Source organism: Ambystoma mexicanum, chromosome 8, assembly GCF_040938575.1.
Source record: "Ambystoma mexicanum isolate Mex_15411 chromosome 8, UKY_AmexF1_1, whole genome shotgun sequence".
NCBI classification, from domain to species: domain Eukaryota; kingdom Metazoa; phylum Chordata; class Amphibia; order Caudata; family Ambystomatidae; genus Ambystoma; species Ambystoma mexicanum.
Window position 1 is genome coordinate 457692997 of NC_090929.1, and position 72089 is coordinate 457765085.

At 46.7% G+C, this 72089-nt stretch overlaps 1 long non-coding RNA gene across 1 annotated transcript; it reads right to left on the bottom strand.

The window, feature by feature from the left end:
- Positions 1-11491: 11491 nt before the first annotated feature.
- On the bottom strand, positions 11492-49380 carry LOC138472078 (uncharacterized). The gene is made up of 2 exons (XR_011268556.1): positions 49268-49380; positions 11492-20255 (listed from the first exon to the last, which is right to left on the bottom strand). It is a non-coding gene; the product is annotated as an uncharacterized lncRNA (long non-coding RNA).
- Between the last annotated feature and the right edge of the window lie 22709 nt (positions 49381-72089).

Below are 72089 nucleotides of genomic sequence, written 5' to 3' on the forward strand. Positions count from 1 at the left end.
GGCTAGCTGGTCGGTATCCGAGGTTTCCATAGCGCCTGGGTGGGAGTTTTGCGATAGGCTTTGCGTTCTGTAACGCTCACCTGATTCCCGCAGAGGCGCCGGTCTTGACCGGGTGAATGCCGTATCTTCAAAGGTGATGTGTAACACACGGTTGGCTCTTTGGGCTGGACCTCTGTGCACTGTATGTCTGACTCGAAGAGTAAGATGTCTGCAGATAGAAAATATGGGATTAATGAACTGGGGTTATTGGGTGCCTCTCTCCTCTTCCCTTTCTCTTCTCCTGTAGAACCCCAAAGGTTAACACCCTCACCTTAGGTAAGTGAACGCCGAGCTCTCCATCTGCCTCGGGGCAGGGTGCCGTAACCAGTTTCTTCACTGGATAAGGGTGCAGGCCTCTTGACCTCAGAGGACTGCTGTCCATCATTAACTGCACGAACGGTAAGTTCTGGGCACTTCAAATGTCTTAAAAGTCTTTTGTAATGATATCTCTTGTTTTGCAGAGTTCCGGCGATGGCGGATGGCGGGCTGATGAGAGTTGAGGATCGAACCCGCGTGAGGAATAGAAGCGCCTGGAAGCACGTAAGTAAGCGCTTGTAGCCTGCTTCACGATGCGCATTAACTGTCCCTTTTATCTTGCAGGTACAAGTTCGGAGCTTTAGAGAAGCTGAAGGGTGCTGGAATACCCACTGGATTCGGCGTGGGAAGGAGTAATGGCACGTGAGTAATAAAGTTGCCCAATGTCTTTAAACGCACCTTCTTTTGTCTTTCAGATGCGGGATGCAGCGCCGAAGGCCTCCGGAGCGTGCGAAGAGCTGGTAAGCTTTTGTCTTTCAGATGCCGGAATGCAGTGCGAAGACCTCCGGAGCATGCGAAGAGTAGGTAAGCCTTTGTCTTTCAGATGCCGGAATGCAGCGCGAGGCGTTGGTGACAGCCGATGGACCAGGTAAGAGATGCGCTGCCACTGAAGACCGTAGTGCTAACCTGTTCTTTCTTTGTCTTTACAGGTACAAGTTCGGAGCTTTAGAGAAGCTGAAGGGTGCTGGAATACCCACTGGATTCGGCGTGGGAAGGAGTAATGGCACGTGAGTAATAAAGTTGCCCAATGTCTTTAAACGCACCTTCTTTTGTCTTTCAGATGCGGGATGCAGCGCCGAAGGCCTCCGGAGCGTGCGAAGAGCTGGTAAGGTTTTGTCTTTCAGATGCCGGAATGCAGTGCGAAGACCTCCGGAGCATGCAAAGAGTAGGTAAGCCTTTGTCTTTCAGATGCCGGAATGCAGCGCGAGGCGTTGGTGACAGCCGATGGACCAGGTAAGAGATGCGCTGCCACTGAAGACCGTAGTGCTAACCTGTTCTTTCTTTGTCTTTACAGGTGCTGCTGAAGACTGGATTCCAGGATGGTAAGCCTTTGTTCCCTTAGGCCCAGGATCAGAAGCAGAAGACACGATGAGCGTTCTGCTGCAGAGAATGCAGAATAACGCAAAGCAAGATTCATCCATCGGGTGTGGTTTAAATAGCCTCCTGTAGTGCTTAGGTGTCTCCTTCCACAGCCACGCCTATGAAAAGAGTTCCTGCCTTCCAGAGGAGTTCCAGTGTTCTGAACCTAGGGAGTGGCTCCTGCCCCACCCAACAGGAAAAGTAGTCCCAAACAGAAGAGGATCAGGGGTTCAACTGGCAGGTAAGTAAGCAGCATGGTCTGCTGCAGGTAAGTCCACCCAAGCATTATGAGCCAGGCGCTTCCAGCGCTGGGACTGGGCATCTTTATGAGCCTGGTGCCACTGGCGCCAGGACAGGGTCCAAAAGGTCCCAATTGGGACTGGCTGGCACTCGGAACCGGGGTTATGGGTCTGCTTCCAAGGGAGTCGGGCAACTCCTGATCTTTTGGAAGCAGAGATCATGACAGCAATGCTCTGATTAAGTGCAGCCAGGACAGTGCGGTTCTGGGTAGTGCAAGGAGAACAAGGGACTGTAGGGTTACAATTACAGTCTCTAAGGGCATGGTAGGCCAGAGGCAGTGCAAGGGTCACTGATCAGGAAAGAGCCTGGACTCAGTAAGACTCTGAGGGTAGCCAAGCAACCAGTCGGTACAGCAGACAGGTAGGTCAGGTAGGTCAGCAGGGGAGGGAGAGAGCGAAAACAGAGGAGAAGAGGAAAGTTTTGAGCTGCTTCCGGAACATCAGGTGGCCTGCTAAAGTTTGAGAGGGGCAGGGAGGCCATTCCATTGGGAAGCATCTGCAGAGGAGAGAGATCTACCCCCTACTCTCTGCCTGAAGAAGCGTCTAGCCCTTAGAGAGTTGAAGGAAGCCGGGGAAGGCCTTGAGAAAAAAGGTATTTTGGAAGAGAGCGTTGGAAGTAGTGTGGGCCCGACCACAGAAAGCCTTGCGGACAATGCAAAGGGTCCTAAGCTTGATTCTTGCAACCACCGGGAGCCAGTGGAGAGATTTCAGGGTTGTAGAGATATGATCCCTGGGCTTGTGGCCAAGGATAAGTCTTGCTGTCCTGTTCTGGATTAGTTGCAGAGGGTGAAGAGTAGAGGAAGGCACCTTGAGAAAGAGGCTGTTGCAGTAGTCCAGCCTAGAGAGAAACAGGGATTTGGAGACAGTGAGCTTCTGGGGGAAAGTGAGAAAGGGAAGAGTCCCTTTGAGGAAGAGCAGCTGGTAGGTAGTGGGACATCTTGGCGACGTCCGAGATGTGAGGAGAGAAAAAGAGAGTGGAGTCGAAGATGACACAAAAGGTTTTTTGCCTCGCAGGAAGGCGAAGGAAGAGGGCCCAAGGTGGGCGGCCAGATGAGAGAGGGAAAGCAGGGGCAGGGGTCCCAATGAGAAGGATCTCCATCTTAATGGCACTAAGGTAGATATCATTGGAGGTGCACCAATCCTGAATCACAGATAGATAGTCAGGAATGAGCAAGAGATGAGAGGAGCCTGAAGGAAAGCTGAGTGCCATCTGCATAACACTAAAAGTTAGAGGATAAGGTAGAGATCAGGTGGGCCAAAGGGGCCAAGTAGAGTTTAAAAAACCAGGGTGAGAGGATAGAGCCCTGGGGAATGCCACAGGTAGAGAGCGAGGTGGCGGAGAGAAAGGGACCAAGTTGGACCTGGGAGGGGCGGTCCAAGAGGAAGGAGGTCAGCCACTCCAGGCCTGATCCGTGATGCCTAGGTTCTCACATAGTCGATTGATCACGATGGCGTGGTTGACTGTGTCGAAAGTAGAGGAAAGATCAAAGAGGATTAGGACAGAAGGAATGCTGGAATCGAGGTTAGAGAGAAGATCCTTATGGGTGTTCAGGAAAGATGTTTCCATGCCTCTGGCAGCTCTGAAGCCAGACTGATGGTCATGGAGACAACCAACAGATTCAATGTGGAAAGTAAGCTGGGAGACGGGCAGCTTTTTTCTAAGAGTTTGCCCAGGAAAGGGTTGATGGAGATTGGGCGATAGTTTGCCGGACAGGTTGGATCAGCAGACGGCTTCTTAAGGAGTGGGTGCACAAGGGAGAGCTTAAGGGGGTAGGGGGACCATTCCAGTGGTGAAAGAGTGATTACAGAAATCGGCCATGATGCAGGAAGGTTGTCAATATGCTCCTTGATCGTTCTGGAGGAGCAGGGGTGCACCTGTTTGGATGACACTTTCATGGATCAGACTTGTCTAGAAACCTTGTCAGGTGTTGTCAGGGAGAAAGGGGAGAAAGGAGGAGGAGAGGTAGAGATGGCCAAAGGGTGGCCGAGAGAGGAAGAGGGAAAGGAAGAGGAAATAGTGGACAGGATGTCCTACGTTTTAGCGGAGAAGTGAGAGGACAGAGCCATACACAGGGCCTGGGAGGGAACCGGAGAGGTGGAGGCCGCAACAGGATTGACCAGTTCCATGCAGATTTTAAAGAGTTTGGCCATGTTGTTAGAGGCAGCAGAGACCCGGGCTTCAATGTGTGCTCTCTTCTTGATGAGTGTTATTGCTTCAGTTGGCATTTTTGTGTAACCAGTCTAGGTATGTCTAAATGTTGCCTGGCATGCTTTACTGTAATGCTATAACATGTCTACACTGGTCTACATTGTGCAGCCAGTGGGACATGTTTTCAATGTGGCATGGCATTTTTAATAGCAAAGCATTAATGTTCCTGTGCACTGTTGGTGACTTGCATGTATTGGATTGGTGTTACCCTACAAACAATTGCAAACACTCTGGATTTTTAGCCAATTATTCTCAGAAAGTGTGCTGTATATTGCATGAAAACACATATTTACATCTTTCTCCTAGTACAGTGTGCGGCATACCCCTTCAGCAGCACGTTCATGCGTATTGTGCAAGCGTGATAATCTAGGCCTGCCTAGAGTGTAGCACGACACATGATTTGTTGCCGGGTTGAGGGGGGCCCCCTTAGCATGGCTCATAGGGGGGCCCCCATATTTTGTGTTACACCACTTCTTTCCTCCCACACAGTTCTAAAGCTACACAGAATGTCCTTCCGCACAGTTCTAAAACTAGCCAGAATGTCCTTCCACACAGTTCTAAAGCTACACAGAATGTCCTCTCACACAGTTCTAAAGCTACACAGAATGTCCTACCACACAGTTCTAAAGCTACCCAGAATGTCATCCCACACAGTTATAAAGCTACGTAGAATGTCCTGTCACACAGTTCTAAAGCTACACAGACTGCCATCACACACAGTTCTAAAGCTACACAGAACGTCCTTCCACACAGTTCAAAAGCTACCCAGAATGTCATCCCACACAGTTATAAAGCTACACAGAATGTCCTTCCACATCCCACACAGTTCTAAAGCTACAAAGAATTTCATCCCACACAGCTCTAACACTACACAGAATTTCATCCCACACAGTTATAAAGCTACACAGAATGTCCTTCCACACAGTTCTAAAGCTACCCAGAATGTCATCCCACAAAGTGCTAATGCTACACAGAATTTCATCCCACGCAGTTCTAAAGCTACACAGACTGTCATCCCACACAGTTCTAAAGCTACACAGAATGTCCTTCCACACAGGTCTAAAGCTACCCAGAATGTCATCCCGCACAGTTATAAATCTACACAGAATGTCATCCCACACAGTTATAAAGCTACACAGAATTTCATCCCACTCAGTTCTAACGCTACACAGAATTTCATCCCACACAGTTCTAACTCTACACAGAATGTCATCCCATACAGTTCTAACGCTACACAAACTGTCATCCCACACAGCTCTAAAGCTACACAGAATGTCCTTCCACACAGTTCTACCGCTACATAGAATGACATCCCACACAACCCCTAAGCTACACAGAATGTCCTTCCACACAGTTCTACCGCTACACAGAATGACATCGCACACAGTTCTAAATCTAGCCAGAATTTCACCCCACACTTCCAAAGCCACACATAATTTCATCACACACAGTTCTAAAGCTACCCAGAATGTCATCCCACACTTCTAAAACCACTCATAATTTCATCAAACACAAGTCTAAAGCTACACAGAATGTCATCGCACACAGTTCTAAAGCTACACAGAATGTCCTTCCACACAGGTCTAAAGCTACCCAGAATGTCATCCCACACAGTTATAAATCTACACAGAATGTCATCCCACACAGTTATAAAGCTACACAGAATTTCATCCCACTCAGTTCTAACGCTACACAGAATTTCATCCCACACAGTTCTAACTCTACACAGAATGTCATCCCATACAGTTCTAACGCTACACAAACTGTCATCCCACACAGCTCTAAAGCTACACAGAATGTCCTTCCACACAGTTCTACCGCTACATAGAATGACATCCCACACAACCCCTAAGCTACACAGAATGTCCTTCCACACAGTTCTACCGCTACACAGAATGACATCGCACACAGTTCTAAATCTAGCCAGAATTTCACCCCACACTTCCAAAGCCACACATAATTTCATCACACACAGTTCTAAAGCTACCCAGAATGTCATCCCACACTTCTAAAACCACTCATAATTTCATCAAACACAATTCTAAAGCTGCACAGAATGTCATCGCACACAGTTCTAAAGCTACACAGAATGTCCTTCCACACAGGTCTAAAGCTACCCAGAATGTCATCCCACACAGTTATAAATCTACACAGAATGTCATCCCACACAGTTATAAAGCTACACAGAATTTCATCCCACTCAGTTCTAACGCTACACAGAATTTCATCCCACACAGTTCTAACTCTACACAGAATGTCATCCCATACAGTTCTAACGCTACACAAACTGTCATCCCACACAGCTCTAAAGCTACACAGAATGTCCTTCCACACAGTTCTACCGCTACATAGAATGACATCCCACACAACCCCTAAGCTACACAGAATGTCCTTCCACACAGTTCTACCGCTACACAGAATGACATCGCACACAGTTCTAAATCTAGCCAGAATTTCACCCCACACTTCCAAAGCCACACATAATTTCATCACACACAGTTCTAAAGCTACCCAGAATGTCATCCCACACTTCTAAAACCACTCATAATTTCATCAAACACAATTCTAAAGCTGCACAGAATGTCATCGCACACAGTTCTAAAGCTACACAGAATGTCCTTCCACACAGGTCTAAAGCTACCCAGAATGTCATCCCACACAGTTATAAATCTACACAGAATGTCATCCCACACAGTTATAAAGCTACACAGAATTTCATCCCACTCAGTTCTAACGCTACACAGAATTTCATCCCACACAGTTCTAACTCTACACAGAATGTCATCCCATACAGTTCTAACGCTACACAAACTGTCATCCCACACAGCTCTAAAGCTACACAGAATGTCCTTCCACACAGTTCTACCGCTACATAGAATGACATCCCACACAACCCCTAAGCTACACAGAATGTCTTTCCACACAGTTCTACCGCTACACAGAATGACATCGCACACAGTTCTAAATCTAGCCAGAATTTCACCCCACACTTCCAAAGCCACACATAATTTCATCACACACAGTTCTAAAGCTACCCAGAATGTCATCCCACACTTCTAAAACCCCTCATAATTTCATCAAAAACAATTCTAAAGCTACACAGAATGTCATCGCACACAGTTCTAAAGCTACACAGAATTTCATCCCACACAGTTATAAATCTACACACAATATCATCCCACACAGTTCTAAATCTACCCAGAATTTAATCCCAAACAAATCTGAAGCTACCCAGAATGTCATCCCACACTTGTAAAGCCACACATAATTTCATCACACACAGTTCTAAACCTATACAGAATGTCATCCCACACAGTGACCTCCCAGTCCAACACAATGGGGTTATTACGACCCTGGCGTTAAGAGTTCAACGGCGCCGTAAAAGGTTTCGGCGCCGTTAAACCTTTATTGCCTGATTACGAGGTCCCTTTGCGGGGCCCGACCTTAACAGCTGGTTTTACCAGCCGTTAAAGTAGGGTGCCTCAAAGGGACCTCGGTGCTAATTACGGTACCGCAATTTGCGGTACCGTACTTAGCGCCTTCCCCAGTCCCATTGAGCCCTATGGGGCGAAAATGGGAATGGGGAAGGGCCATGGTGAAATGGGGAAATACCGCCCCGCCAACCTTGGAATGGGGCGTTATTTCCCGATTCCACCATGGCGGACTCGTTACAACACCGGCACCAACCATGGTGCTAATAGCGCCATGGTGTAGTGCCGGAGTTGTAATGAGGGCCAATGTCCTCATGATCGCCAGCACTCACCTGAACAGGTTTTGAATGTGGATTGTATCTCTCCCCAGTAGCCCATCGAGTCTAGGCATCAGGCCATGGCCGCACAGAGCCGCCCTCTCTGTAAGCAGGTGTAGTGTCCCTCATGGGTCCTGGATCTACCCCATCCTGCTGCCTGGGATCATTCACTGCGTCGTTTCCATAGGGGGACAGCACCCGGTCATACCTCCATTCTATCATCCCCAACCCTCTTCAATCCTCTCTCCCGACCCATTTATTTTTCCTGATGGGTGGATGCTTGGGTTATTCAGTAGATTGCAGCTAATTATGGGAGTGAACGAAAAACCCGGAATATACAGATGCATCCAGAAATAGTCCAGTGCCAACCCGAGAAGAGGCCAGTCACCCACACTACCAATACTATCCCCATATGTTTTGCAGTGTATCTCAGGGACTGACAGGCGGCCAGGTTTAGGGTATTTTAGCTCGAAGACCCACAGACTCGAGACTCACCTTCATTAGTGAGTGTCTTTAGCGTCACCCAGTCTACCATTTACAAGCTCAGAACAGCCCATTTGTCACCTGCGGATGCTGGCATGACAATTAAGGTCAGGTTAATGCCATAGTCGTGATTGGGAGAATCTACAGTGGAAGCGAAGTGTAGCCAACACCCTATGACGACCAAATTGAGAACTTCCTCCTCCGCTTAGGTGCTACGCCCCAGTGATCAGAGAACATGCAGCTGAGCACTCTCCTGTAAACCCCAGATGAAGTAGCCCATCGGCCAACCGGACAATCATTCTGAAACAGACGTTAAGGAACAGCCGCAAACACAGCTGAGTGAGGGTTCACCTTTTTGGCAGTGGCTGTGTTTGCAGTGTGAGAAGGCTGTGATCGCTTTTGGAAACACTGGAGTAGACATCTGGTTGAATTGATCAAGGATTCTGGACTCTATCCCAATCACCTGAAAAAAGCTGTTCTTTGCCTGATGGTCAGAAGTCCCAGCAGCCCCCACTGGGCACACCACCTGAGCAAATTAGTGTGAGGTTTGAGAAGTGTGATAAATCTAATGATATCACCACTGATTCTCTGAAGGGAAGCTTCTCTTATGTGGCTAAGGAAAGGCGGAAGCTACCTGACGCTGCCCCTGGGGGCTGGCTATCTGTGGGAGGACCACATAGGGGAAGACAAACTCCAGAGAGGTAGGAAAACCACATAGCAAAAAAGCCTGGCAGCCTTAATAACACATGACACCAATACACCTGTACAACATACTTGTATGGCTTTTTGTGACAGAGTAAGAAATCCCAGTTTTTCCCTAGCCAAATATTTTGTTTCCACTGCCCCCTGCGCCCCATTTAAGTACTGAGAAGAGGAAGAGAGATGGAGCAATGAAGATTTCCAGAAGCGGTAACTAAACGCTGCGTTCTGGTTTTTGGAAACGTTTGACTGATGCCGGGAAGTTTAAAACTACCACAGCTGATAGCAATGAGAGAGTGTGGCAGAGTCTGAGGCTGTCTGCAACCGGTGTCAACGCTGACAAAGACGCCAGAAACCAGGGCACAACACTCACACACTAGAGACGACACTAGCGACTAGCCCTCCACTGCATACATTAACACCTTTCAAATTCTGCACCTTTCCCACCAGTTTGTCACACACATCCCTCCACCGACCCTCGACCCATCCTCTTTTGTAAGGCAGACCTTGTTAGTAGAAAACAAGCTGGATATTTACACCCAGGGCTAATTTCTTGATACACATGCCCAAATGGCCCTACCAGCACACAGAGCCTGGGACCTTCCGATCTACATAAATCAACACAACAGCAAAACAGTCATGCACTGCTCCTAGTAAGCAATCCCAACAGTTTAGTTTGCAGGTTGCAAAGTGCCAAGTGACTATAAAATTGTTGTCAGTGCTCTATATGAAAACCAATAAAATAGTTAAAAATATTTAAGACAGCTAATTGAAAGGAGGTTTGAACTTAAACCATGATGCCATCTGGCTGGAGCACAGGCACTCTGGAGTGATGACAAAGTGACAGGTGGTGTTTAAGAAACCCCGGTTAACTCCGAGAGGGACCCGGAACTATAGGATGGATTTACACACTTGCTCAATGGGTTTCTCCCAGCATTAACACTAGATGAAGATTCACAATTAACATTGAATAGCTATCTGCATACGGGGACCACAAAGACCTTTATGGACATGCATTAGATGAGGAATGGAAACGTGCAAAAAATAATCACTATCTGCACGTAGGGACCTTCACGGACAAAATAAATCAAAGAGTTTAATGATTATTAAGATTTTATGCTGATCATTTTTCAATATGTAATACAACGGCTGTGTAAGGAGATAAGATATACTGCATGTCCCTGAAGAAGGTCCTCACTAAAGAGACCAAAACATGTAGGACAGCTTTAGGAACACTCTGTATTGATCTGCAAGATTAGGGCCTTCTCATGCTCTCCACCAATTTTTACTGCTAAATATCTCTCTCATAATGTATTCACCATTTTCTGGTCATGTATACCAAGCAAACTAAGGTCCTGTTGTCCCTGGGTGGGACTTAACGCACCTTAACTCTGACAAGGTTTACAGGCTTTGAGACTTCCACGGTTGAGAGCTGGCACAGTACAAAAGAACTAATAATAGTTGTGGCAATTCATGTTTTCTTGTGTCTCATGCTTGGGTATATGTGTTTTTTAGTGTTTATATGTCATATGTGTATCTTTATGTTTTCTATTCAGACGTGTTTTGCGGTTTTTCATTTATTGAAATCGGTACTGCATGTATTGTTTTTTTATATCAGGTTATGAGTGATTATGGTTGTACGGTCTGTGTGAGCTTGATTATTAAAGGCAAAATTCATGTATTTGTATTTATTTATATGTATATTATATATACTATTTATAATACACGGTATCTATAGCTTGTCAAGATTGCTAATGAAGAACCTAGAGAAGTGGCAGGACCCTTCAGTCCACTGGGGGTTGAGTGTATTTTATAGTGTTCAAGAAACCAGCACAAAAAAACAGGTAAGGCCCATGTTGTTCCCTCATGCTTCTGCACACGCGCAGTCCTAAGACCTGCAGTCCGGTTAACAATGTGCTTGGCTTGAAATAAAACAGTATTTGGATTTGAAATTCAACAGCTCATGAGTTTAATCACAGATCACTTCAATTGTATGACCAGCTCTCAAGATTTACCAGAGGTCCTGATTTCCAACCGTCTAAGGATGAAGCGAGAACTGGAACTACTGGATTGGATTGAAACTAAATCAAAAGTCCGGAACTCAATCCCAAAAAATACATTTTTGGAAGTATACAAAAAACGAGGCCACCGTCCACGATACCTGGCAAAGTTTCCTCATTATGACATCAGAAACAATTTTCTAAGAATCAGGTTGAAACTACTACCCACTGGAGAGATGTTAGAGGTGCCACATCAAAGTGCCAAAGCAGTCACGCTTTGTAATATATGTGCTACCCCGCGGAACCAGTCCCTCCGTCATCTCGAATGCGAAGGGACTTGGACCCTGAGGTAGGACCAACTAAGATTTGTCACAGGGGTGGAAAGAATCACATCAGAGCACCTTCGGGACAGAATGATATCAGGCCACGAGATACTTCTCACCTCAGCAGTAGTAGAAATACTGAGGAAACTGAACCTCCTAAGTTAGAACGATGGAAGGCAGGGCACTGGCAGGAAGAAAGTAGGAGGAACAAGAAAAAACACTGCATCTCACAAAAGATAAAGAACTCCTGGTGGTTTAGTAATGTAATAGGTAGAACATGAAAAAAGAGTAATGGATACCTGGATATGTATTAATTTTATTTTTTGATACCGACTACCTTATTGTTTTTAGAATGTATGAAGAAGAATGCTTTGTAAAGGTTTAAATTGTTGCTAAACCAAATACAAATAAAAAATACAAATAAAAAATAAAAAGATTTACCAAATGCTTTAGGGACACGGAAGGCCATTTAGGACTGATAAGCTCATCCAGCGGCAATTCCTTCCCTAATGGTGGCACACATGCACTGCATGATCACCTGCTTTACACTTCCCTTTTCAGTGCTATTCTTTTCGGTCTATAAGAGGCCTTTATTAATTATTTTCCTGTTATTGTCTGCAGGCTATAGTTATTTCTGAGACCCCCCCACTCAGGTCTCATATGTTGACCTCTGTATTCTAGGAGCACTCTTACACTGTAAATACTACCTCTTTTACAGGGAAAAATAATTTGTGTAGTATTTAATTATCTCTCTCTCTTCATCTCTGTCTCTCCTTCTCTTTCTTTCCACAGCTCTACTGTTCTTTTTCCCCATAGATGGAGCTTTAGATTACTATGGTTGTCCCCACTGACCTTTTGGTTGAAACCATTTGCCATTTCGTATGCGCTTCTGTGAGCATCCTCTGATAATGCTTTAAGCTTTCAGAAATATGACCTCCAGAACTAGAGACCATAGTGGTAGGGTAATGACTCCAGTTTGGCAGGCATGTCTGCACACAGCCTTCTGTGTTCAGTTTTATGAACTAAACATCACAGATCACACTAGGGTATGGATCCTATATGGAGAATGATCACAGTGAGAGATGGAAGGGTCTTACCACACTGAAGGAAGAATTGGGCCAACCAGTGCCTTATATTTCACACATTTGTATATGTTCTTTTTTTTTTACTGTGTTTAGTTTATTACAAACCTTTTGCATTCTCCAACTTAGCATATATCATAAAACAAATACATCATCACACAATTCTTCTAAAATTTCATTTAAATTCACCTATGATAAAAGTATTACAGTTCATCTAAATTTTAAGAACCCATTTCTAAAAAGACAAAATCTGCACATTACAACACAGAATAAGCAAAATAGCCCCCCATGAGTTACATTTCATATTAACTCTTCACTGTTTCAAATAGTTTATTTAAATAACTGACAACAGCAATAGTCAATGAGGTATCTGACCTAGCACAAACCATTTTCCATCAGTCTTCTGCGTTAATTGCCACATACTTGTCCGGAAACGCTCAAAATCCAATGTTCTCAACCCCATTAGACTCAAACAAAATACAAATATGTGCTTTAGCATCTCCTTCTGGCCACTATTATTACAGAATCTACATGTGTTATCTTTTGCACCACCCAATGTTTGAATAGTTGAAACGCAACCCAAAACAGCGATTGCTAAAATGTATATTAGGAAACTCTTTGTTAGATGAGAAGACAGAGTATTGAAAGACTTTTCCTCATGATTAAAATGATGAAAGAGCTTGTATCTTCTGGATTCTTCACAGGTCTGTATCCAGTCGTTGTTCCGAAATTTGTATTTTATCACTAATGGATTTGCAATTAGCAGTTCTACTGTAGCTCTGATAGCCTTTAACATTTCCAAACAGCCAGATTTCCACTGTACCACAGTTCTATCACAATCATTCGTCATTGCTCTATGCAGCATTTGGAACACTGAGTATGCGTCTTCCACTATACATTTCTGGAAGAAACTTAATATCTTCCAGCTTACTTTTGTGCCTAAGGAAAGAAGACCTAACTTGTACCTAATGATCTGTATAGGCAGACCCTTAGATACCGATAGAAACCTCTTCCAAAGCATCCCCTCCAATCCTGTCCACATCTTACTTGGCGCATACCGAAAGGTTTCAGCCCCATACGTTAAAATGGTAACCACTTTCAATCTACAATATTTCACAATCGGTATAAGAGTGAATTCAAAGTAACGTCTCATTAATAATATACCATGTCCTGCCAAGGTTTTTATCTTAATTTGTAAATGATCAACGTACAGGGCTCAACACTACTAGAATATATGCCTTTACCCAGATATGAGAAGATAGCCACCCTTTTCAGTGGATCACTATCTATACCCCAATTAAAATTAGGCCTCCTTCTCAAACTAGGTTGGATCACCAAAATATTAGATTTATCAACGTTCACTTTCAAGGCATTATCCTGAACATAAGATTGCAGCCTGTCTAGCTGACGCTGCAACCCGATCAACGTCTGGTCCAAAAGGACCAGATTATCGGCGTACAGCATCCAGGTTACTGGTAATCCCTCAATCCGGGGGTAAAACAACCTAGCCTCATTTAGCCAATCTCCCAAGTCCGAGATGAACAGATTAAAAATAGCCTGTGCTAATGGGCAGCCTTGTTTTAGTCCTCTAAATGTTTCAATATTTCTGGAGAGTTGACGCCTTTGATTCAATCTTACTTTTAAGGAGGTTGAAGAGTACAAGACTCTAATCATCTGCAACAAATCCCTAGGGCAGCCCCATTTAATCACTTTAGTCCATACATGTGAGCAGTCCACACTATTGAATGGTTGTGCAAAATTGATAAAAGTCAAGATGACTGTTGACTTATTATTTAAAGCTTGACTGACAAATTTATAATAAAGGCATTTCAAGTGTTTCCTAAGCCTCTTTCAAAACCAGCTTGATGTATATCTACTCGCTGGCCTCCTCAACCTATGCCTTCAGACGATCCAAAACTAGGGGGGCAAATATCTTGCCCAGAACATCTAAAAGGGCCATGGGACAAGAATTTATCGGCATCGTCCTATCGGACTTTTTAAAGATGGGCACCATTACTGCAGATTTCCAAGACAATGGCACCTGACTCAACTCACCCTTAATATTTGATCAAATAATACTTCCAGAAATCTTGCCCATAACTCCAGATATTGTTTCAACATCATGTTCGTCAGACCATCCGGGACTGGGCCTCTTGAATTACTAACACTTTGGTCAAAGCTGTAATCATCTCTTTGTTATAAATGAGTTCCCACTTAGAAACCTCCAGCCCCACCAAGGTGTCTGACTCTTTACTAGCAAGGTTGCCAAACAATCCTTCAAAGTGATCAAACCCATCTTGCCTCGGAAACTGCCTTCATTTGTATTTGTAGGGCTATTTGAGGGCAGCCCTCATTTCACCTATCCACCTTTTAGCCAATGCTAAAAACATCTTCTCAGCATCCTGCTGTTTCAACATTGCTTTATAGGTGTAAATCCAATTCTTAAATAGTATTTTCCTGCTTCTTGATTTAATAAGATACTCCTGTCTGGGTAAATGTTTTTACCTTCTAATATCTGCCCTTAATGCTTTCTTTATTAATACAACTTCTGCATCGTAGGAATGCCTGTGTTTGTACTGAGGTTTCCCACAAACCTATTTCTTCCTTGACAGACTTCAACTGTAGAATTATAAATCTCCGATTTACCAGCGATTTGTGTTGACCATGTTAATCTACGAATAGCATGATCACTGCGGAGACGGCATCACCTGCAAGTTAGTGATAGACCGGACAATACTTCCAGATACACTACACATAGGCCCTCGTTAGGACCCTGGCGTTAAGGGGTTAACGGTGGCGTAAAAGTTGTCAGCGCTGTTAAACCCTTAATGCCTTACTACGAGGTCCCTTTGCGGCTCCCGACCTGAACGGCTGGTCTGGATCGAAGATTGCGGTTGTATTAACTGTGCAGCATCTTCCAAAATCTCCAAAGTATAGTTAGTTACATTCATTGCTTTCTCCCTCGATAGCGACGGGGGATTAGAGTCTAATAGATCCTCCCTTGCAACTTTAGTTCCATGTGTTGCACTTTGGTCTGCACATTCCTGGAGCATTTGGTGTCATCTCGTACAGGTAATCCTGGATCCTTAGGCAATGTCAGATTCCTTAAAAAATATCCTCAACCCGCTAGATTTAGATTTGAGCGCAGGCTTCTGTTTTTTCGTCTTTTTTGCCTGTCCCCTTTCTTCTTGCTTTTTCTTCTTTTTTTGTTAGAAGATAGAAAATTCCAAAGGCGAATTAGCCTTTTCTTTCGGAAGTCCGGACGCTCTCTTCCAATACTTCCACCAATTCCACTTGTGCCATCCTCTCACTTATACCAATACAATTTCCCTGTGAGGTGTTCAAATCAATTACTTGTATATATATATATATATCGACAAACAGCTAGTACTGAACTAGGAAGCCCTAGCATCTTCAGAGTCTGGAGCAGTCAACATGGGCGTGCATCTGATGCAGTTTCTTTTGCTTCTTGCCTCCATCTGATGACTAGGAGGAAGCTAAAACCTGCACACAGTGGGCCTCATTAAGAGTTTGCCGGTCCGGAAACAACGATGGCGGTAAACCCGCTGCCACTGTTGTTTCCGGACCGGCAAACTACGAGTTCTGCAGACGGGTGGCGTTACCCTTGCCAGGTCTGACCTGGCGGGGGTAACGCCACCCGCATGCAGACGGAAATAGAAACACTGGCACCGTTAATTACGGTGCCGGTGTTTCCACAGTCCCCATTCCCATGGAGTCCTGCTGGACTCCATGGGAATGGGGAGTAACGGAATGCCTGCTCCGGAATTACCAGACCATTGGGGCAGTAATGCCCCGGTAAATCCCGCAAGTCCGGAGCCGGTAAATCCCTACGAGTCTGGTGGCAGCCTAGCGGTTTTACCGAACGGCTACCGGGACTTGTAATGAGCCCCAGTGTGCAATCCTTACTCACACTGCAACACCTCACGTTTCCCCTCACACACTGGCCCTCATTACGACCCAGGCGGTAAGTTACTGCCTGGGTCGTACCCTTACCACCATGGCGTAAACTATGTTTACGCCATGGTGGTTGGCGGATTTACCGCCCCATTCCAAGGTGAGTGGGGCGGTAAATCCCCATTTCCCATTTTACCCTTCCCCATTCCCATTTTCGCCCCATAGGGCATAATGGGAATGGGGAAAGGCGATAATTACGGCACCGTAAATTACGGTGCCGTAATTATCGCCAAGGTCCCTTTGCGGCATGGATTTTAACGGCTGCAAAAAAGCAGCCGTTAAAAGCCATCCCGCAAAGGGAACCTTGTAATCAGGCGTTAAGGGTCGGTGCCGTTTACGGCGCCGTAAACCCCTTAACGCCTGAGTCAGAATGAGGGCCACTGTGTTAAAATATGCATGCTCAAAAGTGAAGCATGTGTGCACTATTTGGGGGTCAAGGGTTTTCTCCTTCCCAAACTCATGACACTGGTGCATTCCAAACCAGTCCCCGATCACTACTCTACAGCCTACTGTGGAAAATCCCGATTTCCCATGAAATGTTTCACATGTCTTACTGTGTATCCAAACCATTTGAAGCACCCTACATTTCCGGAGCGCCCTATTTCAAGTACCATTTCTCATACACCTTGTTTCAAATGCTTTGCTTTACTGTAGTGCACTTTTTCACATGACTTGCTTCTCTGGACACAGTTTCGAAAAACACACTTGTCATTGAAAAACGATTTCACACACTTTACTTTTCTATACACACCGTTTAAAACACCTTAATTTTCTTAGTCACACTATTTCACACACCCTACTTCTATACTCACTGTTTAAAATACCCTTTAAAAAACTGTACTATTTTACATTCCTTTGTTTTCTATACACATTGTTTCAAACACCTTACTTTTCTGTATTAACACTGTATTTTATGAGTCATACTTTTTAGAATACCTAACTTCTCTGGGACCTGCTGTTGGGGGCTGGTTCTTAGACCAGAGACCACTTTCAGGGGTTGTCGATCTGTTTTGAGTAGGGGTCTGTTTCCTCGCTGTTCTACATATATGAAAGATAGTTTTCTGCGGCATGAACTGTAACAAGGTCCCAGTCTGCTTTAGACCTAGCTCCTCTCGGGTGTTGAAATCGCTGCAGCAAGTGCCTAGAGGCTATTGATCAGTCAGAGTGCTTGTCACTATAAGGGGCACCTGATGTATTTTCTTGATAATTCTTGGATATAAGATGTAAAACTCGTTATCTCTAATTAACGTTTGATTCTGCTGGATATTGCAGTCTACCTTCCAAGTACATCACAAGGAGCATGAATTGCTTTATAACCTAGGAAATGGGCGTGGTCATACAACACAACCCATTGGTGGAATTCTGATCACGTGTAAAAATAATGAGCACTTGTGATATCAAAATAGTGCCCCCAGAACATTCTGGAGAGGCATGTCTGAGGTGTAGCGACCTAAAGTGCCATCAAGACGTTCCCCCGACATGCGATGCGCCTCTGAAAAGCTGGCGTGGCTCGAGCGAAATTATGTGTGCGACGTGTCAGACAGTGCCACTTTTGGAGAATATTTATGGAGTATAGCGCGCCATTTTGATATGATGTGATATTTTATTTGTATCGCGCTCAAACATACATGTTTCAGAGCGCCATGAGGCAAGGGAGGGGAACAAGGGAGGACAAAAACAACAATCTTACTAGGCCCAGTGACATTGAGAACGTGCAAGTGCAGGGGCAGGTGTAGTGGTTATGGAAGCCAGTTTTGAAAGTCACACTAGGAGTAGTGTGTCTATTTCTGGAGGTATCACCAGGAGTATTGTGTCCCATTCTGGAAGCCACACCAGGAGGACTGTGTCCCATTCTGGAAGACACACCAGGAGGACTGTGTCCCATTCTGGAAGACACGCCAGGAGGACTGTGTCCCGTTCTGGAAGCCACGCCAGGAGAACTGTGTCCCATTCTGGAAGACACACCAGGAGGACTGTGTCCCATTTTGTAAGCCAGATCAGGAGGACTGTGTCCCATTCTGGAAGACACACCAGGAGGACTGTGTCCCATTCTGGAAGCCACACCAGGAGGATTGTATCCAGTTCTGAAAGTCATATTTGTTGTCTCGTGCCCCAGCCTGGGGTCGCGTCTGGGTTAATATATCAGATTCTGGAAACTGCACGTGCCCTGTTATTTCCAGTTCTGGAATCCATTGCTGCAATACTGTGCTAGCTGCCGAACACCACACTTTGAGCACCGTGTTCCCATTTTCAGCTATTAACTGGAGTATTGTGCCGAGTACTAAATGTCACATCTGCAGTGTTGTGTCCAGCGCCGATGCACCGTGTCCAGACGAGAAGGCCCCATTTGGAAATGGGATAGGCCTACAAGGAAAGAGGGATAGGTTGCTTGGAGTGCCTTACAACCTCAGCCTAACTGGTCTTCTATTGACATGTCTGTCACAAGCAATGGTCGGAGTGAGCAGGAATAGTCGGGAGCAGTGTTGCACTACTTTTATTTTTTATTGTTAACAGTACCACTACTTTTTGCAACCTTTTCCACCATTCCAGAACTGTTCTTTGTGAAGTTAAAGCACACTTCTCCACTTTACTACTCGCGGGCAGTTACAGATAAACTGAAATCTTGTTCAACTCAATTGGCTGTCAACCAGCAATGTGTTGCACTTTGCTCCCTTCCCGTCCGGGTCACAGTTCCACTAATTATTTGGGTCCACTTCTAGCACTGGTCACAAGCTTAATATTTGATTATGTCTAACCAAGCCCTACTGGCCACTGAGAGGCATTGATCTGGCAAATCTCCCATATTTCGCTATAGGCTGGCTTCATCCCTGTAGGGGGTTTCACTGACATGCTTTGGGTTTGGTGGAGGAGGATGAGGGGCCTGCAGGTGAAAGCGCTCCTGAGGCGACGCCGTACGCCGGAGCATTGGTGGAGGGAGTGGCTGCATCATCTGGGCGCCCCTGCTTCCTTCCCAGCTCCGCGGCTCCCCGGCTTTGGCCCTGCATACAGATCTTGAACTGATGGCCCCCTATGCCCAACCTGGATGCTGCATGGTTTGGTGTGGTAATGTCAGCACAGTATGCTGAAGTGTGCTGTGGTGGTAATGTGCCAGCCTAGACCTCTAAGAGTCTAGAATTGTGCCACCTGCCTTTCTCCAGTTGTGATGTATACTGGACCTGGACGTTTGTAGTCCTTCTTTGTAGTTACTCTTTTTTCTGTACTTCATGGGGTCAGGGAGGGAGGGTACTATCTCTATCACACCACCCACAGGGGCCTCTGTAGAGGGCATTTGGGTGCCTGAGCTGCTTTATTTGTTTTGTTGTTTCCTGGTGGGCTTCATCCACCTGCTCGGTTGGTTTGTAGTCTATTTCAGCTGCCACCAGAATACCAGTATGCTCCCAGAACACCTCCCTTCCTTTACAAGGACCTGTACTTAGGTTTCTGGGGATTACACTTTTACTTTACTTGACTTTAGATTATTTATTAGGCACTAACAAATTGGCCTGGAGGCATACAGGCACCGAAGAGGGAAAGCAAGGACTTGTCATGGACTTTCTCTACCCTACCCTGACCCCTTGGCTGTTGAGTTTTATGGTGGTATATCAGACCACACGTAGTATGTTGTCCCATCCATATGTCATGCCTCTTTATGCACTGTCCTTGGTTTTCTGCTACCCTCTTAACCTTGGTTCTTAATATTATTCTGTATGTATCTTGGTATTCTGTGAAGTACCTTTTCTCTAGCGCCAAGAAGCCATTCAAGGTAAACAAGGGCTATATGAAAATTAATTGATGGAATAGAGCGCATGGGGTGTGAAACCAATGGTCACAGTCTTTGATGCTTCTGCATTGGGGGAACAGAACACCCACTATGTTAGGCCAAGCTCTTCACCCTGAAATGAATGGCCTTCTGAGGAGCGCGGGTGCGACCGACCGCTGTCGCCACTCGCTCGTCTTCTCAAGTAGCGGATGGCAGTGACTGCTCCAAGATTGGCCAATAATGCTGTAAAAGAAAAAACAGATTCTACGTTAATAAAATGGAAACAAGACTCCACATTAACTTCAAATGGGTCGCTGAGGCCCTCAGATCTCAAGCAGCCCTTCCTCTGAGGCAAAGGTTCTTGCCTCCCATAACCTCTAGGAGGTAGTTCATGGTAATGCCTGAAGTCCAAGCTGCCGCATTCCCTCATCTGCCAACTCGCACATGCGTGTTTTGGCTCTTTGTGGGATACAATGTATCTATTTGCAACACAGACAGACACTGAGACCCAGAGAGCGAGGGAGGGGAGTGACTGGTGGTACTGTGAGCTCGGAAATAGGACCTCGCTGCAAATGGCCAGGGGTACGAGTGTAGCGTTGCAGGATGTTTTGCCTTGGAAGGCTTCTTCCCGCTTTCCCCCGACTCACTACTAAGATCTCCTAGCACCACACACTACCCATGCAAACCCTCCACATAAGGCCGCCAGAGACCTAGCCATTAGCACACGAGCACTCATTTGAACTGTGACTAAGCTCTTCTCTTTAGCCATATCACACTCTCCCACATCAGCGGTTAACCAGACCCAAAGGGTTGTGCTCCATTAGATTATGCGTTCTTTCCTATGGATAACATTGTCCCAACCTTTCCACGCGAAACCAATAGAAAGCAGATTGGCACACAGCAGCTGGGTACACCTGACCTGCACCCATCAATGGAGCGGGATTGGAAGCATGTGGTGGAAATGTTCGAGGGAGAAAAGACCAAAAGTTATTTTTCCGAAAATAACTTCCGGTCTTTTCTCGGCTGAACATTTCAAACTTTGCCCCCGCCAAAAACCCACACCCCCACACTCCCAACCTCCTACTTACCTTATGGCGGCACACTTTGCTGTGTGCCGCCAATTCACTGTGTCCCTGCAACGCCTATTCCTTTTCACTTCAGTGATTGGGAACCGGCACTGCAGGGCCAATATTTTTCTTTTTTTTTCTTTTTACGGGATCGTCTGCGGGGCACAAACACCCCACCCCCGCACACAGTATAGTGAACAAGTGTGCGAGGGACTTCCCCGCTGCCCTTGCCACCGAATGGGAGATTTGGTTGAACTTTTCAGCCGTTCGGAATTTTAGAACAGCCAAAATGTGGCCAAATCTCCCATTCGGGATTATAAACTCAGTCTTTTTGGACGTTTCCCCCATCAACACGACAAGGTTGCATCTGCCTCTCCCACTGTACTACTAGTGATTCCCACGGCACCCACCCGTTTTTCTTACAGAGCCACATATAGCAAGGCCATCAATAGAGGCAGAAGGGCAGTATACAAGACCATTTACATTACATTCTATTAACAAAACATCAACTCTGTAGGAAGTGCAATGCCCCAGTGTTGCCAGGGGACCCATCTTTTATCTAGCATCTTCAGACAGTACACGCCTTGTAGCCAAAGACAATTGCCATTCTGGGACTTACACTTTCACTAATCTCTGAACATTGAAGGCCTGGTAATGCCACATTACTAAACACTGTTGGCTAACGGGCAGGAACTGGACTAGTTGTCAATCAAGATATGTGGCCAATTGCAAAGAAAGAAATCATTTCTTTGTCGTGAGTTGAGATGTCTGTCAATGGTGTCTTTGGGGAAGGTGAGAGGTCTGTCCCTGATTCCTCTGGAAAAATTGCTAGGTCTGTCTCTGACTTCTCTGGGAGAAGCAAGGGGTCTATTTCTGATTCCTGTGGAGAAGTGGAGACGTCGGTCTGTGATTTCTCCAGGGAGTGTAAAACTGGGCTCTGTCTCTCATTTTTCCAGGCAAGCCAACAAGTCTCTAATTTCTCCAGGGATCGCAAGAGGCATTGTAGCTGATTTCTCTCTGGGAATGAGGCATCTGAACCTAACTTCTCTGCAGGTGCTGAGAGGTATTTCCCAATTTTTTCAATGGTATGGAATGTGAGAGGTGTGTCACAATTCTGTCTGGAAAGCAACATTGCCTATCTCTGATTTCACTAACGAAGGTGAGAGGTCTGCCTCTGATTTCTTTGGGGAAAATGAGAGGCCTGTCTCTGATTTATCTCCGGGAGGTGAGGACTATGCCTCTGATTTCATTGGGAAAGGGGAGAGGCATGTCTGGTTTTACGTGGGAAGGTGAGAGGCGTGCCTCTGATTTATCTCTGGAAGGTCAGCTATCTGTCTCTGATTTATCTGGGGACGGTGAGGAGTATGCCTCTGAATACACTGGGGAAGGTGAGAGGGAGGTCTCTGATTTCCCTGGGGAAGGTGAGAGGTATGTCTTTGACATCACTGGGGAAGGTGAGAGGGAGGCCTCTGATTTCACTGGCAAAGGTGAGAGGTATGCCTTTGACATCACTGGAGAAGGTGAGAGGAATGCCTCTGATTTCTAAAGGATAGATACTAGATATGTTCCTGATTTCTCCCCGAGTATGAGAATTCTGACTAATTTCCTCTGCAGCAGGTGCGAGGTCTGTCCCCAATTCCTCTGTGGGGTGTCAGAGAGCTGCTGTCCCATATTTTTCTCAGGAAGGTCATTGGTCTGTTTCTGATTTCTCAGGGAAGAGACAATGGATAGCTCCGAGTTCTCATTGAGAATGACAGGTCTGAACCTAATTTCTCCATAGGAACTGTGAGGTCGACCTCAAGTTCTCCAACCTAGATGATAGGCATCTATCTGATCTCTTTTGTTTGGGGTGAAGGGTCTGTCCCGGGAAAGTCGAGAGATCTGTATTGTATGTATAGGGGGGCGAAAGGTCTCAAATAATAATAAACTGAAATTGGGGGGAACGCACAAACGGCACGCTGGGGCTCAGGGGAGGCGGTATTTAAGAATTATTTATCCAGATAAGCAAATCTAGTACACAGGTTTGTAGTTCTGCACTCTCCCTTTTCAAATGAGACTACACTCTAAGTCTAAGCTCGAAAAGGGGCATAGCTCCACTCAGTATGTAGCACTGCCCTCTAGCGGACGTAAGAGGGAAGAACACGATCCCCGCTACTCGCTGCTCTGAGAATAACATGCATGGCACGGGATAGGCTCAAGCTCAGATAGGGTCAGGGCCACACTATTCCCTCATCATGTCCTGCCATGTGAGATATCCTGGGACAGTCGTGACTTTATAATGAGTATCACTTAGAATTCTGCATCCCAAATATTGTGTTGCCCCATAACTCTGGCATGCATGAATGGTGTGTCTCTAATTCACGAGCTCCTGGCCCCAATGGCCTATGAAACAGGGTGATGACATTAGCCCAGCGATTATGGCCCAGATTCTCCTAATACTTTAAAAAAACATCATAGAAACTAGAACTGTACCAACAACATTCAAAAGCCTCAAATATTATCCCCATTTAAAAAAAGGCAGACCGAACTTGTCCCGCCGGTTATCACCCCATTGCTCTCCTAAACGCAGACAGCAAGATCTTCTCTGCACTCATCCTGAAAGAAATTGTGGTCTGGATGTTGGAAACTATCTAAATTTCAGGCTGGTTTTAGAAGGGAAGATGTATGGCGGCAGGACTGAATGGTCTTGTGATTATGGCTGGTGGAAAGAGGCGGCCCCCTTGCATGTGGCCTGTTGTGATTTGACTCATGCTTTTGACACCATGGACAGATCACGATTATGGCTCAAACTAAAGAAATTGAATTTCCCAGAAACTCTTTTAGCGATTCTTGTCCACCTACACACTAATACCACGTGTAGAGTCAGACCTAACACGAAGGGCTCAGTCTCCAAGTCAATTATGTCGGCTACGGGGACTCAGGCTGAGGTGCTTTTTGGCCCCCTGCCTGTTCAATCTATATTTGTCTAATGTGGGAGAACGTTTGGCCCTGATCGCGTTTGGGCTGCCAAAAATCGGAAATCGACTATATCTCCTGGCTAAATTATGCTGATGATGTTATTTTAGTTGATCAGACCCAAGTGGGTCTTCAACGGCTTTAATCCCGTTTTTATGAGTACACTAATTTCAACTGACTGAAGGTGAACCCGCAGAAGTCAAACGTAATGCGTTTTAATGGTTTCGGAGCGAGGCCCCCTAAATTCACTTGGATGTTGGGTGATTCCAAATTGATGGTTCCTCAGAGTCTGCAAAACGTAGGTTTTATCTTGACAAAAGTATCCCATCGTGCAGTAATACGCGATAACTGACTTGAGAAGGGGACCCAATTTGGGATTCAGATGCAATTTATTGCAATGAAGTACTGCCGTCTCCCCCTAATTCCGCTCATAAATTTCTACAGATTGAAAGTACTTCCAGCTGTGCTGTATGGGCTGGAAATCTTTTCGCTTTCTGAAAATTTTGATTTTGAAAAACCATAAGGGAGAATCTGGCGAAAAGCATTGGATCTGCCAAAATGCGTTCCTGTTGTTCTTCTCAGGCATGAAATGGGTTTTTTATCCACGCATGCATTGGTCACCGGTGAAGCCATCCTGATATACAGGAAAATACTCATGGGGACTCATAATACCTCATATCTGGTGTTACACACCCCGCTTGGTAAGCCCGATCTGGTTGCCTGCGTCATTTTAAGCATACGTGCATAAAAGCGTTACATATGCTGAATGTAAATAATGAGCTTTGTGTTCCTAACCCTGAGGAAGTAAAAAAGAAACTCTATGAAAATGATTGGATCGAAACCTGTGACTCTAGAAGGGAACACACATTGCTTTGTGATATCAGCTTAGAAACAAAGCGTTGGGGAGTGGTTCCCCTGTACATAATTAATGCCCGGATGGCCGCTTCATGAGAATCTTCCGTAGACTTAGGTTTAACCCCCTGCATACTGGGGGAAATATTGTTTATTAGGAGGTTGAGTGCTGATAGCAACTGTAGATCCTGTCATCCAGCAGTGGCATCACTGAGACACATGTTCTCAGCTGCAGGCCCTTACGAGTGAAGACCTTTTGTAAGTTTGTCCATGACATTGCCTACATCAATGAGGTCTCTTTTTGGTATCGGATTCTTAGCGGCCAGCCCACTTCACTTTTAATTACAATAGTGCTCTTTTTACCAATTTGAAGTTGATTGATTAATGTTAATGTTGATTTTAATGGTGTTGCTTTGGAATGATCTTATCTGACTTTGTGTCCTTCTGCTTTTATGTATTCTACCATTTACCCACAGCTCTGTCCACCATTAGGGCCACAAAGCCATCATTACTCGCTCGAAATTGATAGGCACTATTGAGCACAGTACAAGTGTTGTTCTTCAGAGCCCTCAAGTTTCCCGTGACTATGTGTGAGAAGATGATCCAGTTCTGGATTTGCTCAGAATTCTGGGACTTGTAGTTTTCCTAAATTTCAAATGGGAAAGAAAAAAATATGGACTTTTTCAGAAACTGGGGCTCAAATGAAAGGAGCACAGATAATTCACTCCTTTCATTTCTGCTAATTTCTGAAATGTTCAGGTCACCTTATTCACAAATTATGAACTTATTTATGAAAGGCTCCCAGCAACCACGTGTTTGCTGGGAGCGCATTTCACAGAGACAGGCCCATAAAGGTCCTGTCTCTGTAAAATAATATTTTAAAAAAAGCATTTTGAAGTTTGGGGAATGGAAAGGCTAGTGTGACAGCCACGGATTAACCCGTGGATGTCATACTTAAAAAAAAAATTATGACTGGGTCAGAAATGGCCATGCCGGGGGCGCTGTTGAGGAGCCGACGGATGCAGACGTAAAGTTCTGCTGCTCTGCGTGGCTGCTTATCCTGTTTAAAATATCCTGTCCTGTGTAAGAGCCTTGGCGCGCAGCAGGCCTGCGATGTCGCAGGAATAAAAGGGCCGACACAGAGCTCTTCATACACGTCTGCTTTAATCCCCTATCCATACAAGAACTCCCGGATCCCACCCCCCCGTGCGTCACTTCCCTTTCCTTCCCGCAGCCCGCCCCCCAAGGTCCTAGAGACGTCAACGTGACATCTCCCCCCTTTTTAAACAGTTACCAGGCTCTTCGCAACAGGCGTTGGCCTGGTGGGCTTCTAGTCCATTTCCTCTATCCATCTTCGAGGTTTGTTCCGAGCCCTCTGCGGTCGTGCTTGCTCTTGCCTTGGTGAAGGTCCACTCTCTTCCATTTCATTCCCTTCTTCCTGTTCAGACTCAGTTGAGTCCCCCTGGTCAGCCTGATACGGATCTTCCGATTCATACAGGAGGGGGGCTGAACTCAGCCACTCAGGCGCCGAGCTCCCGTCGGTGGGAGTTCTTTGAAATGAAAGGAATTCCTTGTGATTGTTCCCTCTGCGCCTCGAGCTGTCACCATAGAGCCTTTCTTCTGGGTGACTAATAACGGTTCATCGCGAAATGCCGATGTGTACTTGTGTGTTGACGGTTGGCGTACTGCCACGACATCCCTCACCTCTAGGTGTGAGGGCCGCGCCTTCCGGCGGGTGTCGGCATATTCTTTCATGCAGGCTTTTGTTGCTCCATCTTGTTCTCGTACCACCTGATTAAGCATCGGTGGCAGAGAGATGTCGTTGGTCTGGGGAATGCGTGTTTGTGTATTTCGGCCGAACATCAGTTCTGCTGGGGTCTTCCCTGTGGTGCTATGAGGAGTCCCTCTGTAGTCTCTCATTAGTTGGTTCAGGACTTGTTCCTACGGCTGGCCGGTTAGCCTTGCTATCTGTAGGGCTCGCTTCAGGTTGGCCATAAATCGTTCGATCATTCCATTTGCTTGGGGCCACAAAGGGGTGACCTTTCTATGATGGAATCCCAGATAGTCAGCAAATTGTGCGAATTGGTGTCCTCAAAACGGAGCCCCATTGTCTGTCTTTACCAGCTTCGGCACCCCATAGGCTGAGAACATCTGGTCTAATGCGGGGATGACATGGTGAGCAGCCGTTGACGATACCAGCCTCACGTCGGGGTATCGTGAGTACTTGTCCATTACGGCTAGGACATATTTTCCCCCTTCGATGGGCCCGAAGAAATCAGCCGCCACCGCTTCCCATATTCTCTGTGGTAGTTCTGACATGAGTAGTGGCTCTGGGTGGCGGTTTGGTGTGATTATGCAGCACGTGGGGCACGCTTTCAGTGCAGCTTCAACCATGTTGTCCATGTGGGGAAACCACACCTTTTGGCGCAGCATGCGTTTCGTTGATACTATCCCTCGGTGAGTCTCGTGAGCTAATTCTATGATCTTGGCTCTCATGGATTGGGGAATGATTAGCTTGCAGTCCTTGACGAGCAGGTGATCATCTGACACTGCGAGTTCCTCTTTTACCTGCAGTAGTCTCTCCACTTCCTCTTGCACCATGCCCCCTATGGCTCTTCCCCTTTCCTTTGCCCTTCGCCACAGCCCTGACTCCAATCCCTCACGAATGATGCTGCACGCTGCATCTTTCTCTGTTTCTGTGGCAAGCGCCTCCATGTTGATTCCTTCTGGCGCGGACTGGTGGATAAGGTACCTTAAGTATCTGTCAGCTACCGATGGTTCCGGAGCGCACTCCTCCCGGGGTCTCCTGGACAGGAAATCAGCCGGATTGTCGCCCTTTCCAGGCCTGTGAATGATCTCGAAGGCGTAGTCTTGAAGCCTCAGGCCCCATCTTGCAATGCGCGGGGGCATTTTGGCCTGAGGATTGCCGTACAGGAATAAGAGGGCCTGATGGTCCATAACGACCTGGAATGGTTTGCCATACAGAAACAGGTGGAAGTGCTTGCACGCCCATACCACCGCAAACCCTTCCTTTTCTGCTTGCGAGTATGCTTGTTCCGTGGTGGACAGGCTGCGACTGGCATACGCCACAATGTGTTTCTGTGACGGATCTTTCGGATCGAGTTGCACCAGGATGGCACCTAGGCCCACCGGACTAGCGTCCACAGTAAGCTCAGTCTTCCTGTTGGGGTCATAATACAACATGTTTTCCGCCTTTGCAACACGCTCCCTGATCACTTCGAACGATTTCTGGCAGTCACTGGTCCATTCAAACTTTGCATCTTGATGGGTCAGTTTTCGTAACGGTTCGCTGACTGACGCAAAGTCCCGTATGTATCGGTTACAGTAGCTGGCCAGGCCTAGGAAAGACCGGAGTTCCGACACATTGGATGGGGCAGCAGTGTCATTCAGCGCGGCCACTTTATCCGGGTCCGGTGTCATGCCAGATTCAGAGAAGACATGGCCGAAGAATTTCAGTGTCGATTTTCGAAATTCGCACTTGTCCCTGTTCAGGGTAAGGTTGGCATCATGAAGGGCCTTGCATACTTTCATAATGGTTTCATCGTACTTATTGACATCAGTCCCGAACACTAGTATGTCGTCCGAGTAATTGAGGCAGTTTGGAATGTGCTTTATGATGTTATGCACTTCAGCTTGGAATGTTTCCGCTGCCGAGGATACCCCAAAGCTTAACCTTTTGTACCGGAAAAGACCGACGTGTGTCACGTATGTCGTGATATTTCTGCTTTCTGGATGTAGAACTAGCTGGTGGTAGCCTTTTTGCAAGTCGAGCTTCGAGAAGACTTTTGCTTCGTTCAATAGATGTATCATGTCGTCTATGCGTGGTGCAGGGTGCCTCTCTCTTCTGATGGCCTGATTCGGGCGTCGCATGTCAACACAAAGTCTAATTACCTCAGAACCCTTTTTGGGGACCGGGACGATCGGGGACACCCACGTGGTGGGGCCGGTGGCCTTCTCGATGATGTCTTGCTCCAACAGTTTTTGAAGCTCATCTTCGACATTCTTTTGGATGTTTACCGGGATCCCGCGGTATGGCTGTGCCACTGGCCGGATCGAGTTGTCCACATGGAGTTTTATTTGTCTATCTCGAAGTCTTCCAATGCCTCTGAAGATCTTGGGATACAGATTGTTGATCATTTCCACCAGATCTATGTACTTGTGGACCATTATGTTGTACAAGATATGTATCAGTCCCATGTCAGCAGCCGCTTTGAAACTGAGGACACAGCCACTGTCCGTCTCTGTGGCTAGAACATGTATGGGTATTCTCATTTCATGCCCTTTGTAGCGGCACAACCCACTGAATTGTCCCAGACACTTGAGCAGTGTTTTGGCTCCATATGCATATATGTCCACCGTCGCCGGATCAGCTTAGGTTTTTGTAGGAGGTCAGTGTAGACCTTTTCACTCACCACGTTGACCGTGGCTCCTGTGTCAATGAGAAACTCCGTCGGTCTTGCTTGCAACTTGATTATTAGTGTTGGGCTATGCGCTGCCGCTGTGGGGTTGCCCAGAGCATATACGTAGGCCTTCTTCTTTTGGTCACTCCCGGATGAGCTTGGGTCGGAGTCTGTGGGGGATTTTTCCACTAGGTATCGTACAAGGCGTCGGGACCTGTGCTCTGGTTTTGCGCGCATTACAAACCTTCTTCTGTCCTTCCTCCTCTGCCGATCTTCTCCCGAGTCACGCTCTCGCTGATCCCCTGTGGGTTGATTCGGGGTGGCTGACGTGGTGGGGGTTGGGTTGTTGCTGGATGTTCCCCCGTATCGGCTTCTCGGGCGAGCTGTGTTGTCCCTGGATCGGTCTCTCCCCGGTCACGGAACAGCCTGCATACTGCTTTGAAGTGTCCTTCTTCACCGCAGGATGTACATCGTTGTCCTATTGCAGGGCAGGTTCCTTCATGGGGGTATTCAAATCCACATTTATAGCAGAAAAGTTCCTCTGACCTTTTCTCTAGCTGTAGTCTGTTTACACTTTCCCCCGCGTTTGTGCTTCCAAAGCTCTCTACCTGGGAGTCTATGGCTCTCTCGACTCTGGCCAGAGCTAGGATTTCCTCCAGCGTGCGCGATTTTTGTAGCAGCTTCTGGCGGAAAGCCTGGGATTCGCATCCGGAGATGATTTGTGACCTTAACGCCTCCGTGTTTGAATAGTTTGCAAAATCACAATGTTTCAATTTGGTGCGCAGGCGCATCACATAGGCGTCCATGGTTTCCCCCTTGGCCTGCTTGGTGCTATGGAATAGATGCCTTTCGTAGTCTACATTGGTGTGTGGTGCAAAGTATGCAGCGAGCGCATCTTTAAGGTCTTGAATTGTGTCAATCGAGTCTTGGGGCACTTCATCAATTATGTCTCGTGTGGCAGATCCTACAGCTAGTTTGAGTAGGCATACCTGTCTTGCGTCGGCAATGGGTCCGGTGGCTCCCATGTATAGGTCAAAGTCTCTGATCCATTTAGTCCATCTCGGACCCATGTTGCTGGTGTCCGTCACGTCAAATGCCCCCGGCATCTGGGCGGCCAGCGTATCCGGTAGCTGGTAGGGTACACGGTCCGTCGCGGGTACGCCTGGAGCAGGCGGTGCATTTGCCTGCGGTCGTCCTCCTTGCCCATCATCTTGGCCTGACATGGCGCTGAAGGTATTGGGTGCTGATGATATTTCCTTGGTGGTCTCAGGTGGCAGTTACCCTCCTCCTCCTAGGATTGGTCTCTTCCTTGGTCCGTGGGGGATGGCCGCCAATTTGGCACGAGCACCATCCGTTGATCCTACCCCTCACCGGGGTTCCAGTGCCCCTTGCCGTTGGGGTCTTGGTGAGCTCTTTGATCTGGGCTGCTGGATCTCAGTGTTCCCTGGTCCTGCAGGGCACGTGTGACAAGTGCCTCCCTTGCCGTGTGATGTGAGGTCTTCCGAGGCACCCAGGCGAGTTTGGGCCACAGCTGCCTGCACAGCGCACGTGCGTTCGTGCCGCCGGCACCCGTTGCTGTAATCCGGAAAGCACGTGTCCTGTGTGCTTACCCGTCCGCTGTTCTGCGAGGTCTTCTCGCTCCCCACGTGTTTCACCGCCGCGGCCCGAGCCGCGTGGTAATCCGTGGTTCCTGGGCCTCTTTGCGCTGTGCACGCTCTCGTTCGTGGGAGTCCGTGGGCATGCTACAACGGCTTCGTTGTGCGCTGCCGTGCCTCCGATCCCACCTTCGTCGCCAGTGTAAGAGCCTTAGCGCGCAGCACGCCAGCGATGTCGCAGGAATAAAAGGGCCGACACAGAGCTCTTCATACACGTCTGCTTTAATCCCCTATCCATACAAGAACTCCCGGATCCCGCCCCCCATGCGTCACTTCCCTTTCCTTCCCGCAGCCCGCCCCCCAAGGTCCTAGAGACGTCAACGTGACATCCTGCCGGTGCAAACTTCATTTTGCTGCACACAGATCGATGGGGGAAAGGTCTCCGCCTCACCCTCTCGAAATCCGGGTGAAAATCGGAGCTGGCTAGACCCTCCTGCGGCTGTGGAGACAGAGCGGGCCTGCAGGGATCTACACAAGGGCATTTGAATGGAGGCCGAGCCCCTCTGTGGTCCGCTGTGGGGGAAGTTGATGCAGAAAATCAACCGATAAGTTAGCCGGTCCTGCACATACCCTGCGCACTACAGCCCATCCGCAACCAGGCACAGAACACAGAATAATAACCCGGGGGCCCTCGCCTCCTCAGACTGAAGATCCTGATAGTCCCACCAGCAATTCGGAAGCCCCACAGGTGCTGGGGACGCACGGAGCCCTGCGGCTGAGTGGCTCCGAATACACCTTCAGGCGGAGCGAGAGGTACGGGCGAGACGTGGGGAGCCGGAACCGCCCGCCTGCCCGACCCCCAGAAAGCCCCACCGCACAGTGGAGCACTGAGGCACCCAAACGGAAGTGAGGGACTGCGGCTGGCTTGACTCCCACGTTCAAGCGAGGAACACACAGAGACGGCCCCAGAGACCCGATAACAGGTGACGGTGCACCTGAGGAGTGGGGCCCTCCCAGCAGCTACGACTGGGAGTCAAGGGGTGGAAAAAGCACATCACATCCCAACGGGCCCAAGAACACCACCGCGGGACCTGGTCCCGCCTGCGGCCCACCTTGGAGAGGACACCAGTGAACCCGGAATCAAGTAAGTGCCATAACTGCCCGGGTGGAGGTTTGGCACTATAAACTGAGAGGGGAAGACATTGGGAAGATCCCCCTGCTACCCCTACGTGTGACAGGAGGTTTTGGGGCAGCCCCCAAGAGAGCTGGGCTGCAGGGGTTGGTAACAGAGGCTCGGACGAGCCCTCCCTCCCTGAAAATGCAGAACTGGCCCGGGCCACCACCACACAGAACAAGGCCCCTGCTCCAAATACCATCCTCTTGGTTGCGTGGGAAAAGGAGCAGAGAGGAAGCACATGAACACTGGCACGCAGCCTACTGACAATGCATTGTGCCTTGGAGGACCACCACAAGAGTGCCTGGACTGGGCCCTGTGCAAACTCTATAAGTAAGTGAACCCCAGAGCAGGGGAGCCACTTCTGAGGGCACCAAAAGGCACGCAAAAAACACTGTCTGCAGTCCTGCAAATCTCCCCCTCCCCCATGTGGCTCAGAACCGCACCCGGGCTAATGAAGTGCGACAGGAGGGGCTGGTGAAATCGGGGGCCAGGGGGTAGACGAGGCCCCGACCTAAGGGCCCTTGAGGTGCTGGCACTGATACCAGATAGACTTGACCCAACGCACCCGTGGAAGAAGACCCTGGAGCACCACCACGCGCCCAGAACTACACAACTAAAGGACCCGGTCCGTGGGGCTGGGGCGGGCCCCGCTGTGCCTACAATTGTGAGACCAGCACACATACGCACTGAACCGGCCCGCCAGTGCCTGGAACCAATAGTGGACCCCCCATACACCCTGAACCCTTCGGCCCTGTTCACGATAATGGACACTACCAGATCTACCACTACCCTGGTGTGGCCTCTACTCATCCCATCATGTGCCTCCTGGGGTGATACTCATCTTCTCCACCACCAAAGTCCAAGGGAGAAAGAAGAGGTTGTTCCTCGGACTGGCCTTCTGGACTGACCCGGATGAGGAAAAATAAGCCTCGCAACTTATCGACACAGAATAAAATAGACAAATATACCATGGCTACCCCAGCCAGGGCCCCCACCTCCGCAGATGCGGCCAAAATGGGTTTTACGACTCATGAGACAGGTCAGGCTCTGTCACTCACGGACATCATGGTGGCCATCGGAGAGTCCAGGACATTGGTAGTGGTTAAACTGGATGGCTTGACCTCAGAGGTCTCTTTGCTGCGCCAAGACCTGCGCAAATTAACGTCATGGGTAGGGGAAACCGAACAGCGGATCTCAGATACCGAAGAAACAGTCAAGAAACTGGAAGAACGTCTTGAGCACATGGAGAAGAAAATCACTGAAGCGAGAGCAGAAGATAGCGCAGGCAGATTTCGCTGCAACAACCACCACATTCTGGGGCTTCCGGAAAAAGAAGAAGGACGGTTTATGGAATTGTTCTTAGAAAGATGGCTATCGGACCTCATGGCCCCAAAAAAGCTCTCCAATTTCTTCTCAGTCGAAAGTGGGCACAGGATCCGAGCCGGCAGACCAGTGCCTGGAGCCCCCCCGTGCACAGTGATTGCCAGACTTATGAATTATAGAGATCGGGACACTCTCCTCCACATGGCACCAGCAACCGGCCCGATTACATACAATGGCAATTGCATTGGGTTTTATCCCCCCGACTACACAAGAGAGGTCCAGAAATCCTGGCAGTCCTACGACACTATCAAAACGAAACTTGCGTCTCTGAGCATCAAGTACGCACTATTCTTCCCGGCCACCCTCAAATTGCACTACAACAACATAGTCCATGTATTCTACAACCCCCGAGAGGCCTGGGATTTGGCTACAGACACAGGTTCTATCCTCCCCACACTCCAGAGACCACACACTGCGAAAGGAGAAGGACCGAGACAATCTGCATGAGAGCCACCCTCCACACTACGCAAAGGAATTACAGAGGATGAATCACCCGGGAATACACAGGAGACCTGAGGAGTGGTGCTGAGATGCGAGAAGATTAATGCCGTACCTGCATTCGGAGAGGGGCCTTCCCTGCTCTCCCCCCCCTTCCCCAGTTATGAAATACCTTGGCCGGCAGGAGGGAATCTCACAAAGGGCGGCCCCTGTCAGAGACAAGAGACAGCAGATCAGCCCCCTGGGGAGTTCCTCGAACTGGTTCGCATGAGTTAACGGTTTTCTATGTTTGGGTGACAGGTGCTTCTAGTTGGGGAGGAGTACAGGGTGGGGGGTGTTTATGGGGCACAGTTTACTGACTCACTAAGAATGTTAAAGTTGAGGTTTAATGGTTACACAGCGGCAGTGGGGTTGGGGTGCATAGGACACGAGTGGGTCAGCTGTCCCTATTGACCTGATTAAATTGGAATGTTAACGGCCTTGGCTCCTGCATCAAACGAAGATTAGTGCTCCAATACCTCAACCGATACTCCCCAGATGTAGCCCTCCTCACAGAAACCCACCTGATTGGAACAAGTAGTCGTTTTTTAAAAGATCCAACTGCCTGCACACATACCAGGCAGGGTTCTCAAAAGAAGCTAGGGGCATGATGATACTTATTCAAAACTGGGTCCCCTGGAAGATCATGTCATGATGCCTGCTCCCAGGGAGCCGGTTCAAGCCCGGCGTCCCCGAAAGCGGACATCCAGTCCCCAAGGAAGGACCCAGCAACCCCATATATGGGCCCTTTGGACAGTGTCCTGGCGCCTATGGCGCCAGGCTCATAAAAGACATCAGTCCTGGTGCCATAGGCGCCAGGCTCATTATGGGAATGCTTGGGTGCACTTACCTGATGCAGACCATGCTGCAAGATCCCGGCCTCCTTGAGGCCTGAAAGGAACTACTTTACCTGTGGGACTAATTTACCATCCGGGCGTGGTCAGGGAAGGATACATACCTGATTGGAGGAAGGATACATACCTGGAACTTCTTCCAAGGCTATTTAAACCCCACCCGAACAGCCACACGTGCTTCGCGTTGTTCTGCATCTAGCAGTTGGACGCTCACGTGTCTGCTCCTGCATCCTGACTTCTGCCACGCCTGCCAGCATCCTGGATCACCTGCAAAGGAAGAGAAGAAGAGAACAGAAGAAGGAAAAGTCCTTACCTGCTAAATCCGCATCCCAGAGACATCTCGCCGACAATCCTGAAAAGGAAGACTTTAATTTAAAAGCTCATCGCGTCGATCGCTGCAGCGCCGCATTCCACTCACCTTTACAGGGCGCCTCCATGTTCAGCAGCGATCATCCGGATTCACAGACACGCCCCAGCGCCTAGGGAGATTAAGACCAGAACAAAAGGTGAGAGAGAGAAGGGAATAAGGAAAGCTAAATCTCCATGTTAAGACTTACCTGTTGATTCATTCCCTCTTCATTTCGGGTCCGTGCCGCATCCTGGCATTTCCGGACCCCGGCCCCTAAGGGGAAAAAGAGACATCAGCGTTAATGAGCGAATGAAAAGACAATACCAAAAAACGCTCATTAAAGACTTACCTGATTTCTACAAGGGTTTCACCTCTCATCTCGGGTCGTGCCTGTTCCCCGGCATTCCGTACCCCGGCCCCTATGAGGAAAAAGACACTAGCATTAGTACATTAATGCATGGACACAAGGGGAACCTCTTATCAAAAAAACTTACCTGGAAGCCAAGCAAGTTTGGTTCTCACCAATCCGAAAATCCAGTGAAGTAACTGGATACCAACGCGCCCTTGCATCAGAAGCAGGATGGAGAGCTCGTCCTTCCAGACCCTAAGGTGAGACGCTACGAGAAATCACAGAAGGGTTTCAAGGAGGGTGAGAGGGGAAAGTGGGAAGCCGATTGCATTACCCCGCAGACAGTTAATCCCCGATTTTTGTCTACAGAAGGACACTTCTGCGAGCCAGACAAGCCAGATTTGGGGGCCCGGTCCAGTCCGTCTTCCGAACCCTGCGCATCACCTTAGAAGAGGTCACAGCAGCGCGAACCAGGCCAGCGCCTCCCTGGGAATCAGGTGAGCGTAACAGAACGCGAAGCCTTCCTACAAATTCCCACCCAGGCGCTATGGAAAGTTCTGAGACTGATCAGTTGGCCCAATTACTGGGGGAATTACGGGCCGAAGTACATGCCACTCGTCAAGAGACTAATGCCCTCACGAGGGAATTAATAATGTCAAAGGAAAGAACTGATGACCTGGCCAGACAGCTTTTGCAAGGTCAAGCTGGGCAAACTCCTCTACCCGGTTCCGGAGGGAACCCCGCTCCTGTGGTTTCCAGTAACCCTGTGCAGATTAATCTACCTGGAAACATGCCGCTGGCCCCACCCGAACGCTTTGCTGGGGACCCCAAACAATTCGCTGTATTCATGAATCAGTGTCGTTTGCACTTCCTATGTAGACCTGGGGCCTTCCCTAATGATCAGACCAAGGTAGCCTTTGTATTGTCATATCTCAGCGGCTGCGCTGCCGATTGGTCAGTTCCACTGGTTACTCAAGAGGACCCGATTCTCCGTGATTTTCAAAGGTTTCAAGCAAGCATGGAAAGGTTATTTGCTCGACACTCTCAGGGGCAGGCTCTGGATGACAAACTTCTATCCCTGCGACAGGGCAATCAGGACCTCCTATCCTATATTGCAACCTTTAATAGACTAATTGTGGAAACGGGATGGCCAGAGGATAAAAGAGTCACGTTGTTTTATCGAGGCCTTCGCGGAGAACTTAAAGATGTCTTGGCCCAAGTTGTAAATCCGCCCCAAGAATGCACAGAGTATATAGACTTAGTGGTCCAATTGGATCACAGACTTCAAAACAGAAAAGCAGATCGGTCCAGGTTTGAGACACGGGTGTTGGTCAAGACCCATGCTAATCCCAAGGGAGTTGATGTCTCTGAGCCTATGCAAATTGGAGGGGTTAAAGGACCCTTAACTCAAAAGGAACGTGAAAGGAGGTGGCAGTTAAAATTATGTCTTTATTGTGGGAATTCTGGACACTTTCTACGAGATTGCCCGGCAAAACCGCCCCGAAAGGCGGTAGGAGCCGCTGATAAAAACCATGAAGACTCTGTTTCGGGAAACGACTCCGCCCGACAAGTGTAGGGGTCCACTTGCCGAGCTTCAAAACTAACTCTCAGACCTCGCATTTCATTGTGCCAATGGTTCTCGTAGATCCAGAACAGCCTAAGCGGTTGCATGCAATAAAGGCATACATCGATAGTGGGGCTATTGGAAACTATGTGGATCGTGAATTGGTCTCTAGGATTAACCTCCCTCTCCGTCCTAAAACCAGCAAAGATGTCATCACCACAGTCGATGGAACTGAAATTGCCTCTGGACCGTTAACACATTCCACTACTGAGGTGACTTCTATTGGTCCCGACGGCCATCGGGAGGGTGTTGTGTTTGATGTAATCAAGGCTCCACAGTTTCAGGTTATTCTTGGAATCCCTTGGTTAGAGACACATAATCCTCGAATTGATTGGCGAGCTAAGAGAATAACCTTCCCGGATTGTACACAAACCTGCTACCCAGAAAACCTGAAGATTAATCTAGCATCTGTAACCTCTGCCTCCATGCAACTACCTCCGGAATACCAAGAACTTCAGGACGTCTTCCAAAATGAACAGGCCAACACGTTACCTCCTCACAGATCGTACGATTGCCAAATCGATCTGGTGCCCGGTGCACAACCCCCTTGTAGCAGGATTTATGCCCTTACCGAACCTGAGAATCTGCATTTGAGACAATATTTGGATCACTACCTAGCTAATGGTTTTATTCGCCCGTCAAAGTCCCCGGCATCCTCGGCTTTGTTCTTCGTGCCCAAAAAAGAAGGCGACCTTAGAACTTGTATCGATTACCGCGCATTGAACCAGATAACGGTTAAAAACCGTTATCCTCTGCCTCTGATCCCTGAACTCCTTCACCAGGTGAAGGACGCTTGCATATACACCAAGTTAGATCTCCGGGGGGCTTATCATCTGGTACGAGTTAAAGAAGGCGACGAATGGAAAACTGCCTTCCGTACTAAATACGGATTATTCGAGTACCAGGTGATGCCTTTCGGATTGTGTAACGCGCCGGCTGCCTTCCAATACTTCATGAATGATGTCCTTCGGGAACACATCGATTTTTGTGTTGTTGTATATATCGATGACATTCTGGTGTACTCCTCTTCGGAATCTGATCACAGAAAACACGTCAGGGCAGTACTTGAAAAACTGCGCCAACACAAACTATTTGCTAAATTGGAGAAATGTGTTTTCCATACCACAGAAGTCGAGTTTCTAGGTTTCATCCTGACACCCAAAGGAGTCCGAATGGACTCAAGAAAAGTGGATGCCATCCTCAAATGGCCATCACCTAGCTCTGTAAAAGGGGTTCAAAGCATGCTCGGCTTTGCCAATTTCTATCGCAGGTTTATCCCGGAATTTTCACGCGTGGTACAACCCATTACTGCACTCTTGAGGAAAAATAAACGTTTTGAATGGTCTGAAGAAGCCGAGCAGGCCTTTCAGGATTTAAAAGCTAAGTTTACCTCCGCACCTATATTGAAACACCCGTGTCCAGATCTCCCTTATGTCGTCGAGACTTACGCATCCAGCCTAGCCATGGGAGCTGTCCTGACCCAAAGAGATCCCGAAACCAACCAACTGCATCCCGTAGCATTTTGGTCCAGAAAATTCTCGGCACCCGAGGTTAATTATGCAATCACGGACAAAGAACTGTTAGCCATTAAGTCCGCTTTTAAAGCCTGGCGGCATTATCTGCTTGGCGCTCGACATACCATCACAGTGATCACTGATCACCGGAATTTACAGTATTTGAAAACCGCCAAGGCTCAGTCATCACGACAGCTCCGATGGGCTTTGTTTTTCGCTGAATTTGATTTCGTGATTACCTCTCGACCTGGCTGCAAGAATGGCAAAGCAGACGCCTTATCCCGAATTGGAATGGGAGAATCTGATACAAACTCAGAACCAGTACCAATAATTCCTGAACAGAGGATTCTAGGCATGACTTTGTTACAGACGCTTGAAGACATTCAAGCCAGAGTGAAACAACTCCTGGACCCTACAACCTTACAGGAATGGATACAAAAGGGATCAGACTTTACCATAGATAATGGTTTACCTTATTTCCAAGGACGCTTATTCCTGCCACATAAGGAATTACACAAACTAGTTATTTCCGGTTATCATGATACATTAATAGAGGGACACCCCGGTATTGCCAAGACAGAGGAAAAGGTGAAACGACAATTTTGGTGGCCCTCTTGGCGAAAAGATGTTAAATCTTTTGTGATGTCCTGTGATGTTTGCACCCAAAATAAAAGTCAAAAGAAAAGACCAGCCGGTCTCCTTCAACCTCTAGACATACCACCAGCACCCTGGCACACCCTATCAATGGATTTTATTACGGACCTGCCTCCTTGTTCGGGGTACAATACTATTCTGGTAATTGTGGATTTGTTTTCCAAAATGGCCCACTTGATTCCTTTGAAAGGTTTACCTTCAGCTTCTGTCCTAGCCAAAGAATTCCTCGAAAATATTGTTCGGCTACATGGATTCCCATCTATACTACTCTCTGACCGGGGAAGCCAATTCATTTCCCACTTCTGGCGCAAATGTTGTCAAATGGCGCAGATCGACGTAAGATTATCGACCAGTCACCACCCTCAGACCGATGGTCAGACCGAGAGGACAAATCGGACCCTTGAACAGTACTTACGGTGTATGTTATAGCAATCTGAAAGCAACTGGAAAGACATTCTTTGGATAGCCGAATACGCATATAATAATTCGGTACACTCTGGAACTGGCCACAGTCCTTTTTATACTTTGTTTGGGCATCACCCTTGAACCTCAAACCTTGACTCACCTCAGAACCTCGGAATGCCTGCAGTAGAACATCTGCATTCTACAATTACCCAAGTCTTCAAAGAGGCAACTACGCATTTACAACAAGCCAAGAGAAAATACAAGGAGAATGCTGATCTACATCGGAGTGAAGCACCTCCGTATCAGATTGGGGATCAAGTGTGGTTAGCTACCAGACATTTACCACTCAAAGGGCCTCGAACTTTTAACCCAAAATATCTGGGACCTTATTCTATTACGGCAATAATTAACCCAGTGGCTGTTAAACTTGATTTACCAGCTAGTATGCGAATTCACCCTGTTTTTCATGTGTCACTTCTGAAACCAGTGGTACCCGGAACCCGACTACTCAAACCTCCAGAACCTATTCTAATAGATGGGGAGCCCGAATTCGAAGTGAAGAACATTTTAGACTCAAAAATGTTTAGGTCAAAACTGCTCTACCTAATTGATTGGAAGGGGTACGGACCTCAGGAGAGGTCGTGGGAACCCAGCGACCATGTGCATGCACCTCGATTAGTCAGGAAATTCCACCGACTCTTCCCAAACAAACCAAAACCCCCAGAGGGAACAACCTTGGGAGGGGCCTTGGGGGGGAGTGCTGTCATGATGCCTGCTCCCGGGGAGCCGGTTCAAGCCCGGCGTCCCCGAAAGCAGACATCCAGTCCCCAAGGAAGGACCCAGCAACCCCATATAGGGGCCCTTTGGACAGTATCCTGGCACCTATGGCGCGAGGCTCATAAAAGACATCAGTCCTGGCGCCATAGGCGCCAGGCTCATTATGGGAATGCTTGGGTGCACTTACCTGATGCAGACCATGCTGCAGGATCCCGGCCTCCTTGAGGCCTGAAAGGAACTACTTTACCTGTGGGACTAATTTACCATCCGGGCATGGTCGGGGAAGGATACATACCTGATTGGAGGAAGGATACATACCTGGAACTTCTTCCAAGGCTATTTAAACCCCACCCGAACAGCCACACATGTTTCGCGTTGTTCTGCATCTAGCAGCTGGACACTCACCGTGTCTGCTCCTGCATCCTGACTTCTGCCACGCCTGCCAGCATCCTGGATCACCTGCAAAGGAAGAGAAGAAGAGAACAGAAGAAGGAAAAGTCCTTACCTGCTAAATCCGCATCCCGGAGACATCTCGCCGACAATCCTGAAAAGGAAGACTTTAATTTAAAAGCTCATCGCGTCGATCGCTGCAGCGCCGCATTCCACTCACCTTTACAGGGCGCCTCCATGTTCAGCAGCGATCATCCGGATTCGCAGACACGCCCCAGCGCCTAGGGAGAAAAAGACCAGAACAAAAGGTGAGAGAGCGAAGGGAATAAGGAAAGCTAAATCTCCATGTTAAGACTTACCTGTTGATTCATTCCCTCTTCATTTCGGGTCCGCGCCGCATCCTGGCATTTCTGGACCCCGGCCCCTAGGGGGAAAAAGAGACATCAGCATTAATGAGCGAATGAAAAGACATTACCAAAAAACGCTCATTAAAGACTTGCCTGATTTCTACAAGGGTTTCACCTCTCATCTTGGGTCGGTGCCTGTTCCCCGGCATTCCGTAGCCCGGCCCCTATGGGGAAAAAGACACTAGCATTAGTACATTAATGCATGGACCAAAGGGGAACCTCTTATCAAAAAACTTACCTGGAAGCCAAGCAAGTTTGGTTCTCACCAATCCGAAAATCCAGTGAAGTAACTGGATACCAACGCGCCCCTGCATCAGAAGCAGGATGGAGAGCTCGTCCATACAGACCCTAAGGTGAGACGCTATGAGAAATCACAGAAGGGTTTCAAGGAGGGTGAGAGGGGAAAGTGGGAGGCCGATTGCGTTACCCCGCAGACAGTTAATCCCCTATTTTCGCCTACAGAAGGATACTTCTGCGAGCCAGACAAGCCAGATTTGGGGGCCCTGTCCAGTCGGTCTTCCGAACCCTGCGCATCACCTTAGAAGAGGTCACAGCAGCGCAAACCAGGCCAGCGCCTCCGTGGGAGTCAGGTGAGAGTAACAGATCAAGAAAGTGTGGGCAGACCCCCAGCGACTGGTTTGCTGTGGTGGGTTCATAGTCATAACATTGAGAAAAAAAAGTCGAAAGTCATAGTATCGAGAAAAAAAACTTTGAAAAACAAAAAGTCAAATTATTTTTTTTAATACGTTTTGTATTCGAAATGGGGGGGTTCCCCTCCCAACCCCCTTTTTTTAACCTTTTTTTTTATATACGAGAGCCAAAAAATAAATATAAATTTAAAAAAAATAATTTGACTTTTTTTTCGACGTTTTTTTCTCGATTTTTTTGTCTTTCGACATTTTCTTTCGATATTTTGATTGCACACCGCTGTGGTGATTGGGGACCTGTGGGCCGAGCGATGGGGCCTCATTGCGACCTACGCCCCTCCCACCCTCACAAAGGAACTCCTAGCTGAGCTACAGGGAATATTGCTAGAAGAACACACAGATCTGTGGGCGCTAGGGGGGAACTTTAATGAAGTTATGGAGGTTGCTATTGATAGATCACACAGGGGTCATGGGATCTGGGGTACTCCGACTGCTCTATATACCTTTGTTGAAGCAACGGGGTTATCTGATGCCTGGAGGACACTACATACTACAGACATCGGGTTCTCATTTTATTCCAATGCACACATGACATTCTCAAGAATCTACCAATTTTTCATCCCTAAGAAGTTTTTTGGCGAGAGGAATCTCAGATCACTCCCCCTTACTTATATCTCTAAAAAAGGCAGGCCATAAACCGGATGCCACCTGGCGTCTGAACACATATTACTTGGGACTGCCCGAGATTGCTGAAGGGCTCGAGAGTAAGACCACGGAATACTTCGACATAAACGAGGGCTCTGTGGACTGTCCGATCATGTTGTGGGAGGTATATAAATCTGTCCTCCGAGGGGAAGCCAGAAGGTTGTAGACGCAGAGAGACAGGTGTCTGAGTGTGAAGAACAACTCCTGTTGATGGGAAAGTGAGCCTCACAAGAGGCCTTACTAACGGCATAAGAGGCTTTACGCAACATAGCCCTAGACGATGCTCTGACGGCTCACTGGTCGGTCCGGAGCCAAATCTATGAGAGTGGGGATACGGCAGGTAAGACTCTGGCTTGGCTAGAAAGGCACAAGCAAAGTAAAGGGCATGTACGGGCTATCCAGTCGCCCGACGGAGAACGATTGACGGAAGACTCCGACATTGCAGAGGCTTTCGCCACCTACTATGAACAACTTTACTCCCCACCTGTGGAGAGATCTGCGCCCACCCACTCCACTTTTCTGGACTGGATAGAGATCCCACCACTATCTACACAACAGACTGAGCAAGTGGACTCAGAGATAACTGAGAATGAGATGCAGGATGCCCCAGCTCAGCTTCAAACCGGGAAGACCCCAGGACCTAACAGTTTTCCAGTAGAAACCTGGAAGCGATTAGGCGGCTCATTAATGGGACATATGCACCGCATGCTCCTTCGGAGCCAGGAACTGGGCACACTCCCCCTAGACCTCAGAAGAACATGCATAGTGGTTATCCCTAAACCAGGCAAGCCCCCGGAATGCTGTGCCTCATATAGACCCATGTCACTGATCAACGGAGAGGCAAAAATTCTCACACAAGTACTTGCCAATAGATTACTTGGGGTGATTGAATCCCTTCTCCACCCAGACCAGTTCGTATTCATGCCCAACAAGTCCACCCGCACGAACCTACACAGAATCCAATTTGCCCTTGACCGGGCCCAGACAGTCCACCCGCATGAACCTACACAGAATCCAATTTGCCCTTGACCGGGCCCAGACGCTATTGCAACCGTTGGGTCTGCTCGCGGTCCATTTTGAAAAAAAAGCTTTCGATTAGGTCGGGTGGGAAGCCCTATGGGATATTATGAGGCAAATTAATTTTGGACAGGAGTTCATCTCCTGGGTCAAGCTCCTCTATGCATCTCCAGAAGCAACAGTGAGAGTGAACGGCAGATTGTCCAGGCTATTTCCACTCGGCCGCGGACAAGGCAAGGTTGCCCCTTTTCCCCCCTGCTATTCCTGCTTGCAATTGAACCACTCGCAATCAGACTTAGAACGGACACAAAGTGGTCCGGATTTGCAATGCATGGCCGGGAGGGGGAGAGGATCGACTCTCCTTATATGCAGACAATCTCCTCATATACCTCGGGGATCCCATGATCTTCTCAACGATTGTGTCCCAAACCCTCAGGGAATACCAAAGCTTTGCTGGCCTAAAGGTGAACGAACAAAAAAAACTGTGTATTTTCCGATCCAAAGAGGAGACGCTGCGATCCCCGAGCCTTGCCCATACCTCCATTTTGGGATTCACATATCTGGATATATGTATTGGTCCGAGCCTGGACAACTTCCTTCAGCTTAACTTGAAACCTGTACTAGATAGATTCCGCAGTGATTTTTCTCTCCCACTATCACTAATAGGCAGGGCAGCGTTGTTTAAGATGTTGACACTTCCTCAACTCCTATTCGTCTTACAGAATGCCCACTCCCCATCCCCCTCGAAACCTTTACACTAATAGACAGGAACCTATGCACCTTGTTGTGGGGAGGGAAACAGCCCAGGATCGCTTTAGCAACACTCCAGCGCTCAGTATGGGAGAGAGGCATCGGGTTGCTGTGTATCCACACCTACTACTTGGCGGGACACACGGGGGTGGTAAACGAATGACTGTACGGCGATGCCACACTTCCACACATCCGCACAGAGATAGCAGATATGCACCCCATCTCACCCCTCCAGGCCCTATACGCTGACATTACAAGTGTGTCTGATATACCAAGAATGTCACTCCATGTTCGGCATGCCTGAAAGGAGTCACATAAACTCATTGGCTGGGGTAAAAGGGCAACACTAGCCCAACCCTTATGGCATAACACGCACCTCCCAGAAATACAAAGAATGGGCTGCTTTGGGTATTGGGAAAAATGAGGAATATGCACACTGGCACACATTATTCAAGAGGGGGGCTTACTAGAGTTTGAAATCCTGAATGAAAAATGTGGGTTGCAGTCCATCGACCGATTTAGACATGCACAGCTTGCTCACGCCTTGCAAGCTCAGTTCCCAGACATAACTGCTGTACCCTCCCTGTTCCCCCCTGTCACCCCCAGCGACTGGTTTGCTGTGGTGTGTTCATAGTCATAACATTGAGAAAAAAAAGTCGAAAGTCATAGTATCGAGAAAAAAAACTTTGAAAAACAAAAAGTCAAATTATTTTTTTTAATACGTTTTGTATTCGAAATGGGGGGGTTCCCCTCCCAACCCCCCTTTTTTTAACCTTTTTTTTTATATACGAGAGCCAAAAAATAAATATAAATAAAAAAATAATAATTTGACTTTTTTTTCGACGTTTTTTTCTCGATTTTTTTGTCTTTCGACATTTTCTTTCGATATTTTGATTGCACACCGCTGTGGTGATTGGGGACCTGTGGGCCGAGCGATGGGGCCTCATTGCGACCTACGCCCGTCCGACCCTCACAAAGGAACTCCTAGCTGAGCTACAGGGAATATTGCTAGAAGAACACACAGATCTGTGGGCGCTAGGGGGGAACTTTAATGAAGTTATGGAGGTTGCTATTGATAGATCACACAGGGGTCATGGGATCTGGGGTACTCCGACTGCTCTATATACCTTTGTTGAAGCAACGGGGTTATCTGATGCCTGGAGGACACTACATACTACAGACATCGGGTTCTCGTTTTATTCCAATGCACACATGACATTCTCAAGAATCTACCAATTTTTCATCCCTAAGAAGTTTTTTGGCGAGAGGAATCTCAGATCACTCCCCCTTACTTATATCTCTAAAAAAGGCAGGCCATAAACCGGATGCCACCTGGCGTCTGAACACATATTACTTGGGACTGCCCGAGATTGCTGAAGGGCTCGAGAGTAAGACCATGGAATACTTCGACATAAACGAGGGCTCTGTGGACTGTCCGATCATGTTGTGGGAGGTATATAAATCTGTCCTCCGAGGGGAAGCCAGAAGGTTGTAGACGCAGAGAGACAGGTGTCTGAGTGTGAAGAACAACTCCTGTTGATGGGAAAGTGAGCCTCACAAGAGGCCTTACTAATGGCATAAGAGGCTTTACGCAACATAGCCCTAGACGATGCTCTGACGGCTCACTGGTCGGTCTGGAGCCAAATCTATGAGAGTGGGGATACGGCAGGTAAGACTCTGGCTTGGCTAGAAAGGCACAAGCAAAGTAAAGGGCATGTACGGGCTATCCAGTCGCCCGACGGAGAACGATTGACGGAAGACTCCGACATTGCAGAGGCTTTCGCCACCTACTATGAACAACTTTACTCCCCACCTGTGGAGAGATCTGCGCCCACCCACTCCACTTTTCTGGACTGGATAGAGATCCCACCACTATCTACACAACAGACTGAGCAAGTGGACTCAGAGATAACTGAGAATGAGATGCAGGATGCCCCAGCTCAGCTTCAAACCGGGAAGACCCCAGGACCTAACAGTTTTCCAGTAGAAACCTGGAAGCGATTAGGCGGCTCATTAATGGGACATATGCACCGCATGCTCCTTCGGAGCCAGGAACTGGGCACACTCCCCCTAGACCTCAGAAGAACATGCATAGTGGTTATCCCTAAACCGGGCAAGCCCCCGGAATGCTGTGCCTCATATAGACCCATGTCACTGATCAACGGAGAGGCAAAAATTCTCACACAAGTACTTGCCAATAGATTACTTGGGGTGATTGAATCCCTTCTCCACCCAGACCAGTTTGTATTCATGCCCAACAAGTCCACCCGCACGAACCTACACAGAATCCAATTTGCCCTTGACCGGGCCCAGACAGTCCACCCGCATGAACCTACACAGAATCCAATTTGCCCTTGACCGGGCCCAGACGCTATTGCAACCGTTGGGTCTGCTCGCGGTCCATTTTGAAAAAAAAGCTTTCGATTCGGTCGGGTGGGAAGCCCTATGGGATATTATGAGGCAAATTAATTTTGGACAGGAGTTCATCTCCTGGGTCAAGCTCCTCTATGCATCTCCAGAAGCAACAGTGAGAGTGAACGGCAGATTGTCCAGGCTATTTCCACTCGGCCGCGGACCAGGCAAGGTTGCCCCTTTTCCCCCCTGCTATTCCTGCTTGCAATTGAACCACTCGCAATCAGACTTAGAACGGACACAAAGTGGTCCGGATTTGCAATGCATGGCCGGGAGGGGGAGAGGATCGACTCTCCTTATATGGAGACAATCTCCTCATATACCTCGGGGATCCCATGATCTTCTCAACGATTGTGTCCCAAACCCTCAGGGAATACCAAAGCTTTGCTGGCCTAAAGGTGAACGAACAAAAAAAACTGTGTATTTTCCGATCCAAAGAGGAGACGCTGCGATCCCCGAGCCTTGCCCATACCTCCATTTTGGGATTCACATATCTGGATATATGTATTGGTCCAAGCCTGGACAACTTCCTTCAGCTTAACTTGAAACCTGTACTAGATAGATTCCACAGTGATTTTTCTCCCCACTATCACTAATAGGCAGGGCAGCGTTGTTTAAGATGTTGACACTTCCTCAACTCCTATTCGTCTTACAGAATGCCCACTCCCCATCCCCCTCGAAACCTTTACACTAATAGACAGGAACCTATGCACCTTGTTGTGGGGAGGGAAACAGCCCAGGATCGCTTTAGCAACACTCCAGCGCTCAGTATGGGAGAGAGGCATCGGGTTGCTGTGTATCCACACCTACTACTTGGCGGGACACACGGGGGTGGTAAACGAATGACTGTACGGCGATGCCACACTTCCACACATCCGCACAGAGATAGCAGATATGCACCCCATCTCACCCCTCCAGGCCCTATACGCTGACATTACAAGTGTGTTCGATATACCAAGAATGTCACTCCATGTTCGGCATGCCTGAAAGGAGTCACATAAACTCATTGGCTGGGGTAAAAGGGCAACACTAGCCCAACCCTTATGGCATAACACGCACCTCCCAGAAATACAAAGAATGGGCTGCTTTGGGTATTGGGAAAAATGAGGAATATGCACACTGGCACACATTATTCAAGAGGGGGGCTTACTAGAGTTTGAAATCCTGAATGAAAAATGTGGGTTGCAGTCCATCGACCGATTTAGACATGCACAGCTTGCTCACGCCTTGCAAGCTCAGTTCCCAGACATAACTGCTGTACCCTCCCTGTTCCCCCCTCGAAACCAATGTTCTCCCGGACCGAATCCCCTCCAAGGTCATCTCCATGATTTACCAAGCTCTTAACGCCTTCGGAAACAAGGAACTCACCAGGTTGAAAGAAAAATGGGAAAAGGTCCTGGGCAGGCTGGAATCGGAGGACTGGGTAGATGCAATTATGTTTCCCAGGGACATAGGTGTTGACGCTAAGCTAAGGCTGATACAACTCCAAATACTCCATCGCCCCTACTACCCCCGGACAGCTCTCGCCAAATGGGGGGACAATGGGGATGAGACCTGTCTCCGATGTAAGCGCAAAAGGGCACCTTCTTCCACATGATTTGGGACTGTGCTGTGGTGCAACTCTTCTGGGGGGAATGTACTAATAAGATCTCTAACGTAATGGGATCCCCAGTCCCACAGGACCCTAAAATGATACTACTGGGGATTTGGGGCGAGGTGGACTTCAACAAATTCGAAGAAACATTCCTAGCGGTTGCACTGAGGGCAGGGAATAGACTGGTTGCTGCAACCTGGAACTCAGCTGAGACTATATGCCTGAACCGATGGATCAACAAAGTGAGTAGATGCGCATCAATGGAACGCTGCATCTACAATGAGAGAGGCTGCCCTCGAAAATGTCAGAAAATATGGGGGAAATGACTAGATGTGTACTGAGGTCAGACTCCTTCCCCCTCCCTTCCCCCCCATACCCGCCCTGGTGCATATTAGACCTCGACCTGCCAAAATGCCTCAGATTTTCTATGATATGCTCGACATACCTTCTGACCCTGCTGCCTCTTGTTTGTTTGGTGATATTATTATCGTTATTTCTGCACTCAAATACTAGTGCTCATATGGTTTGTATTGCTATGCAAAATTAATAAACAGTGTTTAAAAAAAAAGAAGTAGCAAAAAAAAGAAATGGCCATGCCATGATTTGCACCTTCCCCAGCGTCTGTTCTAAATAGGCACGGGGGATCACCCTCATTTCTGGGCGTTTAAAAGCGCACCCCATTTGGGAATTCGAGAAACGGTTTATGCGCAAAGGGGAGAAAAAGGGAATCTCAATGAGTGCATCTACGACTTGGGAATTGGCTGCTACTTTGTTTGAGAATTTGGGCCTACAAAGGAAAGAAAACAGGGCTGGATGGCCTTCTGACGCATGGTCATGGGAAGCTCGAGAGCTCTGGTTCTTCATTCACTCATTCACCTACCTGTCTTCCATGCGTCAGGTCCTTGCAGGTCTGTCGTCTTCATTGCCCAAGTCGCGAAGGCCAAAAAGACCAGACACATGTCTCCCTGACCAATGACAAGCCGCTTTCGGTTCTGGCCTAGGAAAGGAATAGAGAAGCTAAGAATCAGCGACCAGAAAGCATCTTGCCTTTTCTCTCTCCCCCACTTCATGTGTACCCCTGAAACGTTACTGATCCTGATAACAAAATGACTTCCAAAACACTTCTGTGTGCCGTCCAAGACGCGGTTTAGGTCACAGTGTGCACTGAAAACAAAACATACTTACTGCTCATTAATAATTGGTCTGTTGAGGAGGTATTGTGTGTGTAGGATCTACCACTCTCCTTTATACTCTTCCAAGGATTGGATTCCTAATACTTCCAGGTGGCCTTTAGCCAGTCATGGACAAAACACCAGGTGGCATGCATCACTTCTGGTCTTTATTACATCTGGGGCATTTGCTGTTAAGAGCATTTACATCCGGGTAACGCACATCACTTCTCTTCTTAATTACTTTTACGTAAAGTTTGGTGTCACTTCCTTGCAAAGACCTTTTTTTATTTATTTATTTTAAAACTGAATTTAGCACCTCCTTGCGTAGTGGAGTGCTGTACAATAAACATTTCATGTTGCAAGTCCGGGGCACCAGAGGTCCAGGGATGTATATCTGTTTCTAAACCATCAATCAACCCCACACCTCTAGTACACCAGAAGGGATCGAAACAGATTTGAAACACAAGTAAATTATAAACCTCCTTTTCAAATTTTGGTAACGTGGACGGAACGGCAGGCTTATCTCCACAAGGTCATGGATCGTTGGCTAGTTGCAACACCGCGAAAATACAATTATTCCAAAATAATAAAAAGGGACTGTCCAGTCAAGGTTGTATACCAATATCTACTTTATTATTATTACAACAGACAGTTATAGCACACTGCAAAATACAACCCACCCTGCAAAGGAACACAGAGGACAGACAGTTTCACAAAGGAAAGGTATGCCAGAGTGCATACTGACAGGAGGGTAGTCGGTAAAGCAATTAGTCCTGACAGTTCAAGGTTATTTAGTTTCAGCACCAAGGGAGCAAGGGGTCGTAAATGTCACTAGGGGCCTTTGGCGAAGGACCAGGGGGAGAAAACCACAATGTACCTGGTGCTTGAGAGGATCTTGATGCTCGACATCATACAGTCAGTTCCAGGACGCTTTGCAGTTCCTGCAACAGAGTTGAAGATTGGAGACAGCTGGGGGTATCAGGCGGCAGGCAGTTCGGCAAGCAAGGCTGGATGGACGGATGCAGACTGGCCTACACGGCAGCTCAGGATCACAAATCGTTGTCTCTGTGCTGGTTGGTGGATCTGGAACACTGGTCGTGGTGTCTCGGACAGCTTTAGTGACTGCACCGTGACAACAGTCACTGGTGCAGCCGGTCGTAGGTCGAGGGCTCGACTACCTCGAAAATGTCCTTAAAAGATGTATGCGGGTTGATGTTTGTTGTGGCACTCCTCCTAGCTTCTTCGCAGGGCCTGTGTCGTCCTTTAAGGCGGAGGGCCCAAAGCTGAGGAGAGTGTCTGCAGGCATCAGCCTTGTCCTTTGTTCAGAGACTCTCTGGCACTTTCCACCTAGGAAGCTTGCTGGCAGAACCTAGCAGGGCACGCTGTGTGCCGGCTGGGGACAAGTTCCGGAGCTGCTGGGTGGGTCCTCTGAGTCTGGTATCTACCCCTGTTCGCTGGGAGATGTTAAGGGGAGGGATCTTGCGTCCCTGTTGGAAATCCTGGCCTTCCTTCACTGGCGGAAGCTGTACAGCAGACTGTACCTTCAGCCTGATTAGTCCTTCTTTTTTACTTTTTTTGAAGTCATCAGGTGATCTGGTAAGTGAGGGGCTGAGCCCTCTTTTAAAGCCGAATGGGCCCCAGTGATTGGTGAAGGCTAAGCCTACCTTAATGTACCAATCCTGGGTCCCCACTAACAATCTTCTGTTATGCACTGCAACAGGAAAAGTAAGGGGTGACAACATGTACCACTAAGTCCCGCCCATCTTCCTGTCTGTTGTGGATCAAAGTATCTCTCTGGTGAATTGAGCTCTCTGTGTTATCTGTCCAGCTCCTTAACAAGTAGAGCAGATGGCTCTTCACTATAAGGCAGAGGTAGTCTTGACAAGTGTAGGCAATTAGAATAACAGCAGACTCTCTTACCTTGTCTTCGAATACAGTGCGGATGTTAGGGAAATACCTGAATCCCCTTCTCCCAGCCTAATGAAACGGGCGTGGAGTTGAGGTGTCAGGGAAACCCTTGGTCGGGGAAAAAACCCTGGTAGCCGGGGATCGTTGGGGGTACAGGAGATGGCTGTCGAGGCTAGCGAGCGTCGAGAGACAGCAACAGGAAGTGTTAATGAATCAAGGATGTCAGTGTCCGTGTTTACGCCTCCGACTGTTGATACAAACAAGAAAGGTAAGTGCTCCGAATTTACCAATAAGAGAGACTCAGAAGCAGGGAAGAATGGAGACCGTACCTTGGGAGGAGTTCTAAGGGACTTTAGGTGTTGGTAACAAGGGTTGCGGGTGCTAGGCCACATGCTAAGAGGTAATCAGAACACCAATGTTCGTTCTAAGGATATACGAGGAAAAGGTAAGAACAGAATAGCTCAGCTTATCTACAAATGTGGTATGTATCTGTAGCATACCTACCCTAGAATGAGAAGTGTTAGAATTACTTCCGCGAGAAGACGTAACTTCAGTGGTTGAAGAGGAGTCTGGGTACTGTAGTCCCAGATTGGGAATGAATCTGCCTTTGCTAATATAGAAAGAGAAAAAAGGGGTTTATCGGCGGATACAATGAGAGTGAAAAGTCGGGGTATGGTGGACTACTTACTAGAAGGCAAAAGACGAAATGACTACATCTGAGGCGGGAACCGGGAAAGACTGGTCTGGGAATTTGTCCACGGGAAAGCTGCTAGGGAAATGAGATAGAGATTAGAAAGCAAGAGGGAGGAAGAGGTTTTGCAGAGCAATCAGGGATTTCTAGAAGGATCCCAGTTACTCACGGAGCGTGGCTCACGATAGTTGTAGCAACGCGCTGTTCCTGTGGGTGTTGATACCGGAAATACTCTTCTCTGCTGACTGGGAGGAGTCACAGCCTCTCAATGAGGTCGAAGAACTGAACCAGCGCACGAAGGAAGTGGCACCATCTTGGAAGGATAACTTCGTACCCCTTGTACATAATGCCAACGGCGCCAGACAGACCAGTTCCGCACTGTACCCATGACACTCTGTGACTCCTGATCAAAGTGCAAGTCTCCATTGAAGTTTGTGGTGAGAACAGACTTTCTGTCTTCATCAAATCACATACTTCTTCCCTCTGAAAGGGGGTTCCCTGCAGAGGTTGCCTACTGTAAACAGTTGTCCCAGACATGACATTCACTGCCCTTCATACAGAGGGATGCAAGCTAGCTTCAAGTTGACACATTGAATTTCAAAGAGGTGTTAGTTTCCTGTCGCTTGTGTTAGTTCTGTGACCAGGCCTCTTCGCAGGCCTGCTTTCATTTAACTCTCATCCGTATGCACTGCCACACACAGAACTCCTACAACAGAACAGGGCAGATCCATGGAGCCTTTGATATTTAATTAGGCTGGCCATGACAATACGAAGGTGTTGCCTTCTCCTTCCAGAGATGCTTTGATATACCCATGGCTGTCACATTCCAGTCAGCTAAATGTGACAGGGAGGACTTTGCCTGTAGGCTGTGTCCCCTCGGAGTACTCTTGACTATGTGTTTGTTGTGCGTCAAGAATAGGAAAATGTCTGCGGATTAGCCCCACACATTTTCTGAGGTTGATCTCCCATCATTCTATTTCTTTCAAAATTTCAAAAAAGTCCAGGCGAGGGCACACTCCCTGTGTGGATGGTCGAATTCCTCACATGCCCCCCAGTCTCAACATGTGAACCACCACCCTACTGAGGGTTGGGTTCATCACCAAGGCAAAAGTACCAGCTGAGGCCATCTGCATTTCCATGCTAGGAGCCTGGCTTGTGCTGGGTGTCCATATCTAATCCCTGTAGAGATATGGCCCAAAGCAAAAGCTTAGCGTTCTCCCCTTGCAAGGCCATTAACCATCGCATAGGCCGGTGGTTTGTCTGGATCATAAAGTGAGACCCAAAGATGCAGGGTTTCATCTTCTTTATGGCAGACATGACTGTATATGCCTCTTTTTCTACAACAGCCCAATTCCTTTCCCTTTTTCTCAAACGCCTACTAATATAGGCAACAGGTTGCTGTACCCCTTCAGAGTTCAGCTGCGTTAACACTGCTCCAATCCCAAAATCACAGGTGTCTGTCTGGATAGTGAACTCCTGACTACAGCCTGGCACTTTCAGAACTGGGGCCCTTCACAATCCATCCTTCAAATCCTGAAAGGAGGTTTGACAGGCGGGTGCCCAGGTTACCTTCTTCAGCATTTTCTTGGAGTATACATCATTCATGAGCATGGCAATGGTCCCATACCCACTGATGAACGACCGGTAATACCTGGTGAGACCTAAAAAGGCTCTGACCTGCGTCTGTGTGGTTGGGATGTTCCAATCCTTCTCAGCTTGTACCTTTGCTTCGAGAGGTTGTTTCTTTCCACCATCAAGCAGGTGTCCTAGGTAAGTCACTGTTCCCTGCGCTATCGGGCTCTTTGTGGCCTTGATAGTCAGACCTGCATTCTGCAGTATCTGAAGCACTTGTTTAAGCTGGGATAAGACACTAAAGCTTTCCAGCCTGATAAAACCTGGTAAAACATCGATAAGAAGTGGCAGGGGAATTCTTCAATCCGAAGGACATCACAGTGAACTGATCATTTCCTTCCTGGGTTCTGAATGCTGACCTCTCTCGCTCAATCTGTCAAGCGGACCTGCCAATAACCTACAATGAGGTGAAAGGTACTTATGTACTTGGCAGCACTGAGCTTGTCAATGAGTTAATCTGCCTGAGGAATGGGGTGAGCATCTGTCTTTGTGACACAAATAAACAGACTACAGTCCACACAAAAGTGAACTTCAGTCTTCCCACCAATGGTCTTGTTACAGACCAGTACCACTGGGCTAGCCCAGTGGCTGTGGGATGGCTCTATCACTCCAAAGGACAGCATCTTGGAAACGTCCTCCTTGATGGTGTCCCTGACCATATAGGTCCATCAAGTGAATCCTACTCTTCGCTGGCTTACTGTCTCCAGTGTCCACATCATGGGTGCACCAATCTGCGTGACCTGGAGTCAGAGTGAACAGACCGGCAAACTGTCCCAACAAACGGCGACAGTCTGTCAGTTGCTGTTCTAACAGGTCCTTTGCAAGGTTGACACCTACAACCGACCCATCTGTCGCTTCAGTTTGCAGGAGGTCTGAGAGGGGATCCATCTCCTCCTCAGTTTCTCCATCGGTCACTAATGCCATGACCGAGTCATCCTGGCCATAATGGGGTTTTAGCCGGTTGACGTGAAAGACCCTGCACATCTGTTTAGGTCCTTTCACATCAATGAGATAATTCACCTCACTGACCTTTTCCAGCACACAGTAAGGCCCAGTCCACTTGTCCTGAAGGGCATTGGGTTTGACAGGCTCCACAATCCACACCAACTGGCCTGGAGAATAGACTGTCACTGTGGCCTTCTGGTCGTGCCAGTGCTTCATCAGCTCCTGACTAGCCTTAGGTTCTTGGTCGACTGTTCCATGTAATTTGCCATTCTAGACCAAAGGCTTTGTACATAGTACACCACATCTCGTGTAAGGGATGCTTTCCCATCCCTCTTTCACTAGACTGAGCGGACCTTGTACAGGGTGTCCAAACAGAAGCTCAAAGGGGCTAAACCGTACTCCGTTCTGTGGCACCTCCCTGTAGCCCAACAGAAGGCATGGCAGGAGAATATCCCTTTTTCTCCTCAGGTGCTCTTCCAAGCCACCTATCATGCCTTTCAGGGTCTTGTTGAACCGCTGAACACGCCCATTGGTTTGTGGATGGAAGGATGTAGAGAACTGGTAGGTGACTCCACACTCTTTCTACATAGCCTTCATATATGCTGATATGAGAATAATCCAACATGGGAGAACATCCCAATCAGAGCCTTCACAACCACTTGGGCTTTGATGCTCCTCATAGAGCCAACCCCAGGGTATCCTGTGTGGTGGTCTACCACCACCAAGATGTATCTGTTCTCTGAGCTGGTTTGAGGATCCAAAGGAGCTACAATATCCATGCATACTGTCTCGAAAGGCCGCCCAACCAAGGGTAGTGGAATTAAGGGGGCCTTTGCGGCACCACCTGACTTGCCAGAAACTTGACAAGTCGGGCAGGACCAGACAAATTGCTTCATCTTTACGCCAAACTGCAGCCAGTAAAAGTGTGCAGACAACCGGTCTGATGTCTTAGTCACTCCCAACTGACCCGCTAAAGGAATTTGTTGAGCCAAATCAAAAAAAGGAACTTTCTGTGGCATTGGGAAATCACTAACCTTCTGGTGCCCTCGCCTTCAGAATCTTTTGGCTCACTGTATAGAAGTCCATCCTCCCAGTAAGCTTTGAACAGTCCAGGGGCCTCACCCTTAGTCTGCTCTTCTGCCTTCTTCCGCAGATCCACCAGAGTGGGACACACTTTCTAGGCTGTGAAGAAGTCAGTCTGACCTGGGACCCCAGTTGATGCAAACTCATCCAGCTTGGGCAGGCCCTTCAGATCTGTGCTCACCTGGTCCTCCACCTCAGGTTCCTACACTGAGCCAGGCAACTCTGAAGTCACTGAGTACCCTGCTACCAAAGTAGGTTCCTCAGTGGCCACAAGCCCCTCTCCCGCAGGAGTAGATGACTCAGTAGTCTGTTTAACTGGACTAGGGGCTACTGGCCATGCCGGTCCTTCCGACAAGCCCTCTATAAGCACTCCAGGCCCTAAGGCTCTGAGAGTGTTCAATCTGGCGCTCTTTTTGGCGCTCGATCGGGTAGCCGATGTGACTATTTTGGGATCAGGAAGATCATTACCCAACAGATATGGGACAGGGATGGAGTCTTTCACCGCTGCATGGCCCTGGGTCATTTCACCTCACCAGCTGTATTCTGCTATCGCCAAGGGGCACTTACTCTTTCCATCAAACCCACTGATGTACAAATCAGGCCCATCAATATACTTGCCTAGCTGTACCCACTGCCGGGTGTCAGTAGTGACGCTAGCCGCAGTGTTTTAGACCGCAGGGGTTTTATGTCTATTGATATGCACATGTTCTAGATAGAGTTGGGTATTTTTGGGAACTGGGATCTCTTCTGGAGACCCGGTACCATTCCCACTCAGTGTAACCAACCCAAATTCGCCCACTCCCTGGTCTTGTGGGAAGTCCTCCTCTAAGAGGCCCACACTAATGATGGCCTCTTCCATGAGTCCAACATTCACTATGTCTTGCTTGAGTCACTAAGCCATTGCAAACAGGATCCCATTGCCTATGGACCAGCTCTTTATACATGAAACAACCTTTTGGTGGTGAGAACATTGGTGTCCCAGTGTTAGGGGTGCCTGCACTCTTATTTTCAGTGTGCACAGCTGAACTAGAGTTTTGGGATTTCCCTTTGTTCTTTTGGCGACCTGAATTCAAATAGGATTGGATTGGACTTTTGTCCTTCCCATCCTTGTTTACTTTTTTGTCCGCCGATTTCTCTTCCGGTTTGGGTGTGCTCGCCTAACCCTTTTTCTGGACTAGAGTAGTCACAAACCTGTCGGCAGCCTTTGCAAGTTCCCTAGGGTCTGCAATAGTCTTGTCCACAAAATTCTGGTGTAGGTCAACTTCACAATTTTTAAATACATGCTCACATGCAATCAAATTGTACACCCCTTTAAATGTGTCAACTTTGTTACCGACCACCCACCCGCTCAGATATTTCAACAAGTGTGTGAACGCTTCAAATGTCTGCCCACTTTTCTTTCCGCGCTCTCTGAATCTCTTGAGATACTGTTCTGAGCTTTTACAGAACTTCCTGAGGATGGCTGCCTTCATGCTCTCATACACTGGCCTTTCCTCAGGCGTTAACTGAATAATTGCATTAGTCCCGGTGTCAGTAAGCGGCTCGTCAGGGCTGCACCCCACAGTACCTCATCCACCTCCTGCAGCTGGACTGGCAGCTCGAGTGCTTCAAACCAGTCAAAAATATCCTTCCCCATTTCATAAACCTGCACTAACTCTTTGGGGATGTGCCGTTGGGGCTTTTCCTGGGCACTCTGGTTTGAGCCACTACTGCTGGCCTCCTTCTTCTCTTCAAGCACCAGCTTGTGCAGCTCTATGGCAGCCTTCTCCCGCTCTATGATGACCTGGTCCCACTGTTTCGGTTCCTCTAGCGCTAGTCTCCTCTCCTCGTGCAGAAGCTTTCTAGCGGCTACCTCATTAACAGCCAGAACAATTACTGGGCTACCAGGAGACTGTGCTGAGGACTGGGACCTGCAGGATGTCGCTCTAGCCCCTGTCCTCACTGACACTCTTGAGTGTTGAAAAACCACACTTGCCCACCGGCGGGATGATTGGCGAGAAACACTGCTCATGCGGTCGTCCTTGTCATTTTCCCCCTCCAGAAGGTCTTGTAAGTTCAGGTACACAGGGCCTAACCTGTCCCCTGGGGTCTTCTCCCCAACTACCCTTGCTTCTACCCAAGCATGGAGGCTGGCCAGCAACTCAGGTTGATTAACCTTTGTGCTGTGGTGAAGTCCCCTCTCTTGACATGAGACGCACAGGACATCCTTTGTCCTGCCTTTTACAGTCTCCATGTCAAGATCCATGACTATTACTAATACCTAGCAGTGACTACACGTTGCCTGCAACCATATTTTTATCGTAGGGTGATTAAGCTGTGCACAAGGCTCCAACTGATCCGACCGCTTACCACCAATGTGACGAATCAACTTCCGGTGCACCAGTGGTCCAGGCATGAATATCAGTTTCTAAAACATCAATCAGCACCACACCTCTAGTACACCAGAAGGGATCTGAACAGATTGGAAACACAAGTAAATTAATAAACCTTCTTGTCCAATTTTGGTAATGTGGACGGAATGGCAGGCTTATCTCCACAAGGTCGTAGATCGTTGCTTAGTTGCAACACATCAAAAATACAATTATTACCCAATGACAAAAGGGGCTGTCCAGTCAAGGTTGTATAACAATATCGAATTTATTATTATTACAACAGACAGTTCTAGCACACTACAAAATACAATCCACCCTGTAAAGGATCACAGAAGTCGGTAAAGCAATTAGTCTAAACTGTTCAGGGTTATTTGGTTTCAGCACCAAGGGAGCAAGGAGTCGTAAATGCCACTAGTGGCCTTTGGAGAAGCACCAGGGGGACAGAACCAAACCACAATGTCCAGGTGCTTCAGATGATCTTGATGTTCCACAGCGTTGAGTAGGTTCAGGACGCCTTGCAGCTCCTACAACAGAGCTCAAGACCGAAAACAGCGGCTGGTATTTCGACGAGGCTGGACGGATGCTGCAGGCTGGCCTACACGGCGGCTCATGGTCAAGAATCGTCTTTTTGCCGATTGGCGGATTTGGAATGCTGGTCGAGGCATCTTAGACGGGTTTAGTGACTGCAACGTGACAACAGTCAGTCGTGCAGCCAGTTGTGGTTGGAGGGCTCAACTGCCTCGAAAATGTCCTTACAAGATGGAGGCTGGTTAATGCTTGTAGTGGCACTCCTCCTAGGTTCTTTGCATGGCTCATGTTGTCCTTTAAGGCAGACGGCCCAAAGCTGAGGAGAATGTTTGCAGGAAACAGCCTTGTCCTTTGTTCAGAGACTCTCTGGCACTTCCCATCTAGGAAGCTTGCTGGCAGAACCTAGCAGGGCATGCTGTGTGCTGGCTGGGTACCTATTCTAGAGCTGCTGGACGGGTCTGCTGAGTCTGGTATCTGCCTCTGTTCCCGGGGAGATGTTAAGGGACGGGATCTTGTTTCCCTCTTGGAAATCCTGGCCTTCCTTCACTAGCGGAAGCTGTAAGGCAGACTGTACCTTCAGCCAGGGTTCAAATGAGTCCTTCTTCTTACTCCTTTCGAAGTCATCGGATGATCTGCTAAGTGAAGGGCTCAGCCTACTTTTAAAGCAGATGGGCCCCAGTGATTGGTGCAGGCTAAGCTTACCTTAATGAACCAATCCTGGGTCCCCACCAACAATCTTCTGTTATGCGTGAGGACATAACCAGAGTGCTTTGCAACAGGAAAGGTAAGGGGTGACAACATGTACTACTAAGCCCTACCCATCTTCCTGTCTCTTGTGGATCAAAGTGTTTCTCTGGTTAATTGAGCTCTCTGTGACTCCTGATCAAAGTGCAGGTCTCCCTTGAAGTTTGTGGCTAGAACAGACTTTCTGTATCCATCAAATCACGTACTTCTTCCCTCTGAAAGGGGGTTCCCTGCAGGAGTTGCCTACTGTTAACAGTTGTCCCAGGCATGACAGTCACTGGCCTTCATACAGAGTGGTAGGAGCTAGCTTCAAGTTGACACATTGCATATCAAAGAGGTGTTAGTTTCCTGTCCCTTGTGTTAGTTCTGTGACTAGGCCTCTTCGCAGGCCTACTTTCATTTAACTCTCATCAGTATGCGCTGCCACCACACAGAACTTTTACAATAGAACAGGGCGGATCCATGGAGCCTTTAATATTTAATTAGGATGGCCATGCCAGCAGGAAGGTGTTGCCTTTCCCCTTCCTGAGATGCTTTGATGTACCCATGGCTGTCACATTGCAGCTAAATGTGACAGGGAGGATTGTGCCTGTAGCCTGTGTCCCCCCCCGGAGTACACTTGACTATGTGCTCGTTGTGCGGGGAGCATAGGAAAATGTGTGCAGATTAACCCCACACATTTTCTGAGGTTGATCTCCCATCATTCTATTTCTTACAAAATTTCAAAAAAGCCCAGGCGAGCGCACACTCTCTGTGCAGATTGTCGAATTCCTCACACATGTACAAAATATAAAACACGAGTACTGAATAAATAAAACAAAATAAAAGAAAAGGTGTGGGAGCCCCTCCTACAACCTCATTTTAGCTCACTGTACTTTTCACAGAGGAGAAATACGCATTTGCATATCAGTCTGGTCCCACCCACTTAGGCAAACCATCACTGAAATGCTGGGCAATTCTTCTCTAAACAAGAGCACTAAGAGCAACCCAGACACGTGTTTCGGCCTAGTTGCGCTCATCGGTGAGCAGAAGCTCTGCCTCTAAGAGAGGTACAGCTCCACCTCACTAATGAGTCCCAACAAGACTGAAATACATTTCTGTGATTGCTATTGATATGCAAATGGACATTTATTCTCTGTAAAAGGTACAGTGACCTAAAAGATGGTTGTAAATCCTCCTGAGTGGGAACCTACACAAAGAACAGGTTATTTGGCCGTGTTCGTTCTCGGTAGAGGGTCTCCCAGACCTTTGTATATAACATTTTTATAAAATACCAGAAATAAAACAGTTCAAACTCTACAGAGAAAAATGGTGATAAGCAAGATTAAACAAGTGCATTTTGAAAGATTTACGAAAGGCAAGAAGAGTAGGGACTAAGCATTCCAAGCACGAGTGCAGTAATGACAAGGAAGACTTTGCTTTCAAACATCAAAGCAGTGAATCTGTCTCGACCCACCAGAGTTGGACCCATCAGCAGTCAAATCAGCCGGCTGAGCCATTTCAACAGCCTGTCGTGTGACGCAGCAGATCTTGACTGGTGTGCAAAAGTGAATGGGAAGCTCGGGAAGAGAACTCAAGCAGGAGTAATGTGCTCCAGTGATCTCGTGCCAGATATCAAGAGGGCCGCAGAGTGCAAAACTGTCTTTAGGGGAGCCAAAGACGAAGCTGGCAGGCCACTCAAGGAGACATAACCGCCATCCAGCAGAGATACTACAAGGGACTGGCTGCCCGTAAGAAAATCTGAGGGAGGTAAGAAGGATATTATCCTCCTCAGAAGAGTCAACGGCAAAAACAAGAACGGACAGGCCCGAATTAATTGCACTTAAAACCAAGAGACTTCACAGAGGACCCCAAGGTGGGAGTGGTATTGAGCAAAGAGAGTCGGGAGGGCCACCCTTGAAAGGGTGCTGGCGATGCAGAAACTGAGGGAGCCATGTGAAAATCAGTTTTAACGGGGTTCAATTTTAAAGGAAGAGAAGACATCTAGTCATGCAGTGCATCTCTGCCACCTCTAGCCCCAGCCACGAGGGCCACTGGAGAAAGGCAAGTGCTGTGCGCTTTCCCCGTCGATCCCACGGGAGCTGTCTTGGGCTGCCTTGTAACCTATTCCACCGGGTCGGCGACACTGGGTGATCCAATTACAGCCCTCAAAATGTGCACTCACAACTGCCATTAGTGAGTGACACTCCCCACTTGGAGACTAAGAAATTGTCTGCTCTGTCCATGTGGAGATCTGTCATTTCTGACAGCAGGGCTGTACATTCTATCCCTTGCCACTGTCCTGCAACTGGAACTTTCCATCTACAATTCTAAATGTGGAGGCACAGGGGTGTAAACGGAAGGTAGTCATTCCTGCCTTTCTTGTCGAAATGTCCATCACAGCCAGGGGACAATTCATGCTCACTTTATCATATAAGGCAGTCAACGTACTTTTGACCATACAGTCAAACGTCTTTCCCTTGAGCTGCGCCCTTGATACACTTCATATGGAAAAGGACGTTTGCATTGCCTTGTGTACATCCCGCTAGCAGCAGCTCTTGTATTGCGATCGTGGGACTCTCAACAATCGAATTTCCCATTACAATCTATTTCACATCCTATGGGGGACATACGTGGCACACCAAATTAGCACGCGCTTCCAACAGAGCTTTCGAATTTAGCAGAATCGTATACCACGTTCCAAGAGAAACCGATGTGCAATATATGTTCAATTGTGTTGTGCCCAATAGATGCTAGCTTGCCGCTGTAATGGCATGTTCTTGCAGCCAATACATCTTACTATTCGCCTTGTACACATGTGTATGCTGTCTGTGCCTCATCGCTGCACTGCATGCGCACCATGCATGCCAGTATATTACATAGCAGCACTCGCCTAGTGAGGGGGCCACCTCCATATTTGTGTGATAGCAGGCGGGGAGAACTATTTTCTCTGTGCCACACCAGGGGACACTCAGTCTTTGTAAAGAGCTGGTAGTAAAATCAGACTGTGGTGGCTTTACACTTAATCTGTAACGTTCACTATCTTCACAATACACAGCCTATTTTGCAGTGTGCACGCTCTGCAGCATGCGGTGAACAGTATATGTTGTGCCTGGGTGAACTTCCACTGCAGCTAACACGGGTCTTTAGCACAAGTGGTCGAAAGTAAAATATGTCTGCGATGGCAATTTGTTTAAGCCGTCCTGGGAAGGAACGCCTATAGGGAGCATTCTGTGAAGTCCCTGAACACTTTTCTCTAACTCTGAGGCTGATACCTACTTGTATTATTCCACTTCTAGGTCTTCCCCCATTGCTGCTTTGTTGTGCTTCTAGGTGTGTTACCTCTAGCACTGTGTTTCAGTTCTAAGTGTTTTCCCACTGCTGCTTTATTGCACCAATAGTTGTTTCTCCCATTGCTGTTTTTCCCTCCAATTCTAGGTGTGCCCCCTCTAGCACTGTGTTTCAGTTCTAGGTGTTTCCTTACTACTGCTGTGTTCCAATTCTAGGTGTTTTTCCGACGACTGCTTTATTCCTCCTCCAGGTGTGTCTTACATTGCTGCTCTATTCCAATTCTAACTTTTTAGGGTGTTACATCGGCTTATTCCCAAGCGCCCACAAATAACTGAAAAGGATGACAAATGACTCCCTTCACAGTGTTCAGAAACTCCACATCTTGTGGTTTATTATGAGATATTCTGGTGCCCTTTGTGATTACACGTGTTTCGATGACTAATTCATCTTTTTCAAATCAGGGCTATTAGTATTACACATTTTGTTTTTATAATTTGATAATTTACACATGTTAAGCACATACCATGATATTCCCATATTAACAACATATGAGAGTCATTGATTTATCAAGTAAGAACATTCAAGTCAACGAATTTTTGAAATATAAAATACACAAATTAAGTAAGATAATATAAAATTAAAGAATGGCCATTTTAGGGAGGGGTGAAGGGTAGGGTAGGAGTGTTAAGGATTGAAAAAAATAATTAGATGAGAAAAAAGAGAAAATAGTAAGTTAAACCACAAAATAACGTAACGTTAAATTTCACTACTACTTTTCAATGGTAAATGAACAGGTATTCATGTAATGGTCCATGCACTTCTTGATTTATATATATATATATATATATATATATATATATATATATTTTTTTTTTTTTTTTTTTTTTTATTATTCTTGATTTACTTTAATTATTATGGTATCAGGTACTATGCACACAGCCTTACCTAGTTGCACTGTTTCCCACTAGTATTCGTAATGTCTTGTGAATAATTTCATGGATTAAATCCCAGATCCATCTACAAAAAACAAAAGGAATTGTTGTCGGGAAGAATGTTCGTCCTGTTATGTGTTTACATTAACCGAATTTGTGCTGGCTGACGTTTCTTAATTCTCATAGTTCCCATAAAGAAAGAGTAAAAATCTTTAAATGGTTGGAAAAGCATTCTATGAGCATTTTATTCCTAGTTGTTGTTGACTGGCCTTCACGGTAAACACAGCAAATTGAGAGTGTTAAATTTACAGGCTTCGGTTCTCTTGCGTTTTAAGCACACACTTTAGTAATTGTTCAGAAATGTTCCACGTGTTCCTGCGTGTGCGAGATAAACCAGACCCCTTCATATTTCTAGCCCCCCCGTGAGCGGGCTTACCTTTCCTTCACTGCGTCCCGTGCCAAACTGTCCTTGTGTTTACGGCGTCCCCACCAGACTATTGTATGCTACGCTGTGGTTGCCTGGCAACCCAGTCTCGTTTCACCGTAGTTGCCCACGGCCATATTGGAATGGGAAAACTAACTGAGTTCACATGTTTACCCATGGTTCCGATCCTGAATTAACCTCTTTAGTTGCAAAAAGTGATCCGATGTACAATGTACAGTTACTAATTTGGCATTTGTTGAAAATATTAGCCAAATAGTTGCCTGTTACTTTTCTTTTTATTTTGATAGGTTACTAATTCTAGTTAATACCGCATGATCTGTAGTCCTTTCTCAATTACTGGTACTGCTGCCATGTTGCTGGGCTGCTCAAAATTACGGTCTTGTTTAATACAATATTTAAGTTCTAGTCCCTGCGATGTGTTATGAATGGATTTTATGTCAACGCTTTTCTGTCAATGTGTGAAAACCTGTCTGATAGCACGTATGGCTTCCCTGATACCATATATCCCTTACTTTATCAGTTCCAGTTTAAGGTAGTTCTTTATTATTCAATACAAATGGATTTATATATTTTCTAAGTCTGTATTCATGGTTAACACAAAGCAATTTGTACATTTGCACATTTTCTAATTATTAAAACATGCTTGTTCTCAATCCGCAAGTTCAACAAATACATTTTCAGTCAATGTTCTTCTCAGTGCTCAAACACACACATTATTCATAAAAAGGAGGCCATCTCATTGTCTGTGTTGTGGCCTTTCACTACAGCTCGAAATTTGCTAATTAGTTCAGCTTCTTGTTGCCTGATTTTTAGTTCTTGGTCCCCGCCGTTTGGGCCTAAGGTTACTTTTTTCAGGCCAACAAATCTCAGCGCTTTTTTTATCGTCCATCTGATGTTTCTTCTGCCAGTGTTGGGCTAGTGGTAGGTTTGTTGCTTGACTTCCAATGGTTGATAGGTGTTCCTGTATTCTAATTCCCTAATGGTACTACCAATGTATATCTCTCCACATTGGCAAATGATGGCATACACCACATATTTTGTCTTGCAATTTATATAATCTTCAATTCTTTGTGTGACACCATATTTGTCCTTAAAGATTGTTGAATTGTCCAATGCATACTTGCACATTGTGCAGGTGCCACACTTGTAGAAGCCTTTAGGAACTTCTGGAAGACATGTTATTGTATTATCCTTTTTCAGCTCTGGAAGAAGTGAAGGACTCCGAAATTTTTTAATCATTCTTGCCCGTTTGTAGATTATAGTTGGGTTGTCATCAATGTATTTCTTCACATTCGGATCCAAATGGAGTAAATACCAATTCTTCTTTAGAATTTTCCTCAAAACTATGTTATCAGCACAGTAGGTAGTAATGAAGCTTATTTTTCCATCTTTAACCAGTTTTGTGTTAATGGCTAAGGTACTTTCTCTGTCTAATTTCATAGCTTTCTCTTGTGCTTTCGCTATCGTTGTCTTGCCATATCCCCTCCTTTTGAATCTTTGGGTTAGTAATTTGCATTCTTCTTTGAAGGTTGTTCGTTCAGTACAATTCCTACGGGCTCTGATGAATTCTCCCTTTGGTATGTTTCTGATTACTGCGTTGTGATGGCAGCTTGTAGCATATAGGGTGAGTTGGCCTCTGTGCATTTCCTAAAGGTTTTTGTTTTAACTGAGTTGTCTGAAATATAAATGTTCAAATCTAAGAAATCAATTTCTTTTCGACTTGCAATGCCAGTAAATTCAATCCCCATCTCATTGGCATTAGCTCTTTTCCTGAAATTCTCTAGTTCTTCTTCTTCTTCTTCCCCTCTCCAAATCAATAAAACATCGTCTATGTAACGTGTCCATAATATCACATTGGATTCATAAGATTCATCTGTGTAAATGTGTTTGTCTTCATACATAGCCATTGTTAAATTGGCAAGCGCCGGGGCGTACTTAATCCCCATCGCTACCCCTCGGGTTTGTCTAAAGAAATTTCCATTAAATACAAATACATTTTTCTGTAAGGTAAGTAGTAACATTTCTTTTAGCATACTTATTGATTGAAAATGAGAAGCTGTTTCTTTTGAAAAAGTATAGTCTATAGTTTCTATAGCAGTATCGTGTCTAATAGAGGTGTAAAGGGATCTTACGTCGCACGTGGCTAATAAGGAGCCCTCTTGCCATTTTATTGTGGATAGTATGTTGATTGCCAATGTTGTGTCTCTTAAATATGATTTAGTTTGGGTTGCCAAGGCTCTTAAAATATCATCAATGTATTGTGCCATGTTCATAGTCGCCCAGCCAATTCCGCTTACTATTGGTCTCCCCTCTGGGATTCTCTCATACTTCTTATGAATTTTGGGTAAAAAGTATATTGTTGGTAAAGTCGGTTGTTTGATATCCAAGAAGTGGCTTTCCTCGTCCGTTATAAGTCCTTGTCTATGCCAAGTCTTAATAGCATCCTTTAATTCTAATTGGATCTCCAATTTGGGGTTAGATTTAAGTTTAGTGTAGCAAAGTGGTGTATTTAGGTGGTTCATTGCCATTTCTAAGTAGTCTTCCCGTTTCATCACTACTATTTTTCCACCTTTGTCTGCTCCTTTAATGACTAGATTATTATCTTTTTTTAAATCATTTAAAGCTTTTCTTATCATTGGTGTCAGATTGTCATATGATCGTTTGTATTCCTTATTGGTTTTGAACTTGGTATCCGTATAGTCATTCAGGTCTTTAGTAACCGCTTTATAAAAAGTATCCACTAGATTGTCCGGCATTAGTTGTGGAATAAATTTTGATTTAGGTTTCATCTCTTTGGCTGTGAGACCAGTTTGTTTTATATGGAGTTCTTGAAGGGTCTCATGAATCTGTCTTTCATCTGTTTCTTGTAGAGATCTTAATAGATGTGTGTTTGTTAAATCTTCAATGGTGAGGGTACTTGTTGCCGCTGGTGGTTCCCTAGTGCGATGTGCTGAGATTTGTGTGTCAAAATATTTTTTCAGTTTGAGCTTCCTTACAAACTTGAATAAATCTATATGCGCTGTTGTATCTTCAAAGTTTGTAGATGGTGCAAATGTAAATCCTTTGTTTAGTAGTGAGAACTCCTCTGGTTTTAACTGGTGATTAGATATATTTAGTACTAGGTCATTTATTTGTTCCGTTTTGCGGCTTCCCTTGCCCCTGCTCTCGTGAGCCACCTGAAATCCTCTAGGGCATCTGGATTTCCTGTGTCTTCCGCTCCCACGGTTCCCCCTCCTCCTGTAGGCGGTGGTTGTTGTGTTGTTTGCTGGGGTACTAAAAGACGAACTTGCTTTTGATAGTTTAGTCTGTTCCCCTTCTTATATCTTTTAATTTAGTTTAGTTTAAAAATCCTTCTCCTCCAGTTTTTTTTACGCACTGAGAAGAGCATTGACTGAAAATGTATTTGTTGAACTTGCGGATTGAGAACAAGCATGTTTTGATAATTAGAAAATGTGCAAATGTACAAATTGCTTTGTGTTAACCATGAATACAGACTTAGAAAATATATCAATCCATTTGTATTGAATAATAAAGAACTACCTTCAACTGGAACTGATAAAGTAAGGGATATATGGTATCAGGGAAGCCATACGTACTATCAGACAGGTTTTCACACATTGACAGAAAAGCGTTGACATAAAATCCATTCATAACATATCGCAGGGACTAGAACTGAAATATTGTATTAAACAAGACCGTAATTTTGAGCAGCCCAGGAACATGGCCGCGGTACCAGTAATTGAGAAAGGACTATAAATCATGCGGTATTAACTAGCATTAGTAACCTATCAAAATAAAAAGAAAAGTAACAGGCAACTATTTGGCTAATATTTTCAACAAATGCCAAATTAGTAACTGTACATTGTACATTGGATCACTCTTTGCAACTAAAGAGGTTAATTCAAGATCGGAACCATGGGTAAACATGTGAACTGAGTTAGTTTTCCCATTCCAATATGGCCACGGGCAACTACGGTGAAACGAGACTGGGTTGCCAGGCAAACACAGCGTAGCATACAATAGTCTGGTGGAGACGCCGTAAACACAAGGACATTTTGATACTGGACGCAGTGAAGGAAAGCTAAGCCCGCTCACGGCGGGGCTAGAAATACGAAGGGGTCTGGTTTATCTCGCACACGCGGGAACACGTGGAACATTTCTGAACAATTACTAAAGTGTGTGCTTAAAACGCAAGAGAACCGAAGCCTGTAAATTTAACTCTCTCAATTTGCTGTGTTTACCGTGAAGGCCAGCCAACAACAACAAGGAAAAAAAATGCTCATAGAACACTTTTCCAACCATTTAAAGATTTTTACTCTTTCGTTATGGGAACTATGAGAATTAAGAAACGTGAGCCAGCACAAATATGGTTAATGTACACACATAACAGGACGAAGATTCTTCCCAACAATTCCTTGTGTTTTTTGTAGATGGATCTGGGATTTAACCCATGAAATTATTCACAAGACATTAAGAATACTAGTGGGAAACAGTGTAACTAGGTAAGGCTGTGTGCGTAGTACCTGATACCATTATAATTAAAAGTAAATCAAGAATAATAACGAAAAAATAAATAATAAAAAATAAAATATATAAATCAAGAAGTGCATGGACCATCACATGAATACCTGTTCATTTACCATTGAAAAGTACTAGTGAAATTTAACCTTACGTTATTTTGTGGTTTAGCTTACTATTTTCTCTTTTTTCTCATCTAATTGTTTTTTTCAATCCTTAACACTCCTACCCTTCACCCCTCCCTAAAATGGCCATTCTTTAATTTTATTTTATCTTACTTAATTTGTGTATTTTTGATTTCAAAAATGTGTTGACTTGAATGTTCTTACTTGATAAATCAATGACTCTCATATGTTGTTAATATGGGAATATCATGGTATGTGCTTAACATGTGTAAATTATCAAATTATAAAAACAAAATGTGTAATACTAATAGCCCTGATTTGAAAAAGATGATTTAGTCATCGAAACACATCTAATCACAAAGGGCACCAGAATATCTCATAATAAACCACAAGATGTGGAGTTTCTGAACACTGTAAAGGGAGTCATTTGTCATCCTTTTCAGTTATTTGTGGGCGCTTGGGAATAAGCCAATGTAACACCCTAAAGAGTTTCATTTTTCAAAACGGAGGAGAGGAGCCAAGGACTCCATTGTTACTTTTCCATGCAACCCTGAAAAGTCATACCAGCAATATAACCAAAGGCGCTGAGGTTCAGCAACAGGACAACCCCACCGAAAGAGTTCCTCGAAAGACATACTGTTCCAATTCTAGGTGTGTCCTGTGATGAATCAGCAATGATTCATCCCAGAAACTTGGCCTAGGACCCTTGTCATGTGGCCAGGGAAGGGCACATGCTTCCTGTTCCTGACCCTGCTGGTGGTGTACTGCGGGAGGATCACATGGGGTGGGGATGCAGGCTAGGCACCCTTGGAAACCCCCCTGTTTAACTTTCCCCGGAACACCACAGTTTTGATGGCTGTTTTTACAAGAGAAGTCAGAAAGTCTGACATTGTTGTTGAGGACTACAAGTCCCATAATCCCATAAGTACTGGGATGAGGAAGAGGGCTGAAGAGTCATGCTGTAGTAGTAGTCATGCAATTAAGCCTGTTGAACCACACCTGAGGGGAGCTGGGAGGCTTAAAAGGCCCCCTCAGGTGCAGGCAATTAGAAGGAGCTGGAACTGTGACTCGAGTGTATGCAGTAGTAGCCAATTTCACCTGCTTGTCCTGTGCGTGTTCTGTACCCACCAACTCTAGAGTGCAGAGGCTGCACAGCAGAAAGCATGCAGGAAGGCTGCTTTTCCCCATGTTAGCCTGATTGCATAGATTGTGCAGCAGGAAGGGTGCCGGAGACTGTGGCAAGCAGCTGCCATGAAGCCATGGGTCTCAGAAGCAAGTGGAGCGCCTTAATTTAGTGCCCAGACCGGAGACACCTTCAGCGAGTAAGGGAGTGGGTCCCAAGTGAAACCAGAAGTTGTAGAAGTTGTGCCACAAGCGGAGAAAAGAATGAAGAAGCGGTGAGTTAATTCTGGCGTTCTGATTCCTTGCGCTAGCACTGCCGTCAACAGTATCCAGCTTAAAAATCACTCACGTAAGAGTCGAAGTGATGCAAAGTTGTTGGTTGAGTCTTTACCAATGGGGCATTTGGATTATAGCACTCGTGTGTGATTGGATATTCTCTCTTTCGCTCTCATGAAAAGCAAATGCTATGAAAAGCAATTGTTAAACCTAAAACTTTATAAAGTACATGAAGAAGTGGTTGTGTGTGCCTAATTATGATTCAGAAAGGAAAAGTGACTTTTGAATTTTTATTCAAGCAGTCAACAATTGCTAACAAGGAGAATACAAGTGCTTAAACCTTGTTAATTGGAGTTTGAGAGAGCAAGCATTGCCCAAGCAAAGAGTGAACAAGGTATTCCCCAATTGAGACTGAAACCATCCTTTCCCAAAGCCAGAGAGCAGTCTAAACAGCACTGTGAACCAAATAGAACTTCAGTACTGCCCAAGATACAACTGTGCAAGTATTACCTGAAGCCAAGAGAGTAGCAACAAAGCTTCTGTGTAATTATTCTGGCTAACAGTGGGCTGAGGGAAGAAGGCAAGATTAAGGAAGAGAAACTTGCTGTTGATAAACATTCTTTGACGTTGTTATAACCTAAATTGCCAAAGACTGTAAGAGAAAGAGAAGTGTGTCACAAAGACAATTCTAGATTGTTGTTGGTTGCAGACAGACAAGAGAGGCAAAGAGGCTGCCCTTTGGAAAAGGGATATTCAGAGGAAGAGTGACTTGTCTACTTGGAGGTTCTGAACTACCCGAACAAGAATCGTGTCATAACCAAAACCTGTTTAAAGTTACAAAGTACTTAATCTGTAGTAGTGTTGCAAAATACTGAAGATCTAGTGGTGTATTTGGTTGTCAGTAGATTTAAGACTTCAGTAGCACAAATTAAGTTAGAATGCTATGGGGCCAATGAGTATATCCTCATGGTAAATTCTTCTAGAAGTTGAAGTTGTTGAAGTGAAAGTAGAAGTGCTGTGCAGTCATCTGTGTCTCACTAACATTTGCAGAAGTTTTCTTTCCTCTGGACTGCAGTAATTCTCCTTGGAGAACTGGAATTTGCGGCAAAGCATTGTGGCTGTGAATTACATTGATGCTATTTTTCTATTTTGGTGAAGTGGAAAGTCTTATCACCAAGAGAACAAGACTTTTTGTTAATGGAACTTTGGTTAACAAAACCCTACTTTTACATTGAAACCATAAAGATTTCCTTGCTCCGTTTTGTTGAAAATTGGAGCCGAGTTTACCTAGAATCCTGGGGAAGGGCAGTTCACCCAGAATCCTGGGGAAGGGCAGTTCACCCAGGTTATTAAGAGGTTATCAAGAAACTGAGAATATCAATTGTTGATGTTACTTGAATTGCCATATATTTTCTTTGTTTATTTTATGCTTAAGTGTGAGGTCCAGACATCATGTGTTAGAGTGTTTCCCTTTAGTTTTGGTAGGTAGGAAAATCCTCATAAGAGTAGGGGTAATGAGGTGTTTAACAACATTAATAATTTAATAAAATGGCATATTTTGAACAATCATCCAAAAGTTGCCTGCCTCACATTGCTGAACCCCCGTACTCCCCTCAAGCACTATGTTTCATTTCTAGGTGTGTCAATACTACTACTGTGTTCCAGTTGTAGGTGTTTCTACCACTGCTGCTTTATTCCACTTCTAGGTGTTTCTCCCATTGCTGCTTTGTTTCAATTCTAGATGTGTCCCCTCTAGCACTGTGTTTCAGTTCGAGGTGTTTCCTTAATGCTGCAATGTTCCAGTTCTAGGCATTTCTACCACTGCTGCTTTATTCCTCTTCTAGGTGTTTCTCCCATTGCTGCTTTATTCCAATTCTAGATGTGACCGCTCTAGCGCTGTGTTTCAGTTCTAGGTGTTTCCTTACTACTACTGTGTTCC